Here is a 72,089-nt window from a genome sequence, read left to right as displayed (position 1 = left end):
ATAACAGTTAAAATTCATGTAAAAATAAAATACACCATTACATATTTAGTATATTACATAATTATATAATGCAAATAGTAAGAATTATTAAATAACATAATAAACTTTCAATATTCCATATGATTAGTTTTGATACTTGTAATATTTTGGTTTATGCACTTTCGTAGATTGGTTGAAGTTAGGCAATAACACCGTAGGATGCCGGCTCAGTGGTCTAATGGTTAAGCGCTCACGAGCGAGAGTGATAGGTCCTGGGTTCGAATCTCGCAGAGGACGAACGGGATCGTGGATACGCACTACTGAGGAGTCCTACAATAGGACTAGACAGCCTTCTAGTGCTTCCAGGTTTTCCATGTTGGTCTAGCTTCAATTTACTCATGATTTCAACTATTGAAATTATAAGATAAACGCCCTTGATTGAATGTTATGTCATATTCTAAAAATAACAGTTAAAATTCATGTAAAAAATAAAATACACCATTACATATTTAGTATATTACATAATTATATAATGCAAATAGTAAGAATTATTAAATAACATAATAAACTTTCAATATTACATTTTTGCTTAGTTTTGTTACTTATAATATTTTGGTTTAAGCTTATTATTTAACTGATAAGTATAAGTTATAGGATAAATAACATGTAAAGTAAGCCATATAATCAATTCCTAATAATGATATTATGAATAATAAATAAGAACTTTCGTCTAAATTTGAACGAATAGTTTCACAATATTTGGGCGCTGAGTTAATGTGAGACATTAAAGAGATTTTATAAATACATTCTTCCTCTTTAATGATATTATGAATATGTTAGTATTTTGTAAAATAAATTATACATTGAGCTTAGTTTAGAATCGACAGAACTATTAGTAACTTATCAGATATGTACCTCAGTGTACAAGTGATCATGTATAATCAGGTTATTTTGTTTAGTTAGTCAGGTAATTTTATTATATGATTCAATGTTAACTAACAAAATATAACTTAATTTCATATTTTCATTACTTCTACAATACAGCATTCTGAAGGTTTAATGTTATCTTGGATGATTAGACCTTTACAAAGCGGTCATATTTGACTAAAAGCTGCAAAGTACTTGTCTTTAACTTTTATGTTGTTCTTTCCAACCCATACTAACAGGTGTCCTCTCAAGCATCAAAAAATGTTCTTCCTTGAACGATACATGTACCTAACTTTGCACTAACAGATGAATAAATTAATTTTTATTGAATCTGTCAAAAGAGTTATTTCATCCCTTATGCAGGTGAGTACCAACGAACGACTAGTGCATGATACTCTTAGTAAAGCTGCATAAATATTTTTCCCAAAGGTTTTCTCTACAATATTTTTTTAAACCAAGATCAATGTATATACTCTACTTCTATCCATTTATGGCTTATTAATTACGCCCGGTATGTTTAATATTTATTTCAATAAACTTTGATGGGTAATCACTACTAACAATCTAGTTCTAAGAAACTAAACCTCTTCTATGGTGTCTTCTATGTATAATTTCATATTCTGTACGCTTTCACAATGGATCAAATCCCTTTTCATTAAAACATAAAGAATTGAATGTTCATAGCAGTGTTTTATGCACTGATAAATGTTAAAAAGGCTTCCACGCTACGAGAGTGAATACTTTCAATATGAAGATACATATGATACTTTATAATAAACCCCTAGACATGTATTATATTTTGACCTTAAATGACAAAAAAATTTTAAATAAACTATATGAATATTTTTCTTTCATTGGAGTTCTTAATAAGGTTAGAACGTCACGACGAAAGTTAAAGCATAACTTTTTTTCAAATACTTTAACACTAATATACAGAGATTTTGATGAAAGTTAGTGTTAAATTACTTTCTAAGATCAGGTTTAAGACTTATCTAATAATTTGTTAGTTCATACTTGATGCTTTCTGATTGGCTAAGACTGGTCAAGCTATTAAGCTCGTCTAGAAGTATACTTTATGTATATTATAATTAATTAAAAACGTTTTTAAATAATATAACAAAAGTCTGAGTTTTGTTACAAGTGAATTACTATATTTAATGAAATGTTAACCCTCGCAACAAATTAAAAGACCTAGTAGGTTTCGGGACTAACCTATGCTTGATAATTTCAAACAAACTGAGCATTGGGTAGCTTGTTATGAATAAAATTAGTAATATATTTATGGTATCTTGATGAGCATTAAAAATTCCATCTCTGTTATTTTGCAGTCTAATATAAACTACTACTTTACAGTAAACAAAAAGCAAACAAACTGCATTCATAGAAGTCTAAATACCACAAAGTAACAATGCAAAAATACTCAATACAATCAAGATATATCTAATCAAATCAATGTCATGTCACTTTGGTCAAAGTGATTTTTATGAGACCACCTTATGTGTTTGTAGGTATGTAAATAGGTGTGAAAAATGTAACATTTGTAATGACGAAAAAAAGTTCAGTTCATATCTGTGTAAATGTTATGCAATATTGAAGAGAATTAATTATGATAGATTGAATAAATGATTTAATTCATATAGATGGTTAGGTAGACTTTCAGTAGTAACTATCATATGACTTATGTTCTTAGTCCATCTTATGTAACTCACAATCTCTCCCAATTATTTACCTATAAGCAATCAAATCTATTTTTTCTATTCTATCAAACCAGGGTAAACACTGATTTTTTAATGGATGGAAAACTAACATAGATTTACTACATATCATTCAAATGACAAATTGAATATTGAATATTACCGAAAGCCGAAGTCATAGGAATTTATTATTATTATTGCATAACAAATGACTTGACAACTATTAAAATAAACTTTATCATAATGTAAATAATCTTAGAGAAATACTAAGACAAAAAAGGAAGCAAATTGACATTTCACACTATACATTTAAAAATAAATAAATATGAACTACAAAAAATAGACATTACAATAGACAATGCATATTTTGACTATCTTTACAGTAGAAAAATAGTCGAACAAACAAATAATGTCCACTAGTCAACGATTGAAATCATTGAAATTGACAGAATTGATTTGCATTAAATTTAATATGTATGTCTGTAGCAGGTCGGATATCAAAATGAAAGGCTTATTTTAGTCTTATTGAATAACATAAATTATGAATGAATACATAAGTTAAAGCGTAAGAAGATTATATCATGAATAGGATCCAAATTATTAGATTAGCGTTTAAATAAATAAAGCATTTATTCTTTGTTGAAATTATTTAACAAATCAAACAAAAGAAAATCTAATATATTAAGCAAATAACTTTGAAAGATTCAAGACATTGACAAGAAAATAAACATCTGATGACAAATTAACGTTGACCATTTACACTTTTTTATGTATTTTTGAAATTACAGGTTTCTAGATACTGAAAACTTCAAAACCCGACAAGTAATATTTTGTAGAAAACATAAGAAATAAATACGTTGCGCCACCGTACACCATTGTCTTCAGTGAGTTGACACCTCACAACAGACCCGGTTGAACTGGTTGAACCTACCATTAGAGTTCAACCAGGTCTGTTGTGAGGTATCAACTCACTGAAGACAATGGTGTACGGTGGCGCAACTTCGTGGATTGGTTGGAGTTAGACATTAACACCATTGGATGCCAGCTCAGTGGTCTAGTTGTTTAAGCGCCTGACGCGAGACTGATAGGTCCTGGGCTCGAATCTCGCGGGGTGCGGGATCGTGGATGCGCACTGCTGAAGAGTCCCATACTAGGACGAAACGGCCGTTCAGTACTTCCAGGTTTTCCATGGTGGTCTAGCTTCAATTGACTCATGATTTCAACCAGTGAAATTTCTAAAATCTCCACAAAAACCCTTCTGAAAATAAATGTGTTCACTTATGTATTTAAAATCAACTATCGAATAGAAATTTTAGTCGTTAAACCAAGATTTTAAACATATTTAAAAGCTTGAACAATTAACTCAAACACTTAGTTCACAATACTACAACAGAGATTTCAGTGGAATAGCACCAATTTATTTTATTTCATTAAGTCCTCAAATGTCTTATATCACAGCTGAAGTGAATCAAAAAGATACATTTATCTATCTCAGCTTTTAAGATTATGATGTCACAAACCCAATCACTAGAAAACTTAACAATCCACTCACTAATGCCTACACTACAATCAAACTAATAATTCTGAAGAAAAACAAGTTCGCTAACTCAATCAATAGTAGACATGTACTGCTTTTATGTAAGTGCTAGTTGGTTCTTTACACATACCTATAAAAACAGTCAAACTAATCGACAGAAAATATTCTAACTTTACACATGTCACAAAACGTCTTCTGATAGAAATACGAATTTTGAGGTCTTGATGGGGTTGAGCTGAGTGGCTTATTCGTGGGGCTTCCATTTTTCTTCTCAATGGTAATATCAGCACAAACTTCATATAGAAGTGAGCATTTTGAATTTCTCTACATATGACAGACAGCTTGTCCTATCAACCTCTACCTTGCCTAGCAACTGTCGGGCATTAACCTATCGTTGTCTCTACATTTATTTTAATTGTCTACCAGGATTTTCCTGACTAATTTATAAATTGCGTCGACTTTGATGTGTTTATTGACTGCTGATTGACCTAAGTACCAAGCTTCTTAAAATTCACTGGTCTTTGTATTACATCTATCTAAAATCTTAGCAGTTTCCCAGCTGAACGTGTTCCCATAATTGTCCACATGCACTGACATAAGTGAAGATGTATCATTGCATTTGACAGCTAGTTGATGTTTATATAAACTAAGATGAAGACAGGACAATTTCTAAACAACTTGAGAACAAAAGACATTGGATAAATATCATGATATCTTTCAAGAAATATGACAAATAGCCAAGCTGTAGTCATCTGAAGTTTATTGTAATTACTCTAATAAAGAGTCAAAAATCCGATTGATGTGTTCAGAAGGAAGCAGTTATCGTTCTTTCACTGCCTTGGTAACATGGATTATATTTCGTAACATCATATTTTTCGAACTTTTCCACTCATCTGGTTATTTCATCCTGTTCTTTATTCGAATTACTTTTAGTTCAACAATTCCTAGTTATTTATTATAAGTGAGCTTGACTCATTTTATTTCATTTTCCGTGACAACGTTTATTTCATTTCGTGACTGAATACTTTCACCCGTTCGGTGCTTGCCACTTTCAATATCGCCAATATTCTTCTGCATATTTTTATTCGATCTCTTGACTTTATTTTGATCATTGGTATACGCTGCTGATATAAGATTCTTTTGATTAAATCTATTTCTGTTAGTATTTTTGAGTTATTTTATAGTTTTAATTTAGAAACATTATTAGTTTTAAACTGTTGATCAGAGCCTATCAAAGTAAAATAAATTCATTCTATTCTGCTTAAATAATATTTGTTACCCTAGAAACTTACTCTTTTCCATTGGTCAGGAATGAGTTACAGCTTAAAAGAAAAAACATCTTTAAAAATAATCAAATAAAAGGGGCATAGATGATTTACATAAGATAGGGTTTTGTTCTCTGAGCTGAATGTTTTGGTCGTGGAGCTTTCTTTATTCTTCCGAACATCATAATCAGCACGAACTTCAGGTAGAAGTGAAATGTTCGAATTTCTCTATATATGACTTATAGCTTGTCCTGTTGACCTCGATCTTGATTGATTATCGATGACCTTTAACTTGTCATTTTCTACTTATTTATCTTGATTGTATCTCCCAATGATTTGTTTCATGGTCCTATATTTATCAATGATTTTTTCGATTGGTCGATGGAATGAATCAATTTCAACGTGTTTGTTGATTGCTGACAAACCTGAGTGCCATACAGTTTTTATGTAGTAAAGATACTGATGTAGGTGAATTGATATGCAAATATGTAATGAAATAGGAAAAAAAGTTACATGGTTGAGATATCCGACAGATCATCTGAATTAGTATGAACAGTTGTCTAATGATGTTTAGTGACAAAAAAACCCAATACCTTTCAATGAATGAATGTTACAGATCAGAACAATTGATCAGTAAAGCGAATTATTTCTTTTTAGTCAAATAATATACTTCTATAAGAAAGCTTTAAAAGTAATTAAAAATCATTCAGTAAGTAAATAAATAGAACCGGGTTTTTTCAGATTATTTATCAGATAATAGAATTAAGAATTAATTAACAAATTTATGTCTTGTCAACTAAAGTTGAGTGACTTTTTTAGTTTATTTTTAAATGTTTAATAACCTTCCCCTTGTGAGAAAATGGTTTATCTGTTTGTTTGTTTTTTCTACCGTTAGATCTCTTAGTTTGTATGATATAGAACGAAATGATTACGTAAGTTAGTAAGTAATAATGATTTCAAGTCATACTGTTGATTTTCAAAATAATGTTCTAATATGTGACTTTGTAGAGGCTGATACTATGTCAAACTTATGTAGGTTATTCTAACCTTTGAACAGATCAATCCATTCATTCTTATCAAGCCACATTTTTACCCTGTTACTTAATCGCTTATCAATCCGGACTGCTTTTTATGTGATCGTATGTGTGCTAATTACTTACCTTACACATTATGTGTCTGTAACCTATTTTTGATCTGACTATAAATATTGATTCATGAGTTAGCTCACTCGCCTTCTCGATTACGTGTCACTTTGTTTTGCTTTCTTATCAATGATTGCACGAGATACGCGCATTCAAATATCCATTCTCTTATTTGACTTATTTAATTCCGTTATTCACCAACAGGATCTAAGTCTATGATAAACATATTCAAGGATTGGGGACATGTTTATTTCAATAACGGTTATTCGTACCATCCAAATGGAGTCAGATCACCGGGCCACAAAAACGTATTCTAATTTCATAGGATAATCTTTCAGTGATGATTTAAACTAATCAAGATTATTTCATTATTTTTAAAATCAGTTATAAGGATACAATGTTTTCTTTGTGATAACAGATGAACCAAGGGAAAACAACAACATTCATTCTGTTGAAAAGAATCTCATTAAGAATAAGTAATTTTTTCCAATGATTTCCCAGAACGTCTTCATCATCTTTGTTCGTAGATATAAGTCCATCGACACATTATTTTAACAAAACTCTTGGGTAGAATGTTCACCCTAAAGTAATGGTTAGGGTAGCAACAACTTTTTCACTGACGTAATATTACAGATCACAACGGAATTCTGCGATAATTAAACATCATTTAATCTTGTAATACATTTAATTAAATGAAGGCTTTAAGTAAAAAATTTTAACGTTATTACCTTTGAAGTAAAACTACTAGTCTTAATAATATAACTATAAACAATCTGACTGTCTTCTTTATTTCTTGATAGTTAATCACTCTATTTTAATTATCAATCGCAGAAATCTCAGATTTTAAAGAAGACTGAGGTGTGATTTTCATGAAAGATTTCAACTTGAAATTCAATTAAAATGTTCACAGTCATTGAAGTAAAGGAATAAGTGTATAATAAGTTATACTCTTTTTCTGATATTTCTTGAAATAGTATGCCCTCATCCATTTTATTTATATTAGTGTAAATTATAATTTATCATATGAATCTCTCTCTCTCTACCAAGCAACAAACAGTTTTTTGGTTACTTCAAAGTTTGATTTATATTAACTAGAACTTAAGGAAAAATAATCGTTAAAAAATCTTCGGCGCAATCGTTTGATTAAATAAATGATTATTCGAACTTAAGGATTATTTAAAGATGGTTCATTTTCTAAAGTAAACATTTTCTAACCTTATAAATATTCTGAAAAACATTTAATCGTTTTTAAACTAACCAGTTTTGTATATCAGCAGTCTAATTCACTCAAGTACTTGTAGAAAAGGATATAAAATCACAGTAGATAAAATGTTTTCCATCTTTTATATCTTTTGGTATAGCGATTAACAACTGAGTTAAGATTTACAATTCATAATGTCTTTAGAATAAAATGTTACGGTCTATTAGAGATTTATTATATCTTGATCTATCAGGATGCAAAATATATTTGGGGATTATTCACACCAATTAGAGATTGGTAAACACATTGGCACAAATTTAATATATCATTCGATGAAAATATAGGTTAGTAATCCCATTGTCGAAGTAAATATCAAGAAGAATGTATTAAATGCCTTCATGTTTTAGCTGCTCATTGAGATTGTCACCTGAAAGTGCTTAGAATTCTGTTCACAATTCTTGTGACATTAAGCTGGTAAAATGTTGAATAAAACCCAGTGAATCATAGTTTCTTTATATATCTCATAAATTTGCTACCTAACATTGTTGTTTAATTTGTTTGGGAAATTACATACTTCAAAAGATTTAAAAGATAGTTTGATTTGTCTGTTAATAAATAGTTTCCTTTTTCTTAACGAAGATTCTTTATTAGGAACCTTGAAATATACGTCATCATGACTGTTAACCAGAAACTGAAACTTGTAAAATTCAAGGCGTTCCCTATCAACCTGCATTTTATGCATATAACTTACAACATAAAACTTTCTCTAGATGTAATCGTTCAATTTAAGCTCTTTTTTGTTGTTGTTGAACAAATACCTTTATAGGAAATTAACTGAAACGCCAGGTCTAATAATCTATTGCTGTTCAAAATATTCCGAATAATAAATGTCATTCTATGATATTCACTAAGATACACACGTGTCTACATTTCTATTTTTGTAAAGTATTCTAATGGATACTCTGTCAAAATGTCATTCTGTTTGACATAAATTTTACAGAAACAAAAAAATATTTTTTTAATATTTGACCATCTTAATGTAAAATGTTTAAACTCCACTCTGGTAAAGTTAATGTTAAAATTTCCTAATCAAGATTATATAATTTAGGGATAACAAGATATTGTTCTTCATACTTGTCATTCTATTCAGTTGCATATTTTCTTACAAAGATTGTACCGCCAAGTTATAAATTGATTAGGGATAATGTCATAGTGGAAATGAAATCCTGAAAACATTTTATTAGGATACTAGTGTACGATTATTAATTTTGTATACTTATAGAATGTTTGATGCTTAAATTGTAAAATAGTACATCCAAACTTATCTTAATTTGTTCCCTTTTGTAGATGAAACAATTGTTTTCTTCAACTAGAGAGTTTTGTGGATATTATAGTAATTTAATAGTTCAATTTATGAGTCAATTGAAACCAGACCACCACGGAAAATCTAAAATCACTGAACGGCCGTTTTGTCTTAGTATGGAACTACTTGGGAATGTGCATCCACGATCCCGCCTTGCTAGATTCGAACCCAGGACCCATCAGTTTCGAGTGCGAACGCTTAACCTCTAGACCACTGAGCCAGCATGCAACGGTGTTAAAGTCTAATTTATGTCTGTCAACATAAGTAGCACCACAGTATGTTTAAACTAAAAAGTGGAATAAATGTTTTAATGAAAGAAATTTTATTATTAATTGCTTTATTTTTATAAGTTTAATAATCCATAAAAATAGATGATCGTTACACAAGGTCGTCAAGAATAAAATATCTAATAAATTAATTTTCAACAGTAAATGAAATTTTCAATAGATTCAGTTTAGTTGGTGTTATAACTTGTTGGCCTTGTGCCCTATAACGTAATGATACAGCCGATTGGAGAACAGTGATTTATCGACCGGACTAACGACGAATAAAACCCGTACGAGCAGTCTAAAGTCTTTATTGGCCCTGCTTCCCGCCTAGCTCTGCTTGTAAGGTCTAGAACACAAATCTCAGCATCCGCGATATGAATCATGTATTTCAAATATGTGTTTATATGCAAACTAAACAAACTACATTGCATTACAAAACAGAAAACAATATTTGTAGAAGTTCTAACTAAAAGTGGCTATGAATGTGGGAGACTGTAATTAGTAGACTGAGTATAACTCAAGATTGGTAAATTGCATAATAATAGTCTATGGATCAAAATAAAGCTGATAATAAGAGGAACATGAATATGTATAGTTTAGCTACTTTGTAATCATATAATAAAAACGTATGTTTATCAGTAGCCCATAAATAATCCCAACAGTTGACATTCATTATTGTCGTCGGGATATATCAGTTGGTTGAAATACTAAAAAATTAAGAATTTGTATTATTGTATAAGCTTGGTTATTAAATGCATGAATTAAAAAATCACTCGTTCATATTGAGTTATTAATGATCTTATTAAGTTACAGTAGTTTGAATAGAAATAAGATTAACTAAAGTCTGTAGTCAAATCATTCATTATTGACACCGACTAGTGATCTGAGATGTGTGAAAAATTTGAATGTTTGCCATAAACAATTCGAGGATTTATAATCCTAGTCATTCAGTGTGGCATGAATATATCCTATGTCTTTCTCATTCTTAAACTATAATTTAACATAATTTTATACCTTTTTTTCTTGTTCAAGCGTATTAGCTTTACACATTAGATCTTTAGTTCCTCCTGATACTAATCTACTCGTAATAACCAATCCAAAGGTTCAATAAGGTTTGAAGTCGTTTCCTTTCTTTTAGGTTACTAGAAAACTAAATTGATTATAAAAACTAGTTGCTGAATAGCAGCTGAGTTAATACTGACAAGTAAATAATTTTTTTGCTTTAGCAAAATAGTCTCAAAAGATTTTCTAGTAACATAACTTACCTTTTTAACTCAGATTAGTAACGTGAAATTGTTCTGACTAGTAAACAATAATGAAGTTTCACTTGTAATACACCAGAATATAAATGTAACGTTAACCAAATGTACAAAAATGATACAATTGTACTGTGATTTCACTGAAAAGTCTACTTTACTAAATATACGTCAAGATTATGATCATTCTGTAATGTCACGAATATGAAATGTAAAAAAGTTAATGAACAAACAAAATTATTATCTTAAAAAACCGTAAATGAGAGCAAGTGTATGACGCCTCATTTTTATTAAAATCAAGTTATATGATTTACAATAAATGTTATATATATATATGCATACATCCCTTCAATGTTACAAGCTGAATACACTTTTGGTAAACATATTGAATCAAAATAAGAGGTAGAAAGAAAATGTCTTGAAAAAGTAAAACCAAACACTAATTAATTGTTGTTATTGTAAACAAACCAAGTTCTATAATTATTCTGATTAGATGACAGTTAATTAAAACAGTCTTTAGACAAGTAGACATAGTAAGTAACTAAAAAGAAAAACAAGAAATGATGTTTTTTTTCGACTAAGCGAAAGATAATGAAAAAAGCTTCTATTATAAACTATAATTAATTAGTTTTATCTTATTAATTGCTTCGATTTGTAGAAATTAACAAAAAGACTGTGTCAAAATATTGTTTCAAGATTTTAATTGTCAATTTTTTCCTCTACTTTTATGAATATTCATGATAAGTTGATTAGAAGCAACTTCTTCATAAATTAACTCTTAAGGAATCAATACACAGCCTTTACGTCTGCTTAGATGTAAAGTCATTACTTTGAATAATTGTTATGGTTAATTGTAGATGGAAGCAAATTTTCAGTAGTTAAATTCGTGGCTCGATGTTGGCTAGACCACTATTAAAAACCTGGAAGCACTAGATGGCCCTTTCGTCCTGGTATGGAACTCCTCAGCAGCACAAATCCACGATCTTGCTTAAGTATTCATCCGTTGTCTGAGGTAGATACCTGTTTCTACCCGACACGGATAGAACTCCACTAATCACGGCTTCTCATTATAACTCTGAGAAATCCATCTTGAAACCAGTCACCAGTGAGCACATCATGATTGTGGTCAGAATGAAGTTTAGTGGGTGTGCACTTCTGAGGAGTTCCATACTAGGATGAAACGGTTGTCTACTGCTTCCAAGTTTTTAATGGTTGTCTAGTTTACATCAACCAATATATTCAACCACTAAAATTTGTTACAATCCTTACAACCCTCCATTCGGAAACAAGTTTCACCCAATTTTTAAGCTTTTGATCTATTCAGTATTCAATTTATTTAAATAATCTAATTTCTTAACACAACTACAACATCTACTCAAACTATGCAAAACAAGATGACATGTGCTTGTGATTTTAGATATTTCAATCATCACATCACCAATCAGGTAAATTTCTGGTCAACCTCGTGAAAACGAATACTATATTTTTAAACCTAAACTTTTAGCTACTTATTTCAAACAATATTGTAGTTATCAAAAGGGGTTTTGTGGAGATTATAGAAATTTCACTGGTTGAAATCATGAGTTCCATGAGTCCCATACTAGGACGAAATAGCCGTCCAGTGCTTCCAGGTTTTCTATGGTGATCTAGCTTCAATTGACTCATGATTTCAACCAGTGAATATTCTAGTTGCTTATTAAATTCCATTTAAAATTTATTTTAAAAAATAATACATCCATGTTATTTCTATATTTGATAATAATTTAAATTATTTAAACTTTTAACAAAATGTCAGATTTCAAATATTATCAATGGAAATTTCTATCAAACATTTCTTTAAGTGATTTGTTTAAATAAACTCAAAATGTAGTTGATAAGAATAAAGAATAAACAAATATGTTGTTCTTCTTCTCATCAAGTTATCTTTCAAAAAAAACAAAACCCTATTTCGCTTATATTTTTGAGGTCATCTATACTATAAAATCTTGATTGTATTCACAAAATTGATTGAAGATTGTAAATTTATGTAAACGACTTGAAATATCACTAAAAATTTGTCTTTGATAAGAAATAATCTTTTCTTATAGATGCTTGTAACTAAAAAGTAAAATATAAAAAAACAAAATTTGTTATAGTTTAGTATCAGTGAAAATAAATTAGACTCTTTCAAATGAATGGAGTAAGAATGAATTAAAACAGGGAAACGAAAAATAATCTATGAGATAAATGATATATTGATGAAAAAGATTAGTAGTACGAATTTCCTTTAGATGATACGGAAAACGATTAAAAGGCTTTCAGATAATAAATTCAGATATTAAATATCAGCTTGTTAGATACAGTCTGTTTAACTGATTATGTACATCTAGCCTTCAATAGTATACATTTTAAACTTCAGTGAAAATATGATGATTCTCATCAAACTTTACTATTGAATTATAATCTCACTGTTATCCTCTGAAGCTTTAGATAATTCATCATACACATAGTTACCACTTAATTAGATGTTTTTAAGAAGATTTGAACAGTTTGGTTCCAGTTTCGTAATATGGAACCATTATTAAGTAGTCTTTAACATAGAACAGCTGTTTGGAGCTACTTAATCCTTAGTAATTTCTCAGCTACTGTAATTTCGTAAGGAAAAAAATCATATATTTTATCCTTATATCTAGACATTCTATTATTAATATGAGACATTTCAACTACATTATACACTAATTAGTGACCTATACTAAACTAATACCCAACATTTAAATTCTACTGAGCAAACTGGTAATTTTTCTCTTGCTATATTCCAATTACTACTATAGTAAAAATATACAATAACAGATATTTTCTTCGATTGCAGAATAATAAATAAGAACTTTCGTCTAAATTTGGACGAACAGTTTCACAATATTTGGGCGCCGAGTTAATGTGAGTCATTAAAGAAGAATAATATATATTTGTAAAATCTCAGCGAAAGAATTTGAAGTAATTCCAACGTTTCGCCTGGCAATCTGGTCCAAGCTTTTTCAAGAAAAATAAGCCTGAACCAGATTGCCAGGCGAAACGTTGTAATTACTTCAAATTCTTTCGCTGAGATTTTACAAATATATATGATTCCTCTTTAATAAATATTTTCTTCTCCAAACATGAGTTCTCATTAACAGAGATACAAGACTACAGAATTTACTTCCAAATGAACTGAATGACTTCATATGTTTAATAAATTCATTTTATTGTAATTCTGTTTGAATGGTGTGTGTTTTTGCAATAAAATAAGGTTTGTCACTTCTCATTATTATGAGTAGGTCTTCATGAGCACACAACCTCATTTATTATATATATATATATATATATATATATAACTTACCATCAGTTAATTACCAAACTATCATCCTCTCGGTTTGTATTTCATTATCAGCTTACTAATTGATCCATTATATCAATATCCTGTTAAATAACTAAACTTAAAATTTTCACAAATGTTTTTTGTTTAAAATTCTTTTCGAAAAAAAAAATATTTTTGGGAAATTAATCAACTAGAAATGAAAATCATATTTCTAATCAATTTCAATAATGATAATAATAATAATAAGAGTCTATAAATGTTTAAAACAATAATTATTTTAAAGAATATAGTCACAGAAGGTTTACAAACTATGAAAAAACAAACAAAAATAAAATAGAAAAAAGGAAAATTCTAAATTTAATTTATAAAGTATAAAACTAAATAAATCAAGTTGATTCATTCAGTTTTCTATAAATATAGATATCTATATTACATGAAATATTACAGGAAGAAAGAAAAAGGGTAACATAAATATTCACATTTAAATTGTACTTCAGATAAGATAGTTTCACTTTATTACTTCTAAGATACATGAAAATTTATGAAAGAGGGAGAGAGGGAGAAAGAGAGAAAAAATTACACAATATCAAGTAGTAATTATTTATTAAAAACATTTTTCTTTTTGTATTTTATTTTTATGCTCTAATAATTTTTACACACATTCATATATATATATATATATATGTGTGTGTTTGTGTTACTATGCACTAAATATATTTTTTTACTCAATTCATTTCATTTATACATTTTTTTTTAAAAACTTATTCTTTCAAATACAAATTTAAAATGTATTCAGAATTGATTTAATTATCAATTAGTTTATTTTCTAAAATTATGTATCTAGGTGTTTTGTTTAAACGTTTTTTTTTCAAATTTAATATTCTAATCAAAATGATAAATGGATCATTTAAAATTTACTGAAATATAATTTAATAATTTTAATATATAATCAATAAAATAGAACAATGATAATAATAATAACATTGGGTTCAATCTTTTGTAATCTAATCATCAGATATTCAACAAGAAAAACACCAATGATAATAATGATAAAAACAACAACAACAAAAAACAGCTGTAATAACAAAAGTTCTTAATAAAAATAAATCTACTATAAAGATCATCAATTTGTTTGTGATTTTATCAATAAAAATAGTGGTAAATAAAACTTAACATTAAACATGTTTATTAGCTTCATGTTAATACAACACAGTAGAAACATATTTAAATGTCAAACACGTAGAGGAAGAAGAAGAAGAGTAAGAGGAAGAAAGATGCATATTTTATAAACAGAACTACAGCCTATACAATTAAATATTTATTTGAGATTAATAACTAAATAATTATGGAAATATATATATATCCATTCATCCAACAATAAATCAAAGACGTTGAAAAACATCAAGAACATTCTATTCATTAAACTCTTATATCCATGCACATAATAGTAGTCATGAATATCCATCTTTTATTTTTCATTTATTTATGGTGACAAGTATACCATCATTAAATAAAGGATAAGTGAACATGTTTCTGAAGTTTTAAATGGAATTAATTATTTGTTTGTTTATATGTATACAATTGAGATTAGCGTCTTATTTAATGGCAGTCATACAAAACGATGAATATCAACGTAATATTCAAGAGGAAACATTAAAGTCCTTTATTACTTGCTCCTATATTTTTCTCTTTGAGTTTCACTTCGTCTTCTATACATAACATAATCTTTAAAAAAAAAGCAAGTAGTCAACATCCCATCTTTTTTGTCTGAATGATGTATGTATTACATTTATTCATCCAATAGTCACAGAAGACTTGGTAGACAATTTATGCTACATACATTTCATGATTCAACTATTAATCAGTTCTTTATTTCACCCTAATCAATTTGTGTTTTGCTCAAGTTTTATAAAAATCTGACATGTCCAATTAATTTCACTTTATCACATTAGACTTATAATTATATCAAATTAAACTATATAAGATTAGCATTCAACTGAATAGTAATATCATTTGATATAACCATACTCTTTTGAAAGTACTTATTATTATTATTGGTTGATAAATTCATGAATTATAGTTTGTCTGCTTTTCGAATTACATATTACTTGTTCTCTTCACAATTACTTTGATTGCATAATAATGGTATCTAACTTGTTTAAAGAATATTTTGTACCTGGAGTCAACTACAATTTATATCAATATAATTAAATATTATTAAGATGTAAACATTAAGATTACAGTCATTTTCAACAAATTACTATGTATATCAGAAGGGGTTTTGTGGAGATTGTAGTAATTTCAACACTTCAGATCATGAGTCAGTTGAAGCTAGACCACCATGGAAAACCTGAAAGCACTGGACGGCTGTTTCATTCCAGTATGGGACTCCTCGGCAGTGCACATCCACGACCCCGCCTTGCGGGATTCGAGCCCAGGACCTATCATTCTCGCGCCAGGCGCTTAAACAACTAGACCACTGAGCTGGCATCCAATGGTGTTAATATCTAACTTCAATTAATCCACGAAATTACTATTTTGTAAAGCATTTTTTTTAAAAACAATTTTACTTAAACACTTTTAATTAGTTTGGTAACTAACGAAAGATTCAAACTGGATATAAAAAAAAGTACTATTTATCGATTAATCAATAAATAGATAAATAATGTGACGAACTTAAAACAATTGCAAAGTTAAAATTTACTAAAAAGCTTAACTATAAAGTTCAGGCCTTTTACTTAACATTCACTTTATATAACGTATGTCAGCTTTAGCCCTGTATTACTATAGTCATGAGAACTGTATTAATTCTTATACAATCACAAATTCCATAACAGTTCAAAACTGACAATAACACAAATATACGTATAGCCATAATCATATATGGATTTGTATTAAATATCTTTGAAGGGTTTATATACAACCATTTCTAAATGAGATTGAATGGACAACTTATAGATATATATGTTGACTACAGACTTAATATCTTTTTCTTAAACTCATGAATTATGGTATTACTGAGTGATAATTCATCACGCAACGCCCCTATATCCAACCGTCTTACTATTAAACCAACCGTACATAATAAAGATAATAATAAAGCAATTCGTGTTGTTTTCCTTCTTACATGATTATTAGAAAACTTGTTTACGTTACAAACTATTGACGTTTTTTGTTTACTAGCCTAAGGGATTATCATATGATAAGAAATCGTTTATTATTTTCGTTTAGTAAGGACTGTCTTGTGCAATAGATCTACTTTAGTGACATACCGGTACAATTTTCCACTTAGACTATATTTCACTTATGTTGCTATTTGAGATCCCTCTTAAGCAGTTGCATTTAACAATCTTACGAATTTTTAATACCCGATCTGAAAGAACAAAAACCACTAATTCATATTATCATTATTTAAACTCCACGGTGTAAATCTATTTCAGGTATTTTTATCTCATTAAATGAAGTTTTTACGTCCGATTCTGAATTAAAAAGAGATGAAACAAACTTATGTCTATATGAAGTAATTCCAACGTTTCGCCTGGCAATCTGGTCCAAGCTTTTTCAAGAACATAACTTATGTCTATAGTTAACAAACTAAATGATTTCATTAGAGTACATAATCTGTTAGGTTAAAAAATATCATAAATTTAAGATCAAACGATCAAACTTTTGTAGTGATTTTTAGCTTTTGTGAACAAAAATATTACTGAAGTAAATATGAGTAATGTTTGAAAAGTTTATGAGTTAAAGTAGTCAACTACAGAAACCAAAACCGAATCTTCCTAGGCCCAAATGATATGACATTACAATGGCAAGATTTGTTTATAATTACATTGTATATATGTGATCTGATTTATTTCTGATTCTACTGAAACATAAGCTTATTTTAAAGTTATTCTCTAAAGAAGCAAATTGCATTAAGTTAGTGTTATAACGTGTGAACATGTGTGCCCTGTTTATTGTATAACGCAACGATACCGCCAATCAGAGAGCAGCGAATTATCGAACCAATGACGCATAAAACACGTGCGAGCAGCCTAGAGTCCCGATTGATCTCGCTTCCTGTCTAGCCCATCCAGTTAAGTCCAGAACACCATCCTCTGCAATATGAATCATTTGTTTCAAACATACTCGGTCTATATATCAACCAGACAGACCACAACGTACTATAAAATAAAAAATAACATTTGTGCAATATTTGGCTAAAAGTGGCTGTGAATGAGGGAGGTAGTGATTAACAGACAAGGAATAATTCAAGAATGGTAAATCTTATAATAATAGTTCATAGGTCAAAATAAAACTCATAATAACAGGGACATGAATATGAACAGTTTAGTTACATAGCAATTACACGATAAAAATATACTCATAGTATTGGTCCATAAATCGATCCCAAAAATTACCATTCATTATTCTTATCGAGATATAACAGTTAGATAAGTCAGTAATTTGATTCCCTACTTATTAGGACATTAAAAATGTTTTATTATTATTCTTATGATTACAAAATTCATGTTGTTTGAATATATCCATCGACAGTTCTTAACCGTTCTTTATGTCAGTGGTTTTTTCAATTCCACTATGTGATTATCACTGAATATGGTTCATATTTAATAAAAATTCTTTTCGCTTTGTAAGAGAATTTTCTAAAGTAATACATTAGAAGAAACAGATAACCTCTGTATGAAGATGATCCTATGCTGAATTGTATACTCATTATGATGATTAATACACCAAAACAAGACATTATTAACAAATAATAATAATTTTATTTAAATTATTCTAAAGTTCTACTTAAAGATTAAGATCGTTTTACTCAATAAAATTAATAAGTAATTATGTAAAATAAACAAAACTTCAAATGAATCCATAGAAATGAAATGCAACACTTACAAATGTTTATGCATAGACTTATATCATGCTTAGTTACTATGCTAATTTTTAGAATAAAGAATTTGCTCAGATTACCACTCGATCAAATAATTAGGTGATCTACTTTATTTTAACTAAGCAATTATGAATATTAATTGAATAGACTTATAGTCTTTCACAGAAAACTATAACCTATCATGATTCCGTATACTAGTATACTCAAACATAATTGTCACAGTTCTTAGTATATTTTCTTCTTTCTCTAACCTTAAAGGAATGGAAATGTGAATTCATCCATCCAGTCTTTGATCAATGAAAGTACTAGATGCTCCACATGATCTGACAAAAATCATTTACAACTGAAAGTGAGTGTCAGATATAGAAAAACAACTTAAAAATGTCTTTTCAAATAGATGCTATTTGAGTACATCAGTAAGCGAGTTATGGAAACTGTCAAGTTTTTTGGAGAACACTAGCCGATGGTGGAGTTGTACATGTGCACTTCTGAGAACATTCGTACTAGAAACAAAAAGGATATCCAAAGCTTTCAGGTTTTTGGTTGTTTAACTTAAATTGATCCGTTATCTCACTAAAATCTGGATATATATCAAAGAGAAATTCGCCGTAATATTACATAGCTGTTGCTTATGATTCCCTACTGTAACATGGAGAATTTTAATTGTAGTAATTCTTTTTAATAATCGCTATCATTCCAGAGCGAAGCTAAAAGGCTTAAACTATCTATCAAACTCAGTATTTCATCAAACAAACACTTTTAAATGACATGATTATATGAACCACGTGGTATTTATAGTAAAATATTAAATTAAACAGGCAAATAGGTTCTGTTCGACTAATACTTGTCAAAAGAACAACGATTCACGAATATTATCCAATCTTCAGTACTTTCCGATCCATCGATTACTAGTCATAATTAACTACATTCCCAATTTCATAAAATAATGACATGAAACAGTTGGGTCGATTTCTCAATGAACAGTTAATGATTAAGATTAGACGTAAAACTCAACTGACTGTTAAGATTTAAACCAGTAAGTCTTAGTTAAACAGTTAAGCGCTTAGTGAAATATATAAAAAAATCCTACTAATAACCATTTTACGATTTTATTTTAATTAACAAAGGTCATACACAACACTCACTTTATAGAGGTTAGAAATAAATAAACATTATTTGAGAAGTTAACTTCTAATAATATCATTACCAGTTTTAATGATTGGATCCATGAGTTTATTTAAATCATACCACCGGTGAAAACCTGGAATCACTGGACGGCCGTTTCGTCTTAGTATAGAACCCCTCGAAAATGCGCATCTACGATTACGAACGCGGGTCTCGAACCCAAGACCACCGGTGTCACGTGCGAACGCCTAACCTCTAGACCACTGAGCCGACATTCAACGGTGTTAATGTCTAACTTAAACCAACCTACGATATTGTACGACCGTTCACCATTGACTTCAGTGAATAAGTGCTCTACAACAGACACGGTTGCACTTCATTGGCCACGGCTTCTCACTAGAACTTCAAGAAATCCATCTTGAAGCCAGTCACTAGTGAGCACATGATGGTTATTTTCAGAATAAGAGTTTGTGGAGATTTTAGTAGTAATAGTAGACCAACATGGTGTTCTAGCTTAAATTTAGCTTAAACGCCTATTCTGAAATTATTACTAAGTTAATGTTCAGTTTAATTAATTTTCATCGTAATTTCCACTTACATTTTTATTTATAATATGGATAAAATCTTTTGATGAATATTTATGCTTCTGTAAGTAAAAAACAATCTCTGAAACATAAGAGCACATAGTCTTTAAATAAATCAACGCAAGTGCTATCAAGTTTTTTTTTCACAAATACTCAACGACGTATTCTCTCTAACAATTTGTTACATAATTGTAAATTACTTGAATAGAAGATTATTTGTTTTAGTTAAGAAACTTTGTAATTGACTTACTTCTAAAGATGAATTTTGAATGTAAGATCTATTACTATTTAAAGCTTTACTAAATAAAATCACATCAATGTCTTTTGTATTATCGATATCATTAAAACAGTTATAAATACATTTTGTAAATTATGAATACTAAATTATGTATATTTTAGGAAAATGATAACAAACAATAAAGAAAGTGGTAAGGAAGAAATAAGATACAACAAACAGAAATATAGTTTTAACTAAACGTCTACATAACTAAATTAAATGAACAGTAATCTATAACCATTAAAAATCAAAGATATTGTGAGCTAAGCGTTGTTTAACATTATTAGTCCTAGTAACTGAAAGCTCGACGAACGTATCTAGGGTTGATTCTTCTTTTTGTTGTACCACATCTGATGATAGTATGTGAAGGGTACCTGAAAAACTTTCTTGCACGTGTAATCAATATCTTAGTAATTTATTCTGATTGTGACGTTCAGTCGTATCAACATACATGGTTGATAGGTTCGTAGACTAACTTTTGAATATCAGAATAGGGTTATAGAGATTGATGAGTTTTAATTGAAATCATGAAATTATCTTTGTTGCACCGCCAGTGAAGACCTGGAAGCACTGAACCACTGTTTCGTTCCAGCATGGAGGTCCTCGACAAAGGTTTGGAGATTAAGCGTTCACGCGAGACCGGATGTCCTAGGTTCGAGTCACACAGTGGAATCATGGATAGGCACTGCTGAGAAGTCCCACATTAGAACGAAACGGCTATCCAGTGCTTCCAGATTCTTAGGGCTGGTCTAACATTGATCGGCTCATGATCTCAATTATAACTTTTGAATAACTTCAACTCACTCTCTGCACATATGTGTATGTGGTTTTAAATTTTAAATATTGAGATAATATGAGCTGTAAATATCTGACCACAGTAAATAACTTAAAAAGAACCCATGTTATTCTTGCCTCAACAAAAGATCTAATGACAAATATATTTACTTAGATGTCACTCAGTTTACTGACTGCATTTTATATTTTTTTCTTCCCTTTGCTACTTACCTAACACCTAAGTTTCACGTAAACTGTCACATGCTAGTATATTTCTGCTCGACAGATAAAAAGAAACACCCTAACATTCAACAAACAAAACATATACCAACCTCTGTTTTAATCAAAAAAGGTAAATATTTCATCTTCGAATACACTGGCAAATATAAGATATTTTATTCACTTGGTATTGTTTATTTAAATCTTCCCATTGATGATTAGGACTGCAATTGGTCAATTTCTTATTGGCATATGTGCATAGTGTGCGTATTGCCTCAATATTGCCTTAATTCACAATCTTTTTGCAAGCAATGATGGACAATGGCTAACAGTGAAATCCAGAACGCGCGTTTCGTCCTATTTGTTCAATAAAAGATTGATCAATTGCAATCCTAATCATCAATGGGAAGATTCATGTAAACAATACCAAGTGAATTTAAACTTCACTCCATTTCACAAGCAAGTAGCTATCAAAACTTAGTAGGTAAGTGGATAACGCGATGGAGTTTGAAACGAATGTTACTGGGTTCGAGTCCCAGAGTGAACATTAACTCTGAGATGCAGATATATCCAGCTGATGAATCACAAATAGGATAAAACACGCATTCTGTATACCACTGCTAGTCACTATCCATCTTTGCTTATTTTATGTTTATGATAAAATGTAGTTTTATTTACATGATAATACATTTTAAATAGATATTTCAAATTAACAGCTTTTTACTATAAAGTAATTCAACACATTACAAATGAAATTAGTCTATATCATTATGAAATGTTTCATATTTCACCACTTAAAAAAGAAATAACTTTAGTTCTTAAACATAATGTTATGAATGTTTGTTATCTTTTAATTTAATCAGTAATATTTTTATACACCTAGTAATATGTACAGTTATATTTCATATTATACAAATTTATAATAAATAATGGTAATTGTTTTGGTTTGTTTGTTTGTTTTAATTTCAATTCTGTTCCAATATTTGTTTATATTATTTAGGATAAAATATACTGAAATGAATTAGTCTATAATTTGTTTTTATTGCATAATTTTTACTCTTGATGAATAATGTAATGCTTTTTTTATAATGTAAACATTGAAAGAAAGAAAAAAGAGAGACATTTTAATAGGATGAAATAAATTCAAAAAGATAAAAGAAATTAGTCAATTGTTTGAACAAATCAATGATCATCAATTTAGGGGTTGTGAAGATCATTAAATTTTTTGATTGAGATCATGTATCAATTGTTGTTAGATTACCGTTGGAAACTTGTAATCACTAGACGACCATTTATCAATTATATTTGTATATTGATGACCAGGAAATCATTGCTTACCATAGGAAATAGTCAAAAGATTTTGTTTAAAGTGAAATTAAATCTATATTGTTGTGTATTTTGTATTTGAAATTGTAAATTTTCTTTTCTATAATGTGTATTTTGTTGAAAAGATTTAAAGTAGATTTTAATCTTTTTTCAATATAACAACTAACTAATTCACAGTATTACAGAAATAATCAGTTACTTACATGGAGTTTTATTCATTAGTTCATTGACTGACATGTTTAAATAGGAATGTTTGCATAACACCATACATTTCATATAAGTTAACAAAATACAGTGCAGTTGTGGATGCGCACTGCTGAGGAGTCCCATACTAGGACGAAACGGCCGTCCAGTGCTTCCAGGTTTTCCATGGTGGTCTAGCTTCAATTGACTCATGATCTCAACTGTTGAAATTACTACAATCTCCACAAAACCTCTTCTGATACTAATCAACATATGCTCACTAGTGACTGACTTCAAGAGATGTATCCTGAAGTTCTAGTGAGAATCAGTGACCAGTGGAGTTCAACTGGGTCAGTTGTGAGGTAGTAACTCACTGATGACAATGGTGGATGTGTCGCTCAAATTCGTGGATCAGTTGAAGTTAGATATTAACACCGTTGGATGCCGGTTCAGTGGCCTAGTTGGTTAAGCGCGTGGCGCGAGACTGATAAGTCCTGGGTTCGAATCCCGCAATGCGGGGTCGTGGATGCGCACTACTGAGGAGTCCCACAATACGACGAAGCGGCCGTCCAGTGCTTCCATGTTTTCCGTGCTGGTCTAGCTTCAATTGACTCATGATCTCAACTGTTGAAAGAAAATTATCACTGAGTTGTTGAATGTCGTACTAAACAGCACTGAAGCAAAAGCTTATTGATTAATTTTAAATATTTCAATTGGTTACCTTGTCATACATTGATCTACTGTAAGTAAGAAGAAACTGTAAAGCCTAAAATTATTTATCATTAACACATAGACATGAAGAAAATCAATTTATTCAAGTATTACACTTTCTAAGATTTAGTTTACTAGTGTTTTTAATTCAGTTATATTGACATAGTCTTTTCATAATAATCTTGTGTAAACTTACTAAAATGTAATTGTCACTTAAAAATAAGATACTAACAATAAAACTATATAGTTAAGAGACCTACTGATTCAGCCAAGGTGTTTTTATTGATCTCTTCTAAATTCCTTAAAACCTAATCCTAGTTATAATGTATTTTTCAGTATAAACAAGTAGTATGATATAAAGCGTGCATTCCACTTACTTATGACACCATCTACTTACAATAACACTTAATATTGCCCCTCCTTTATAGAATCAAATGAAACATTTCTATCTTCGAGTAGTATTTGGTACAATTAACAATTATAAAACCTAACATGAACTGATTTAGACAAACAACTAACCGACTAAAAATTGATAAACATTCATGCAAATTAATTCTATGATGAAAAACGATGACAAAATAATCGATATTCTAAACATTCCGTTTTAATTATTTGCTACGGTTTTACTATGCTGTTCTAACCCACTTTAAATTTCTTTACTTTAACTGATACATATATAATTAATTATTTTGAACACATATATATCTCACATGATTAATTGTTAAATAATAGACGTTTGTCTTAACAGTTAATTAACTGAATGACTAGGTCACCAAATTGAAACAAAAATATCAACAAATCACTTTGAATTCAGTACACATGGAATCGACAACATCGACAATCCTATGTGCCGATAGAAAATTTCAAAAACAGATCTATTTAAATTGAAACACTTACTAGTTAGTATTAGTTTAGTGTATCAAAAGATTGAACAGATGAGAATATGATAAATAAATAATTAGGCATTCTAATATTATGTTTTGTACTCTAAGCACTACAGTAAATCAGATTTTCATGGTTAGTTGTTTACTTTTAAGTGCTTATTTAGTGCATTTCTATATACCACTACCCTTTTAAGATAATTTTTTACTAGTAATCGTCCCGTGTTTCAATGGTTTTTATTGGAAGTTAAAGGGTAACCGTTCCATTTTACTGTGACCAAGTCTTCTTACTATGAGTTCCACAAGTTAACAGGGTGTAATAAATACTTTTTAATTCAATTTGAAACCCCAGTATATTATTTTTGTTCCATGAAATAGCTATTCTTATTACATATCATGTAAGGAATTCAGCTAGAAATCCCTTGAAAACCCATATTTAACATCTGGTGACGCCTTGGTTACCTTCTGCTGTACAGGTCCATACTAAGATGTCTAGTTTTCATTATTGACATAAATAAAAACAAAAACGTAATGTAAGCTACGAACTGAAAGACATCGATAAGATTTCCTAAAATAAAAACATTTATTGTCGTATGTCGTAAGACAAATGAACCATGAAAAGCAAAATAATAAATGAATTCAAAACAAAAGCTAAAATGAACGTTTTGGTTTTAGGAAAATAACAGTTGCTAAAGTGATCGTATATATATATTCCACTATTTTGTATTAATATCAGGAGGGGTTTTGTGGATATTATAGTAATGTCAATGGTTGAGATCTTAGAGTCAGTTGAAGCTAGATCACCATGGAAAACCTGGAAGCACTGGACGGCCGTTTCGTCCTATTGTTGGGCTCCACATCAGTGCGCATCCACGATACCGTCCTTCCCAGCGATATTCGAGTCCATGTCCTATCAGTCTAGCGCGAGCGCTTAACCATTAAACCACTGAGCTGGCATCCAGCGGTTTTAATCTCTGACTTCAACCAATTTAATTTGTTTATTTCCAGTGCTTCCAGGTTTTCCATAGTGATCTAGCTTCAACTGACTCATGATCTCAACCATTAAAATTATTTTATATTAAACAACAGATATAAGTGTGTATGTACATAATTCTAATTCGGAAATAGTTAGTTGACATTCATGTTGTTCATTTTTAAATTAAGTTAACCATGCAGTGATATAGTTCATGAGTATTCAACGTTTAAGTCTTATTTTTTCTTTACGAAATCCAAAACTCAAAAATCCAACCAAAATGGAAGAAAATTCCACTAGGAAATTTGATTATTATTATTACTATTAAATCATAATATCATGCAAGGCATTTTACAGCATGATTAAGTACACTAAATCTTAATTTAAATTCATAATTATTTCTTTTGATATCATAATTATCACATCTATCAAGTAACAGTCCATTGCTGAATTTACAGAAATGCTTCGTATATAAAAAAAGAATCAAAAGATTAGAACATGTACTGATAAACAATTCAATGATATTACGTAATCACATGTTAGGGGGTTTACAGAAATGATGTGGATTTAGTTGCGAACAAGATTTCTGATATTTTTGATAGGAGAATTAAAATATGAGTCTACAAAGGTGTTTATTGTTTCATCTATGTTTTAGCTTATTTAACTTGCATCATATTAGGTTTTAATAAGATCTGTCGTTCCATTTGATAATTTCAATAAAATGTCAATGCACTTTTAAATTTAGCAATTCTTCGCCATGCATAAAAGCTATGTACTAGCGATAATTCCAAAGTCACTGAAAAATACCCGTGCTAAATCATTATTTAACTGAAATTTAAGTATTCTATCACTTAAATCAAACAAAATATGTTAAATCATAAGCCAGTAGTAAACGAATATCAAATTATAATCCATTGATTATTCAATACTTACTGAGAGTGAACGTGAATTAGTTTAAGATAAACAACGGAAAAAAGCCAAGATTCGCAACTAAAAATATTCTGAGTATATAAATACAACATAATGTATTCAACTAACAAATAAAAACTACCTACTGAATAGAACAAAAAAAACAAATTAAAGGGATAGGATTTATTTCACTTGAATGGAGGTAATGTATTCACTTATTCAGTAGTATTTCCACAAGTTGATTCCGTAAATCATATATGATTTTCAGTTTGATTATTTTACTTTAGAGTATTACTTACGGTTCAGAATCTGTTCTTTTATATGTTTACGTAATGTTCTGGTTTTAGAACTCTTAACAAAGCAAAAAAAGATAAACACATAACGTATTGGTAATGATGAATGAATATCGGAAGTAGAATTATAAATTTCATACAGATTACACCACTGAATAACATTTTTCTCTCAGACATAAAAAATCACACTAAACTTATTTCATGCAACAACAACAAAAAACTGTTATGTATTTGCGTAATACATTTCGAAATTGTGTTCATATTATCTACTTCTTAAGGTATTTATGTATAAAAACTAATGAATGTCAATTCAATAAAAGATGATCTATGAAAGTATGATAACTTTTGATGATCTCTATATTTTATTCATATATCTCTCCTTTTTATATTCCCAATCATCATTTTGAATTTGTTGAATCTTTTATTGAATTCTCTCAATAAATCACGAGGCAAATATTTTGTATGAATAGATCATTCTAGATGTATTGAGGTAATATATCATATTTGTTTTTTTTTTGTTGTTGATCGGATCTATCTCTTCACGGTACTGTTTGATATACATATTCTTAATAATTATAAAGGGCCAGATACAAACAATACACAGTTCTATCATGTCATATCTTATTGACAGCGGTCATACTGTAGATAAATCGGAATTATTTCTAGTGATCGATCATATACCTTCATAATTTTCGAATTTCCGAAAAAATATAGTAATTATTATTTGGGCTTTTAGTAAGTTCATCATTAGAGTATACAGTAATAACTCCATAACTATTGTGTTATAATGGTCAATATATAGGCCAAACATACATGAATCACAATTAAATTAGTCCATATATTATTATTTCAATAAGAATATGAATTGCTGTCTAAATATTCATACTATCATAAGAGAGGTGAGGAAAACCACTGTAAAGTTGTTATTTACAATTAATGTTATGTTATCATGTAAATATAACACAAAACAAAAAAAATGTTACGTAATAACGATGATTAAAAATCGTTTAGATCAAAAAAGATGAATGTACAATTAAAAATCTCCCATAGAAACAAGTATGACAGAGACAGACACAGAACTGAATAAAGCGCAAGGACTTATAATATGATGTATGACCCAATTGTTACTTCATTTTAGATTCTACTTAATTTATATAGCAACCAAAGCCATAAAAACTGAAAAGGTAATAGATAGAAAAAACAGCAAATTTAGTCATCTGTTGTATATCATAGGTCATTTCATTCAATGTAGTTTTCGGTATCGAAATTATACTTTTTCAGCCTAAAAAGTAATATGATAAATATATTCGAATATATCTGTTACCTAAATTGTTTCAAATGTTTCTGTCAGATATTATATATTAAGCAAAGAATTGTTTTATGAAGTATGGAGGAACATTTGGAGATCACAAGGTAGCTGATGATATTTTTATATATGATTGTAGTTTGCATACACATTTAATATAGTTATATGTTTTGTACATTTCCATGAATATACTTCTGTAAGAAGATAAATAATATAGTGTACATGAAGTTCACTGAAGTGATTTTCATTTAAACCACAATTTCTATATCACTGTAACTTCATTTCAGTTAACCTATAAATGTTCAAGTACTTATTTTCAACTTTAGATTTTTTACAAACTACTATGTGAATAAATTTTTAATCGACTACTCTATGTAAAATTATCCATAAGCATGATTGCACAGCATAATTAAATGATATCGTCAAAAAGAAAATCTTCTTCGTTGAACAATCTTCATTTTGTTTAGGTTCATATAATTAAAAAATAATCCATCCATTAAAGTATCAACCATCTTCAACATAAACCATATACAACACATAGTTTATTATAAATTAAATAGTTTCTTTTTTTTCTCTCAGAATATTATTATTTCATTAAATTATTAGTTCGGCATTATTATGTTTCGTCTGTCTTGTTCCCTTGATAATTTTAAGCAAAATGTAAGATAACAAGATTTGCATATTCAAAAATACATTTAAAGAGAAAACCAAATCACAATGTTTACTGAATATCAAATGAATTTATTATATCGAATTACTTACTGTTTAACTGCATATAAGCAATTAAAAGATGATATAATCATTGTCAGCAATAACAAAAGAAGAACAGCATAAAAATGAATAAATTTTAGCATTTAAGATAAATAAGAATGCCGATTAGTTAGCAGGTGAACAAATAATAATGGTAATGGGTATATTAAAAGTGGTTATTAGGCGTAATAGCAATACAATATAAATAAGATTATAAGCAATGATGTTTATTAAAGGAATATTAACGAAAAGATGATCCTTAATAATTAGTAAAATAAGATGATATTGAATAATTTTCATCATCCCTACAAATGTACTAAATCGTATAAACTTGTTTTGTATTTTGGTTAACATTAACAAAGGAAAAAACAATTGTGACTGACTTATTTATTAAATACATAAAAATCTTCAAAAATGTCCACTAATAATTGAAAGACGTATTAGGCTTTTAACTTATTCAAATGCTTTCAGATATCAACCTATCTACCATACATATGAAGGAGGATCTGTTCAACACTTTATAACGTATGTTTATATTATATCAATATATTTTTCAGCAATCGATCTCGCTCGAATTATTAGAAACTAACACAAACAGATCATTATTTAACACTGATATGAAGATGAAATATCCGTGAGTTATTTATTCAACCCAGAATGTTCACTGACTCATGAAAATTTCAGATTTACTAATAACAAAATCTTGATATTGAACAACACTAATTAGATTTCAGTTGGAAATCAAGTAACATAAACCAAATTTTTATATAGAAAATGAAGAGTTCCAAGATGTTTGCGTAAGTGTAACTTATTGTGTAATTAATGTTGAAATGAGTAGATTTGTTTCGTCATAGTGGATAAGATTATTAACATCAGTGGATGAACTGATTGTGAGTGAAATTCATTATAGTGGTATAGTTAACGCCTGAATCTCCGAGTTCTGTCTATACAGAAATGACTAAGACTGTATTTCGATTACATTTTATTCTTGTGGATATTTAATATATTAGGGTAAACATAGTTTCAAGTTCACAGTCTACAACTGTCACCGTTCGAAATCAAGAAAACACGATTCAAGTATACATTTGTGATATTGGAATAGATCAATTGTAGATTGAGCAAACATGATAACACTAATATTAGCGATAACTTGAAATTATTGCCTAATGTCACTTTGGGTATTGTAGGTGTGGACAACATGTTACCTAAATGGTTTATTTATATGAGGTTGTGCGTTTACTAATGGACAATCAGATATGATATTCTCCGTAATATTTCATTTGTAAAACTAAGTACAATAATTCAACTCTCATAATATGAGAAACGTTAATTAAATCAATGCTAGTTTGTCCCAGATTCTATCCTATTTATGACTGATTTCAATCAAATTATTTCGTCAATGAAGTAAAGATCTGTAACACAAATTAATTTCATCAACGACACATACATATATTGGTATCAACTGACACATCAATCGTTTAAACAAACATCACTATAACATATCTTTAGATCGAATTATCTAAACAATAAAGAAAATTATATGCAGCCTACTTTTAAATGTAACTGACTGTTATTCTCTTAAATGAAGATCGTTATCATCTGTGCAGAAATATATGGATTTTATGTCTTACGAATCCACAATTAATGATGTTGTGTACATTAAAAATAAAATATCGATTGCATTTTGTGTTTGTCTAAGGAAATTTGATCAATCACGCTTATCATAATTGTTTACCAATTGACATATTTCGGTATATTTCAATATAACCTAATTTTATTCTTCACTAAATTGTGTACATATCAATTTGTCTATTCTTTACATTATTTACTGATACATTTGACATTGTTCTCAAACATTTTACACCTAACATTGTTAACAATACAAATACAATCAATTTTTATATGAGAAATAAATTGCATCTTCATTAAAGAGAATTAACTTAGTAATATGAGATTATCTTTTTTTTGGTTTGTGTATCTTTGTTCGATATTTAAATATACTATAATTGTGGCTAGGTGAATAAGATTAATGCTTGTATGTTAAATAATCAAGTATAAAAAGTCCCTACATTAATATGTACAAAAGTATAAATAAGTTTCTTTTTGAAACCAATTCGAATTTGTATACAGTTTATGATTGATTCGACTAGCAATTGTACACACTTCAGTTTATTCTCTGTAGCATGTTATATGAACTTGATTATCACGGATTTATGAGAACTTGGTGTTATTTTTATTTCTTTGCCACAGATCTTACTCTTTACGTACCTAGATGTCTAAATGAACGAAAATTGAGCGGTTAATCAATAAATATATCACACACTGGTTGAAGAATATTAAGTATATTCAGAAATTTCACTTACTTTTATGCTAACAATAATAATATATACATAGTTGGTTGACATCAATGTTCAATAAGCCACTGTTTTAAACATTTTGGGGAGATACTGAAATACCATTCAGAACAATGATTCATGATTAATGGATTCCCACTAGTTTACCTCTATCTACAAACTCAGTAAGTACCGTAATCTATCTTCATACTAAATACAATTCACTAATCACCTAGGTAGAGTTTTGCTGTCCATTGAATTATCACAAATGAAAAATCATCGGTTATGAATAAAACGCAAACAACCAGATAGTCTGTATGAGTGTGTAATCTGGAAATAGCAATGACACGAATGCTATTTATGAGTAATTTTCCAAAGTTTTCCAAATGAAATTCATGAATATTAGAGAGAATATATAGTTTACTCTGTATTTTGTGATTAATTAAGTCGATCATAAAGAAACAGGCTGAACTATATTAATAATCAATAGCCAGTTTCTATCATCTACCTGGTTGTAAGCGAAGTCAGTTTCAGCATGTTTAGCCCGGTCGTCTTTTCTGAGTTAGTTAAAATACTAATATAAACATAGAAAATATTAACAACTTAAACGGCTAAAATACACAACCACTTCTTTAGGTAACATGTTCTACCTGTGTCTCTCAGTAAACAAGTCCATCTGTACTTAAATAAACATAGTGAATTTTACGATTCTTTAGGATTTAGTGGTCAGAGATCTAAGTCCAGGTAAATCGTTTGCTGCTTATTATCGAAAAATACATGTCGCCAATCTTCGTATATAATCATCGACTAAAATCGCATTGGTGAATAACAATTAAATAAGTCAAATACGAGAATAGATTTCGAATCTGTATATTTCAATAGCAATCATTTATATGATCCAAATGGAGTCAAATAAAAGAGGGCCACTAAAAGAATTATATATCATTATTTAAAGAAAGGTAATGTATAATGTTTTCGATTAAATTTGTCCTAATTAAAGAGAATATTAGTTACATTGATGATAACAGAGTATTGTATCTTATTTTTATTACAACTGTTAGACATTCAACATTTTACATTGAATCTTCTTTATATCATTATGTATTTTCAGTCACATGACTATTGTATTGAAATTTTAAGAATATAATGTCTAGCTACAAAAATAGTTGTTTCGTCTTTGTTATTCTCTTACTTTTGGAATTCACGAACTGTCTTTGTGTATCAATTAATTCAAACGTGATTCTTTTTACCCTTTAAATATGCACTCTTATATTGTGTTTCTGAAATGTGTATTTTCAGCGGACGACGGTTGGTTGAAAAGGTTTTAGAAGAACCTGATTTTTAGTTTATTTTGGCAACGGTAATGAGTTCCCTTTCAAGTTGAATTTTGACATCTCATGATGGTTATGTTTCCTTTAGATATAAATTACATTTTAAGGGAAAGATCTTGATATCAATAACATGGTAACTTATAAGTGATTACAGTGAATGTCGAGGTATTTGGTTAGTATCTCACTAACAATTCACCCTTATTCGTTTTGATAAATTTACTTTGACTTCGGATTTGCTTATGGATTTCAGTTTGGTGTAAGTGAGTAGCATTTTACATTTAAAAATTTCAAGTAAATATTCTTCCAGGTACCTTAAGTGTGAATAGATCAGAATCTAGTTACTTTTTAATTCGTTTACGATTATAAAGAAAGTAGATGCATCTTAAAGGAGTGGATCAACATCCGTTATAATGAAACCATCTTCTTGTTTGTCAGAAGTAGCTAGATTGTTCAAATGTTATGATTTACAAATTTTAAGCGAAGACAGTTCGCTGAAAATAAAAAAGGATCTTCATAACTGGATTATTTCACAATACAACTAAACGAATAAAACACGAGATCTTCATTCGAAATTTACCGTTGTTCAGTTATCCTGAAACTAGGATAATTTAAATAATTAATCAGTAGTAAATAAACTTTATGTTACATTAAGCAATAGAGTAAATTGAGGAAGAAACATTATTTATTCACATTTAAGCTCTATTATTTAATATACGAAAAGCTATTTTATCAGTATGCCCTCTAATATAAAAGTTATGTTTGTAACGAAGTGCACATTTTTTAAGTTTACTAGAAACACTCTAAGTTTACTAAAAGGATTTTTGTCACATACAGTACAATCTGAAGATGATCTTAGCACAAACCGGTATCAGATGAGTAACCAGAGAAGGTAAAGGAGATACTAGGCGAATTATTTGTTTCAGTTTTGGGTAATTTTAAGTAGTATATAATCGTGCTTACCCCAAGGATCAAATCTAGGTCTCTTAGATCTGGGGATGGGCAAAGTGTCTGGAAACATTTTAATTAGAATCTAATGATCAATATATTTCACATCATTTCGCGTTATAGAGTTATGCACACTCATTTTATTCAATTTTGCTGATTAGACGTTCAAAATATGGGCGAAAATCTTGTATTTTATTCCTTGCACTCAGTTGTTCGCCATCTATCTAAAATTGGAATTTTTATGCATTACATCGACTCATCTCATTAGACATCGTCATCTGATAAATGGAATAATATGTTTAGACATTTTTTACTATCTGAACAATCTAGAATATTTTTATAACGTTTTTTAGTAGGCTATGACACCAGATGAGAAGTCACTGAAATTTAGGCAGTAACTGTAAGGTTCTCTTTCCTTCTGATCCAAAACTTCATATTAACACATAATCTCTAGCCTAGATAATATTCAATATATTAATACCCTGTAGAGAATATTGTTGTCATTAAGTCTTGATCCAATGACTTACATTTTCGACTGTCATTTTACAATCGAAAAGATATTCATCCTCATTAATTATATCTTCCTACTAAAAATTCGGTAAATCATATTAATCTAAGTTTCTGACGAATACGTTTGTTAATATATCAGTTTTTCTGTAGGGAGTTTATTCAAATGAAGAGGACTTTTACAATGGACTGTGTATCACGAAGAAAAAACACTAAAATAAGTAGTAGTTAAAAACTAGAGTGCAAACCTGGTTTAACTTTAAAAATGACTGATAAAAATGATTAGTTCAACTGTCTATAAAAATTCGTAAATATATAAACCACATTTCGTCAAAAAAAATTGAAATTTATGCCAGATATAATGTTAGATCAGGAAATCCTTGGAAATTGTTCACTTTATAGTTTACATAACGAGCTAACTTTACCCAGACAACCACTGAGAATCGAAAATCACTAGACAGTTTTTCCATCAACAGTGCTCACCTACCATCGCTCAGGCTATCAAATATATGACCTCAAAGTCCCACAGTAGACAAAAATCTTGCATCCTTACCATCAGATCTGAAGTTTTTAGGTTCAAACCTGGGATCTCACTACTGACTAATCAAAAAGACCTCCCCGGTTATCAATGCTTGTCCAACTAAAGACTTGTTTATATAGACAAATCGTTGGTGGAATTTGGAAATAATTATCCTTCCACATTTGAAATCGCCAATACTCATTTGTATGTGAAAACTGTTTATAAAATGCTAGATGTAAGACATGAGCCACCCATAATCTGTATTCATTTGTCCCGACGAATGGTCATCTATATTTTCTATGAAGATAAATTTTGGTTTACGAAATGACAGGAAATCTCACGGAATTAGTTAAAGAGAGATTCATACTGCGCAGAACTCACTTCAAAGAATGTCCTACTTTAATTGATCTATATACATATATTGGTTTTAAAAATTCATATTCGAAACTCCTGGTTGATAGCATAATGCTTTCAATATCAAAAAGGCAAGATCTATGAATAAACTACTTATGGTTGTTAGTGAAAAAAAACATCTATTCATTTATAAAACGTAAAGATCTCCGTCAGAGATATCGGATAAATTTAGTTAACACTTAATAAGTTAGTTATAATAAGTTTATTAATATGTTTTCATTTTTATACATGACAAAAGTATGTTCATAATTTAGAACGAACAACAAATTCTGTTTACCTCTATAGAAGAAATGATAATTTTTTGCGGTTAAGTTAAATCTTACTTTTTCCTTAAACATGCCTGAGAATGAGTTTTTGACATTTTACTCTGTCTTGAATACTCTGTTGATCTGTGTTTTTTGGCTAGGTTAACATATGATTTATGTGAATGTTTATTTGAATCCTTACTATCTGCAAACAGATTACAGATTCAAATAATATGAGAATAATGTTATTAAAACAAAGGGTTGATATACTTTAGTTTATGAAGTTGTAATGGATGTTCTAAATTGGACAGAAGGTCCTAAGAAGTGAAGAGTTTCTAACGGCTATACTGAACGTAGTAACTGAGATTGACAAGCACATAAATACCGAATATTGAGTCATATAAAGAGGGATTGAGGTCATAATTACTGTTACTTATAATCAAGTGCCATTATCAGAAATTAACGAACAAGCGACTGCGTCATCAAGCGTCATCACTGTGACCTTATCTTTACCATGACAACGAAGATGTTTACTATGCCTTCGTTCTGTATAAACAGATCAGGTAGTAAACGTTTGATAACATCGACCTCTACAAAGAGAAACGAAAGCAAATTATTGTTTATCATATATTTTGAACGCTTTATGAATATCCTTTATCTATCATGTCTCCAGTTCTCGTGCTTGTGACAACATTATTTCCGTTTTCGTAAAGGTTACGAGCACGTAAATACATTGAGTGGAAAGTGACCTCGAAGGGTACTGATTCTACTCTGGATTCCGTTAAATAGCATTTACTGAAGACAATATAAGCCGTTCCAATCAAATAATTTTAGCGTTTCTACCCACCAATCTAAGTAGACTTATTTTCAGAAGAATAGTTTAACCATGAACGACTAACTATTTACAATATTTTGCAAATGGCTGTCCAACAATCTCGACTAGGTACTCTTAGGTTAGTTAATAACGATAATGTACATAATCGTCTACCGGAAAGATAGTAATAGTCATAATCAACTGTTTTTAAGATAAATACCAACTATCTAGCGAAAGAATTTATTTAAATATAAAGTAGTTTTGCGGAACCGTTACACAATATAAAAGCGATTTGTTTCACGAAATATATATCAAAAATTGTATAATGCGTAATAATTGGCTTGCTTTAGTTTAGAGCTACACATCATTAATGAATTCATTTCCAAGTATGATCATTAATGGACATTCATGATTATTCTAAACGAAGATATAAACAGACATTTAATATTTTCATGCATTTGTCAATTAATGATCACATATAGTTACTTTTAACAACCTCTATCAAGTTAAACTATTTTCTGAAATAATTGATATTGTTAACTAATAACATCACTGAGAAAGAAATCGGTCGTGTGAAAAATAGACAGTAGTGACAAACGAAAAGAAACAGAAGGAAATCAAGGCTAAAATATATGATTCATTAATACAGTACATGTTTTTAAACAATAATCAGATCATAGTTTAGTCTGGAATACGAATAAAATATCAATGAAAGTAGATCAATCAATGTGACAAAAAGTATATAACTAAAAAAGAAAACAGCAGTAATAAAACAAAAGAAAATAACAAGCGAATAATGTAGTTTCTTACATAATTTATTTCTGGAACATTAAATTTTATGATCGATAATGCGGTAGAGAATTTGGGCTAATCAAACAATAGGTATATACTTAGTTGATATTCGACTTCATTTTGTTTAACTAACAATAATGGCTGTTACAAAATATTGTTAAGGTTTATGTATATATTACACAGATAACTTATTTTTCATAGTTCACTAAGTATACTTACCGTATACGAATATTACATAACAAGTTTCGAAAAAGATTGTTGTCTGAAAGGAAGTAGCCAAAATTTCTTCGTCAGAAGTACACCATTTCTTATTATCGATACTCAAATCGTACTAAAACAGAAACGTAACTAATAATTTCTCAGAAACTGATATTTTAACCAGAAATCCTGATACCTACTTATAATGCACAAACCGTATAATTTTTTTAGATGAAAATATCAAGAAAAGACTCCTAGATGATATGACTAGAAACTAATATAAGTAGACTAACGAAACTTAGCCAACTAAAGGAAAGATTTTTCAAGAGCAATGTTCAAGTGTTAGAAACGTTCGTATAATGAGCAATGAATTATTATGGATTACTCCACGACTTTAATATATAGAATTTAAAGATGTATAACACTAGAAAACTTTGAATACATGACTTGATGGATTCTAGGAGAATTACCTGTTATTATTACAAAGACTATGTGATTTAAACTCGAATTAAGAGTAGCTTTCATAGTATGAAAGATGAATTACCTAATATCTGAACCGTTGTTTTGTGACTATGAAGCAAATAGTTAGGTCTTGAAAACGTTATTAGAGTAACGACACTTGATATGTTTCTGAATGAATTCTCGCTTATGACTGGACATCGGAAAAATGATACTGAAGAAGAGTAAATTAGACAATGAAGGTATTAGATCTACATAAACTGAAGTAAATTGGTGATACATTGAACTCAACAAGTTGCAGACTATCCTGACGTGGTTGGCTAGCTGGAATGGAATCAGGATAGAAAACATCTAATGGTGAGACGAGGCATCATTTGACAAAGTTGCTAACTGTTTATTTGACTGGTAAGGAGATATATATTTAATTGGTAGGTTCATTGGGATGATAGAAATCAAAGGCTTAACACCAAGTGTGATAGGAGTTTAAACCTATCCCAGTGAACTAAATGCACACCCTATTTATATTCTTATTTTTCTAAACTACTTCGCGATTCATTTAGTTTCTATCCAAATATGTTCCCTTTTATGTGCTATTCCTATGACTTAAATACAAAATACACTATGCAGATTCACTTTCCATTTTCGTCAAACTATGCGCACATAATTGTAGTAAAGAATTTGTGCGTGGTGCATATCTTATTTTATAATACATGTTACGACTTAACTGTTATGTCCCGACAAGAACAACGGATGGTAACTTTTTGGATCCATTTATGGACCAATACTAAACGTATATTTCTATTGTATAATTATTAAGTAACTAAACTGTGCATATTCATCTTATTACGAGCTTTATTTTGACCCATGAACTATTATTATACGTTTTACCATTCTTGAGTTATACTCAGTATATTAATTACTACCTCCCCCATTCACAGCCACATCTGACTAATTCTTGTACAAATGTTGTTTCATATTTTATTGGTACTTTGTGGTCTGTTTGATTGGTATATAAACTCAGTATGTTTGAAATATAGTGATTCATTTCGCAGAGGCTCGGATTGGTGTTCTGGACTTAACTGGTTGAGCTAGGCGGAAAACAGGACCAATCAGAACTCTAGGCTGCTCATATGGGTTTATGCGTCATTGATCCGATCGATAAGTCACTGCCCACTAATCGGCGGTCACAAGTTATAACATTAACTCTGCTACGTGAATCTGCACTCATTGATTTGAACAGGCAATCAGGAAGACGAAACAAAGAAGGAACAGCGAAGCAGATTGGAGAAGTCAAGTGAGCCAACTCGATTTAACCAAGAGTGGATCGATATTTATAGTCAGATAAAAACAAGCTACAGACATGTGATGAGTAAGATAGGCAATGCACAGTCAAGGTCGACAAGAGAATAAATAACGAGGTCAAAATGTAGCTTGGGGAGAATGGATAAGTTGGTCTGTCCAGAAGCTAGAATAAATTATGTGGACCCGACACAGGACCAGCCACTACAGATCGAACAACACGAGGCCCACAAAATAAGTACATGCTGTGTCCCAATGACTTTCTAAACTAGCCTCCAGCAATTCCGAATGTAAGGACAATTTGAAAATCTTTCTCTAGTCTAAGTAACGGTAATACCATGTGAATTCTAAAGGTTCTATGATGAATTCTGAACTACCCTTGATAATTAGCTATTAAGATAGGATTCATATTCGCGAGTTTTAAATTTTAGAATACCAATTTCGGAGTGTACATTCAGTGTACTTATCCACCACCGTTTTTCAGACTTCTTTTTATATGGCTGTCTACATTCACACAACTGAGAGCTAAATTTGTTCAACACTAAATATTAATTAGAATCACCTTTTGCAGTACATTTGAAAGATCACTATTGACAAACAGCTAACTGCAACAATGAACGTTCATATCCCTTTTTTTACCAACATTTTAAACTAAAAGCATATAATTATTAATTGTTACATTAGTTGATGATAAAACCTTAAAACCAGAATCTAGTAAGTAAAATACCATCAAGACAAATGTATGTGATAAGAAATATATCACAGTTATGCATCTTCAGAGTCATCAGTTCAGTTTTGGACAATATGTAATCTCGGACCATGTAAACCACAGGTATTATCGTTGATTTTACTTGTATAATATGATTTGATAGATTTGTACATTTTTGTTACTAGAAATATGAAAAATTAGATAGATCTGACAGCAAGTCAGAGGACATTAAATCTTCAAGCCCCTGATCCAGTTTCGTAGTTGTTATCCGACAAAATACAAGTTGTAAAAACCTATACGTATATTTTACACAAAAAGTAACTGTTATATTGGAGTGGATTTCGGAATTAGACTTTCAGAACAATCTTAATGGAGATTATTATTTACATTTTAATCGTATAAATAATAATAATGTAGATTATATTTGCTATATTGTCAGCTCTCAATCGATTCATAAACTGTCATCAAATGTTCTAAACTCGATAATTTACTGTTAATTAACCACGGACCTATTGCTAAGTTTTCCTTCACTTATAGCGTACTCATGTACATAATGTAATTCCCTATTTATATTCCTACATTAACAGCTATTTACTATATATTATCACAAGATTTTTGAATTACAGTTGTACGGTATTTGCTATGTTCGCGTTCCATCTGCCTATTGAGCTGAAGGCGAAGCTTAAGATATTTGCGGTTATTGAGCTAGTCGTCAATAGATTGTTGTGGCGTTGGCCAAATTTATTGATAAATCTAATAAAACTAAAGACAACAAGGCGGATGTGACTACAGTTAATAAACAACCAATATTTATAAATCTCAGCTTCAAAGTTCATTATGTCGCAAGCACAATTAAAAGGAGGCCTAACACTGTATCATCCAGGACTTATTCCGAAGCCAAACTACTAATTCTACATAAAACATGTTTAATAACACAGACAAAGGCCGATAAGCACCCATTTAGTGCTACTGTCAACTGCGTCTATAAATTTACGTGTACTTGTCAAATCAGCCACATTGGTCGGACAGAAAGACCATATCTTGGATTTATTAAACATGTTCTAAAGAGCCTTCGGGTAAGAGAAAGAACTACTTTAAATAATGCAACCACTAAACATATCTTAGACGAAGGACACCAGATCGATACACTGCAATCTTTTAAGGTGATTAATAAACACCCGAGCTCCAAGTCATCTAAAGTTTGCTGAGGCCATTACTATCAGGCGTCAAAAACCTAATTTATGTGTTCTAAACGAGATGGTTATTGATCTTTATTTGCTTTGATGACAAATATTACTTCATTAAATCATAAAATTTTGCTCATTCTTTCAATTAATTATATCATTACACCTTTTTACTTCGAGTGTCTTTTAGATTAAGTAATCTTATTTTACCTAACTGGGTTTTACTCATCTTATTCTTACCAATTATCAGCGTTTATTCATTACGTAAACACAAGTTCTTTTGACTCTTTGTTACTGACAGTATTTTGGAATGTTCTTTTACATAAAGTATATCTTTACAATATTTTATTTAGTCGATTAAATCTATTTGCACCTTTGCTATATTATACTGATGTGTGATCAAAGAAAATTCCAACTATTCTTTCATGTAAGTAATTTGAACCCATTTTGTAATTATCACTTTTAAATAATACAGATTGTAAGCAACTGACGAGAATCAAACGAAATAAAATGAATTAATGCTATTCTACTCAGATCTTTCTTTTTGCTCTCATCCCAAGATGATAAAGTAAGCTATGTTTGTAGTATTTTATTTCAGTCAGTTTACTGGCAAGAAATGACAATGTATCTCCTTTGTATTTTTATGAAATGATGAAGTCTTCATAATAATTGTATTCAAAGCAATCATTACAATTTGTAGCCAGTTTAATGGTACACATACATAATGTAATGTTAATCCTGTGTATATATACATAACCAATTAACTAATATTCTGCTGATAGCCATATACTTATGCATATAGGGACAATTCAAATAATTGAAACTAAAGAAATCATTCACACGAAGTAGTATCATACATAAAAATAAAAATATATACATATTATTAAAAATGGAGCCCATTGTAGATTACTAATCGAAATAATCCGATAAATCAATGTCTGGATCAAGAAGACGATCTTCTAAATTAGTCAAATCAATTTGATTTAAAATTAAATTTTCTAAAGTTTCTTCTAAATCAGTTTCTCCAATTAATATTGCGCCTTGCATGCGACCCGACTGCATGATACATTTGATGAATTCTCTTCCACGTGTAACACGCATTAAAAGATAAGTATCCGATGCAGACAGATTCATACCCTGACCATTGAAACGACCCAACAGAACAATCTGAAAGGAAAAGGATGAGCGGGAACTTCCAAATGAAGGAAAGCATGGTAATAAATATTAATAATTCATGAAGACATATATATATAAACACATACATATTAACATAAACCTACGAAATTCTCGACGGCAATTTAAATTTGATTATTAACAACGAATACTGAAACAAGCCAACCTATTAAAAAGAGATCATATTTTTGTAGCATTTAAATTCGTATGTTTCTATATCAGAGCTCGAAGAACCTAAAAACACTAAAAGCTTTATTCTTCTTTACTACATACAGGTCTATGTACTCAACTTGGAAGTAGTTGTATAGAGGCCAGTGATATTTTGGTGGCCCATTTAACTGACTTCGATTTGATCGTTTGATGTTGTCAATGACATATAAACGCCGTCTACCCTCGTACGTAATTATCGACTTAATTTGAGTTAGAGAATAACAAAATAAAATAAGTCAAATATGAGGACGAATTTCGGATACGTATCTTTCATATACTCATTACCCCAAACATACAATAAGAGAAATGAAACAGAGAAGACCGGAGGAGGTAAACATGCCAATTCAATTTGATAAAGCGTGACCCAATATTTATAGCCAGACCGAAATAAACAAAAGATATGTGATGAGTAGGATAAGCGATATACACATACATTCATATAGAAACAACTCAGGTTAATAAGCGCAAACTAACAACGTCAAAAGGTGACTCAAGAAGAATAAATTTGTTTATCAGGAACCTAGAATAGACCATGTGGACTTGGCATAGTGCTAGATGCCATAAAAACAACAGGCTCCCCAAACTATAACTGGTAAGGCAAGGTTCGAATAATCAACTTACTAATAAAAACCATTGTGCTACTGCTTCACTTATCTATCTATGTAGGTAACTGAGATGACAGTGAACAAAATATTCAAAAATGGAACTGATATAACGACAGGACAATAATATTTTCACTTACCACGATGTGATGCCATAATACGATTATATGACCTAAACCCGAGACTACAATACCAATAAACTAGACACTCTATCTATGAGCAAAACACAAATTAGAATCATGTTAAACTATATTTACGAATCGCCACCAAATACAGACAGAATCAGAGTGTAGGCCAGAAAACAGATCTATGTGACACAAGCACTAACAGTTCACACACATACCGTGAGTTCCGAGTAAAATTCAATAAAAGAAACGAATTCAAAATATTTATTGGTTAGTAAGTCGAACGTTTACTCGTATTCGCTCAGTGACCACACTTCTGAAACATATGGCTTAAGTCAACGATCTGTCGACTAGAATTGTTATACTTCGTGGAAAGCAAACAAAAGGGCGATCGGAAAAAAAAGACGCAAATAATATAAATAAGAATAAACATTATACTAACAATAGTAATAAAACTTGAAGATACAAGGAAGAACCAATCTTTTTACAAAGAGTAAATCCAGTGAAATCATGAGGAATTTGTTCAGTACACAACCAGACATAGTATGTAGATGAGTTTGTAATTGTTATGACCTACTTTGAACTTCTGATATGACGAGACAAGAAAATGACATCATTCAGGTCAATACTTTTCGTATCAATTCGCTGTGAGTTTCGGTCAGGGTGAAAGGTGTGAACTTCGTCCAGTGTGACATTTTGAGGTCACTATATTCTTGTTTGAATTTGGTATAAAATGTTTCATATAACATGTGTGAATTCTTGTTCACTATGACAATATCATATTCTGTGTTAATTCTGATGAACTATACTTAGTGTATGTTTTAACGGTAATTGAATATATATTTCCCCCCCATATGATACTATTAAATGGGTGTGAAATTTAATACATGAATGATTGTAACGTGGCCTAAAGATAATGTGATTTCGAGACTTGTTTGGGGAAGTGTTTTTAGGCGCTCAACAAATCTTCATTGAACCAGACTTTCATTTTCTCACTTTGCGTCGTGGGAATTGTAGTGGCTTTCATTTTCCAGCAAAAGCTCCGTGAATTGCAACGGTGCTCTGATTGCCAAGTAAAACCAGTAAGACTAAGGACTCAACAGAGTCGATACGCATATAACAGCGATGACTCCCCAGATGTAACAGTTGGCTACACAGTTGAAACAGTGCTGACGGACCCAATTTCCCAGCTATAAAAGTGGTAATTGGGAAATAACAGATTTAAACACCGATTTCAGTACAATCTAATCCAGTAAAGTCACGTACAATCAAATTCAAGAGCAGTAAGACGAATTATCGTGATTATATAATCATTCAAAGTAAAACAAGCTAAAATTCGATTACTGATAATGCTGATTCAGATATAAACAAGTGGTTCAAAACGAAACAAGTCACCTAAAAAAACATGCGACACTTTAATTTTCATTATTTGTTAACTAACATTTTCTGTCCATCTTGCATGCGAAATGAATAAGAGTATTTTATTGCATCCATCAGTTGTTCATGACACACAAACACGAACAGAAAAAAGAAACTGCATAGTGAAAAATAGTCACTGTAAATGTTTATACTACAATATACATTGCCTAGTATCAAAAATAACTCACCTTAAATCCAAAAAAGTAAGTCACATGAGTGAAAAGTTCGAAAGAAAAATCCAGCGGGATATTGTGGTCTCCTCGACTATGGCAAAACATAGACTTAGCAGCCTAAAGGTACAAAATACCAAAAGTAGCGCGAAAATATGAGAACCAAATAGTGAAATTTACGGGATTGTAGGAGCGCACTCCTTCTAAGTAGGTGGGAAATACTTCCAAACAAAAAACTAATGAAGATCACCTACTTCTGTTCTGTTATTCAATTTTGTATTCTACCCAATGAAGTAGTACATTTAACTAACGTAGATCCCAAAAATCAGTTATAGTGTACTTAGAAAAAAGTGTAATACCACTTTTACTCGTGAGTTGATAAACGTCTAGCAACGTTCGACGTTTACTTTTTACACTACTTTTGAGCAGCTAAGTAGTATAAGATACGGCGAAAATGGTCGTCTTCAAAGATCGAAAAGATCATATTGATAAATGACTCATTTTAAAAACATGCAAGTTCTCTAAAGAAACAACTTAAAAAAGTACAACTCATCAAGTTGAACAGAAATTTACAAAGAATCTTCAGAAAGGGTAATCGATTATCAGTAATAGATGGATGAATGTAATCAAACATTTTAAGCAAATTATCCTTTTCATGCTCAAGAATAGCAATAACACAACATTTCTAAATGCCCTACTAACAAGAAGAGTAGATACGACATTAAAAAGAGTGATATAAACAAAGCCTACAGTTGGACAATATACTCATTTCTATATTGCTGTACCGATTAGATACAAAAGCAATTTAGTAAAGATTCTGACTCATCGTGCTAGGATGATTTGCTCTGATGACACGATCGCAGATTAATTGAATAATATTTTTAACCTGCTTAGAAGGAATGGATATGCAATGAAATTCATCAACAAACACGTGAATATCATGAACTTATTTATTTATTTATTTGAACATATAAATATTGGTACAAGAGGACACCAAATATATATGCGCCACACAAAACAATGCGAATCCGAAGAGAGAGAAAAGGTAAGGAGCGTAAAAAAAGAACAATGACGAACAGATTAATGTAAAGTAGTGTAATAGTAATAAAAAAATAATAATAATAGTAATAATGGGGGAGACGGAAAGTTACAATCAGAAGAAATCTTTCAGTTAAGGAAGAAACAACCATTTTTTATGAAAAAAAAAGTAAAAGAAGGCTACAGCGGGGTCGCCACTGGCTTTTATTCTGAGCCATATCTGATAACGTCTCTAGCCACTGTGTTGCACCATCTCTAGGACCCCAACCAGGGAGTCGTGAAGGACCAACAGAAGCCAGCCATCTGCAGCCTTCTTTCATACCACGACACTATGTCATACACAGACCACCTCTCCGCTTTTTCCAACCAGTTCCAGCGTCGAAAAATGATGCACGACGTGGAATTCCCTGGGACGACATTCGTAGAACATGTCCAAGCCACCGAAGTCGATGTTTCAAGATAATGACACCAACTGGATTATCGTATGTGTGCCCGAACACACAATGCCGAACCTCTGCATTACTGACATGGTGTTGCCACTGGATGTCAGCCAAAGCTAGGTTCCGCTGAGTAGGAGGATAAACTTAACACGTTTCCTATTTTCGAAAGCTAGAAGAGTTTGCACCAAAGATACGATCGATGAAGAATCGATTAAATCTAACAAATGCTTATAGAAAATGAATTTTCTCTCATATTGATTGACAGCAACGTGAAACTGAAAGAACCGTTACTGTACCGAAGATTTTATTTGGGATCTAAAGTTTCAAATCCACTAGTAACAATATTTATTTACAAAAATGACAATGTCTTTTGGAAAGTTAGAATAACAGTAGTTTAAAACTGCACAAGAAGTAAACCAATAGCAACTTGTTGCTAACAATAAAAGACAATCATAAAACTTTATTTCTAAAAGCCAAACTTTCTATTTTATGGGTTAATCTCAACTGACCACATATTCACCATTCGTCAGGTTCTAGAACATAGGCATACTTATCGGCATCCGACAATGGTGGTCTTTCTTGACTTAAAAGCAGCATTTGACTCGGTAGACCGCGAGATACTGTGGCAGTGTCTGTCATTGAAAGGTGTACCTCAGAAGTACATAAACCTTGTGAAGGCTCTCTACTCGAACACTACCAGTCGAGTCAGAGCTTATGGCGAACTGTCATCTACTTTTGCAACCTCAAGTGGTGTCCGTCAAGGTTGTCCACTTTCTCCATTTTTTGTTTAACTTCATCATAGACCTATTGATGGAAATAAAATTCTCCTCTACTGAATTCTCGGGTATTGATCTCCTGCCAGGAGGTCCACTTATCGACTTAGAATACGCAGATGATATAGTCCTGTTTGGTGAAGACGCTGATAAAATACAGAGTCTTTTGGTAGCACTAAGCAACAATGCCAGAATGTTTGGAATGCGCTTCTCTCCCTCTAAATGCAAGTTGTTGCTTCAGGACTGGTCTGCGTCAACACCTGAACTAAGGATAGGGAGTGAAGTAGTCGAACTCGTTGACAACTTCACTTATCTTGGAAGTCTGATCAGCCCTAATGGGTTGGTGTTTGACGAAATCTCAGCACGGATTCGAAAAGCTCGCTTGGCTTTTGCCAACTTACGTCACCTATGGCGAAGGCGAGATATCCGTCTATCAATAAAAGGACGAGTATACTGCGCAGCAGTCCGTTCTGTGTTAATTTACGGCAGCGAAACATGCCCATTAAGAGTAGAAGACACTCGTAAGCTATTAGTATTTGACCACAGATGCCTTAGAAATATTGCTGGAGTCTGCTGGGATCACCGGGTAAGTAATAGTGAGGTTAGACTCAGGGTATTAGGGAATGATGGTAAATCAGTTGATGAGGTTGTGAATCTTCATCGACTGAGATGGTTGGGCCACGTGTTACGTATGCCCGAACACTGATTACCACGACGTGCAATGCTGACCGGTGTTCGGTATGGTTGGAAGAAAGTTAGGGGCGGCCAAACCAAAACGTGGCATCAGTGCTTGAAGTCACTAACTTCTAGTCTGTGACATGTTGGTAGATGCAGACTACTTGGTTGGCGTCCACGTGACTATCGTAACCAATGGTTGGAGACTCTTGGTGACATGGCTCAGAATCGATCACAATGGTGTCGGTGTATACACTCTCTGTCTTCCCTTAAACTAAGAGATTAAAATCGCTTCATATCTTTCTTTCTACGAACTAATTCTTTCTTCCTGTACTATATCCTTATTGCAATCTTTCTTTTATATATTACCACCTCTGAATTAACTACTTTTATGAATCCGGTGTCCATCTCGTTGTGTTAATGAGGTATGACGACTTGGACCAATGAATACATGTGCCTGGTCCTACGTTGTAGCTGACTGACTGACTGAATCTCATCTGACTGCAAATAATTCATATTACAACATAAGGTATAAAATAAAATTCTACATTTATTATGACATGAAATAAATTGTACAACATGTGAACAATAATTATATAATTTCATCTGTGAACTAGAATTTCGTTTGGAAAAAAATCACACAATTAAATTCACATAAAATTAAAGCAATATAAAATAGTTGAACCCTAACGTTTTTTGAAATTATGAACCGATCAATGCAAAGCTGCCATTGAAAACCTGAGAGCATTGGACGGCCGTTTTGTCCTAGCGTGGGACTCCTCAACAGTGCGCATCCATGACCCCGCAACCGGGACTCGAACCCAGGACCTTCGGTTTCACACGAACGCTTAACTTCTAGACCACTGAGCCGGCATCAAACGGTGTTCCTGTCTAACTTCAACCAATCCACGACATTTCATCCAATTAAGATTATAACAAATATCAAGGTCAGCAGTTCATGTAAGACACAAACAAAAAATGCAACCACGAAAAAATCCAGCAAAATTCAGTTAATACTATGAATTCATTCCTGTAGAGCTTATTTTCAAAAAGTACAATTTGTTATAATTTTCAATCCAGTTGGTGATTAATGGACTCCTTAGTAAAATTGCATTACAATTAGTCAAAACTATTAACATCATACATTAAAAGATTTACAAAATTGCACATACAGTTTTATGTATACAAAAATATCGTAAATAAACGAACATCATAGCATATATTCGTATACAGGTAACAATGAGAAAAGTTTGCAAAACTCACTTGAAATCCCATTTGTCTAGCTTGACTCCATAATTTCATTTGAAACCAATGTGGAGACCATGTCCAATTGGCATATGCACAGTCTCCTGCTGCATACACATCTTTCCAATTTGTTTCCATTTGTTCATTTACTAACAGACCACCACCATGTTCCATAGAGGCGCAATGAAATAAAGCATCTAAGTTAGATGATTCTGTGATTTCAGTTCCTTTATTATTAATGTTATAAGTATTACCAGTATTATGAGTAGTATTATCCACGTTGCTAGGACTTCTGTTTAGTGGATTTAAATTTGCTTCAACGCCAACTGCACTTACAACTAAATCGCATCCATAAATTTCACCATTTGTTAACTCGACATAAACTGGCCAATCATTAACGGATAACACATTATCATTGAGCTTGTTTGTAAAAGGCAGGGTTTCTAATCTATTTAAGTCATGAAACTCTTCTGGAGATAAAAACTGTTTGATTTTGGTTTGATAAACTACCTGTAAGAAGTAATTAAATGAAGTAGATATACATGATAAATCTTATTGGTAAAAAAGTTTCCAAATTATAAGTAATATTTTTAACCTATTTATATATCAGATGTAAAAGCAGTTAAATAAAATGGATTCTTAATCTTCAAACATTGCTCTAATTGTGTCATTCATTATGCATCACTATAATATAGTAAAACATGGTAACATAGAAATTCAGTTGAGTAATTTATAGCTAGTAAAATGGACACACATTAAGTATATAATACCGACGAATGCATACTTTAAGTAGTCTACCATCGACTGTATTGACAAGTCGTCCATGTAATTTGCGTCCATATGCCCAATCTGGACCTGGAGCAGCACCAGCAACTGATGATTTACCGATATCCAATTCGTACGGATGCTGTTGATCAGGAACAAGCATGAGATGATCTTCTGAAGCTTTTGTGATATCTTCTGATTGGCGTTCCTCAGCCACAATATAACGCATGCGTCTGATTTGTGTATCCTCTGAGATTTTATCTCCAGATGGTCTGGAACTAACTTCAGCTTTCTTCTCAACAGAATCATTTTGCTTTGAAATTTCTCTTGCTTCTAATAAAAATGTGGCAGCCACTGAGTCAAGAAATGGTGTGCTAATGCTGTTGTCTTTAATAACCCAAATAATTTGACAACCAGAGACTTCATGTGCGATCTCTGTTGCTATACCTCCATTCCCAACTAACACCATACGACGAGTGCCTAAGCAGAAAAGATAGAATGAAGAACAGATGTACTATAATTTTTGTGATGATTCATAATGGATTTCTAGCCACTAAACATTGAGTTTGGGACTCTCACAAACCGGACTGTTAAGGAAACAAGCGAAGATGAAAATGAAGTATGGGAAACAATACCTAGTCGATGTGTGTCATTTCTCGAGATACCTAGAACACTAAATGGATAGTTAAGAATCTAAAACCACTAATTGATCAAATAAATCAAGCTTTTAACATCTGACGACATGAAAAAAAGATCAGGTTCATGATCTAATATTCCTATAAAATTCCGAAATTCGAAGTCTTTTACGATTATTAGAGATATACATGTACCTGAAGCAATTGACACAATAACTTAAGATTAAAATGCTCTATCGTGGCTGTACAGGACTGACTTGTTTTGGTCCTCCAAGACTCCTTGGTTGGGGTCCTAGAGATGGTGCAATACATTGACTAGAGACGTTATCAAATATGGCTCGGAATGGAAGCCAGTGGTGATCCTATGGTAACTTTTTTTTTACTTTCTTCACAAAAGTAAACTTTTTTAGCCGAAAGAATTCCTTCTGGTTGTATTTCTCCTAAATGAACTATTTTTCCAATTATTATTATTATTATTATTATTATTATTATTATTATTTCACTCTCATACACTAACTTCTGTTCGTTGTTGTTCCCTTTTTTATTATACTCACTTTGCATTCTGTGTCTCTTCACGACATCACTGTTATTGTGTGGCACGTATGTATTTGGTGTACCAATGTTTATCCGTTCAAATAAATGAATCTTGTTGTCAGTGGTTTGTGTGAGTTGGAAGATCCTCCGGCAGTTTCAAGACGCAGATGCTGCTTCCAACTTGTTAGCGTGCACCAACCATAAAGCTTCTCGGTCCTTAGGCAAACTATGAACAATTTTCTGATGTAAGAATATACGTTTTGATATGGCGAGTAATAACTTAATCAATCGGAATGCGAATGATATACGAAACCGACCTTTTTTCCAACCGCGTGTGACGTTTATTCACTGCTTAGGAAGGATTATAAATGCTTGATCACACCATATTGCAAATGTGTTCACACAGTAAGTTAGTGAATTATTGTTGTTAAATACAAGTCAGTTCAATTTCTACAAATCTGACTGTTAATCTGATTGTAAATAAATCATAAAAAGTGGTGCATTTCCAAATCATTCTGGTTTATTTCGGGAGTTAAATAAACCCTTATAACCAGTTCCCGTGCCTTTTCTCTTGTGCTCAAGTTGCTGTGTGGATTTAGTCTGGTATCACTGAAAGCAGCTAGGAAATTGAATTAAGCATTCAATTAGCAAAAACATCATGTTTATCGTTAGCCGAAGTAGACCGACATGCCTCAACGATTTGAAAGTAGAATGTAGAAACCAAGTCCTTATAAGTGGGACCTTTCGAGAAGCCGCAAGTGACTTTATTCGCCATTTTGATAGCCACATGTAACTACAGCCAGTCCTCATCTATACATTTCGGTTTGTTGATAGATAGCCTTGAAATTTTCTCGACTAGATTACCACTTGCAACAAAAAGTGTAACCGATTTCCTTGCACAGATCTGTTTAGGACGATGAATTTGTTGGCCACTGAAACGTAAGATAAGATTTGTGCAAAGGAGGTTATGATCAGGGCCGAAGGAGCGAAGGTTTTGTTCACAACCACGCCAGCGGTGACTGCCTACGATTTGAGTCTAGGCCTGAGCTGCAGAAAAAGGACACCAGGTAGCACATCGGCGATGATTGTGCTGATAGTTAGTGCTCGTCATGAACAGGTTGTAGTCTACGCAAAGTTGCAATAGACGGCCACTGTTATCTGACCTGTGACCAACAAATTCACACTAGCTACTTAAATGATTCTTCTGTGCCTGAACGTCCAGACTGTACATCTAAATCTCCAAATAGTGCTACGATATCTGACGAACGCGGTTTCTGCAGACCACTTAATTGGTGGCAGAACTCACTCTTGATTACGTCCGGGCTGCAATATTTCTGGGTGTAGGCGGAGATAACGGAGACATCGTCTCTCACACCGATTACTTCTCAATTTGATGGAGCTTTCTAAACTAACAGCACACAATCGACTATTAATGAGGGTCTAATCAACTAATGCAACCTCTACTCTAGCGCTCAGTGAGACACTTACACCAACCAAACCAGACGAAAATGCCGCAAAGTCCCCGGATAAACGCAAATAAAACAAGCTTTTCGAAGCGACAGATAGTGAATTTGTAGTACATTACTATTCTTGAATAAAGGCCTCGAACAGACAACAGACATCAATGTTAAGACTTTCTAAAGACATTGTCAATCCTATGTGTTGTCATATCTGCATTAGTAAGCGAACGTTGAAGGAGGACAGTTTGAATGTCAGACATAGTTTCAGCATTCGTATTCAATGAAAGTATTCAATTTTCGACTGGTCAAATACTTCAGATCGTTTAAATAGGAATGGATTCCTACCATAGGCGAGCTGTTGTATGAGTTAAAAATAAAGGAATACACAAAACGAGAACAGACAACCTATTCATTGTAAAGTATAAACGAATATTACCAAATAATTGTAAATACGATTTGTGAGAGTGCGAATTGAAGCGAGAGTTAATTTTTTAGTTCTGACCATCATCTGATTTGTGTGTGAGCTAGGGTACAGCCTAGGCGCCCAAACAAAACAGGTGATTTTCTTAGGGAGCCACTCCCCAATCCTTCGACCCAGATGTCTAATCCACAGAGCAATGAAGCGATGTTAAGAGATGCGGTTTAATGGTAACCGGTGACCAAGAATAGGTTCATAGGCTATTTGTGCCCCCAAGATTCTGGGGCTCATGTCCGCCATTGGTTTGGGACCAGGGTTCTCCAACACCCCTAGAAGAATTCTCTGTACCCGCTAACTAGGTTTAAGCCCCGTACATTCGTTTTTCATCCTCTCAATTTCGTAAACAAAAGCCCCGCTAAGAGAAGGCAGTGAGTAGGAGTCCCTTGACAGTGGCTACACATTCAAGGCTGTATGAAACTGATTTGAGAGAGAGAGAGAGAGAAAATTCCTCATCCTCGAACGTACCAAGGTTTCTAGGAATGGTTTCATACAGGAGATTGATTGCGGCCAGCAATGGAGTTCAGAATGAACTTTTTGTCCACTTTGGAACTCGTCGATTTCAATCAGTCAGCGACAACAACGAACGTCGTATGTACGTACATCAGTTCAAGTCGCCAAACCATATTACCATAGATGTACAATTGTCGATTCAAATCCCATAGTAGTAGAGGTAGTAAAAGTATAAGCAGTGATTAGAAAGATTAGGGTTTGAAAATGTTATTCAAAAAGTATAATCCAGTGAAATAAATTTGGAAAGAGAAAAAAAGGGAAAGGAGAATTCAGGAGATTAGAATTTGGGAGGACACAAAGAGTGTATGCACCTGTGTCATTGCAAACGATTTTGAGCCATGTCATTCAAGGTCTACAACCATCGGTTGCCATCGTCTCGCGGATTCCAACCAAGTAGTCCATGCCTTCATGGACTTGTTCCATATTTTGGTCTGGCCATCCCTAGCTTTCTTCCAACCTACTCCTATACCACTGAAAATCGCAAGTCGAGGCAGTCGGTGGTTTGGCATACGTAACACATGTCCCAGCCATCTCAACTGATGAAGTTTCACCACTTCATCAATTAATTTGCCATCCTTAACTAGTACCCGTTTCCTAACAACTGTATTACTTACTCGATGGTCCCACGATATACGAGCGATGTTTCGAAGACACCTGTGATCAAATACTAGTAACCTACGAATATTCTATACTCTTACCAACCATGTTTCACTGCCATAAAGTAGGAGGGAACAAACTGCTGCACAGTAAACCCGTCCTTTGGTTGATAGACGGATATCTCGCCTACGCCATAAATGACGCAAGTTGGCAAAAGCTAATCGAGCCTTCTGTATCCGTGCTGAGATTTCGTCACACACCAGACCACAAGGGCTGATGAGACTTCCAAGATAAGTGGAGCGATCGACACGCTCAATTACTTCACTCCCTATCATCAGTTCGGGTGTCAATGCAACCTAATCCTGAAGCAACATTTTGCATTTCGAGGGGGAGAATCGCATCCCGAACATGCTTGCATTGTTGCTTAGAGTGGTCAGAAGACTCTGCATTTTGTCAGCGTCTTCACCAAATAAAACTATGTCATCAGCATATTCTAAGTCAACAAGTGAACCTCCCGGTAGAAGTTCAACCCCTGGAAATTTAGACGAGGAAAGTGTTATCTCTAAAAGTACGTCGACGACAAAGTTGAACAAGAATGGAGAGAGTGGACAACCCTGACGAACACCACTTGAGGTAATCAATTCTGATGACAGTTCGCCATAAGCTCTCACTCGACCAGTTGTGTTCGAGTAGACAGCCTTTATAAGGTTAATGTACTTCTTTGGTACTCCTTTCAGTGACAAACATTGCCACAGAACCTCACGATCAACAGAGTGGAATGCCGCCTTAAGGTCGAGAAATACTGCCATTGTGGGGTGTCTGAATGTGTGTCTATGTTCTAGAACCTGACGTAGTGTGAATATGTGGTCTATACAACCACGTCCAGGTCGAAAACCAGCCTGATTTTCTCTAGTCTATTCTTCACGAGTTTTGGTTAGGCGTCAAAGTATTATTATTATTATTATTATTATTATTATTATTATTATTATTATTATTATTATTATTATTGATTCCTCTGTGATTATCACAAGAGGAATTATGTCCTTTCTTATAGACTGACACAATCAGTGATTGAGTCCAGTCAGATGGGATTACATCCCGTTTCCAGACTCCAACTAAGACCTCAGTCAATCTCACTGCTAATATGGATCGCCATCCTTAAAAATCTCAGGGGTAAATCTGTTAGGGCCTGCTGTTCTCTCACGCTTCAGATTTCCTATAGCTTTTCCAACTTCGTAAAGAGACGGAGGACCTACATTAACTTGCCATTCAGGTTGACTGGAGACCGTGGGAAACCGAAGTGTGGCTGAAGTCCAGTTGAACTGATCCCTAAAGTGTTCTGCCCATCGATCCAATCTCCTGGATTGAAAGTGAATAATATGTCCATCTTTTTCCGAGATAACAGTTGGATTTCTAATACCGGTTTCCTTGACAAGTCTGAACAATTGTTTTCTGTTGTCTATTGCTGCTGCCTTTTCCATCTTTCTTGCTTTTGCTACCCTCCACTGTTTGCGATCATTGCGTAGACTTCTTATCAGCCTGCGCTTAAGCTGACTCCGCTCTTCGTCATGTTCAGAGCCAGATGGGATAAGTTTTTGAGCACCTATCAGCGGGGTAGATGCTGCTGAGATCCAATATTTCTCCCTAACCTTATGGTTAACCTTATTAGCAGATATCAGTGCTGTTTCCAGTTCTTCGGATATCATTCCAAGCGGCCTCGCGGTGGGCATCACTTACACGGCTGCCTGACTGTTTTCCTAGTTGTTTCTGAAATATATTCTTAGCTTAGCTATCATTAAGCAGAATCCTAAGGGGTTTCCTTCCAGCGTCTTTCCTACGTCCAATAAAATGCAGACAAATACGCGCTCGCATTAGAGCACGATCTGAATCTAAGCATGTGCTCCGGAACGAGCGACGGTCTTCTACCGAGCCCCTCCATTGGTGGCTGATAGCGACGTGAGGGGCTCGATAGAAGTTTGGTGTACCTCTGTTATGGTTTCTCTTGTTATGACCCAGTTACTCTTATTGCTTAGTATTCTTGGAAACTACTTCACATAACAAGTCTCTAAATAAGAACACGGTTGAACAGAAACGTACTTATGTTCCCCAACACAATCTCTAACGGAACATGCTTTAATCTAATCTATATACCATTGTAGTGAACAAGAATAACAGTGGGGACAACAGAATGTGTTTGAACACAAAATTACAGAATCTCAGTAAAATCTGAGAAGCATGCAGTAAATACTTCATCTGAAAAATGTCAATCAATTGTCTCAGACTTGATTGTTACTATTATTATTATTATTATTATTATTATTATTATTATTATTATTATTATTATTATTATTAATGGCTTTATTCCTTCATTTCCACACCAACCACTCTGTTTTTGTTCCCTTTTCCTTAATCTTCTTAACCTTCCGCCGCCAGGCATTTCACCTTACATTGATGATACATGCTACTTATATCTGTCGACATCAGTAGCATACACTACACCACTAAAAAATCCTCTCTTAGCAAATAGGTATGATCCGGTGTTAGAGTCCACCTATGACCGTGCGACTTTTTCGTGCTTCCGATTTATCCACCGTCTAAGCAATAAAGAAATAGTATCACTCTTTGCTTGTGCATAGACTGGCATTGCTGTTTCAGAGGCTTCGATTTCAAAGGTGTCCAGTAGAACATTAAGAGGTATTCTATTTCAGGTCTGGTTTATGTCAATCGAAGTTGTTTTCGGTTGGGTAGCATGACACACAAACGTTTGAGCCAACTGACACCTCGTAAACCACACTTCCTTTCTTTTGCACGATTCGACCAGCTTTCTATGTACGATGTTTATCACGACAGTCCATAGTAGGTACTTTTTGACCCACAGTGAACAATCGTCTTTGCGCCCAATATCCGTTGAATCACTACTCTATCAATGTCTCGTTGAGGATCAAGAGCTGGCGTCGGATGAATGACATTTAGATGTGTTCGTATTTTTCAGTCAAGTAAAGCTACTGTTAGAGGGACCCCGTTAATTGTCTGAGGGTTTGGTGTAGGTCAGGAACCTCTCTAAAGTCTCTTCAGTGGTCCCCTCTCCTTTTGATCTTTTACATAACATTTCTAAATGTACCAACGTTGCGTTCTACTTGGCCATTAGATTAAGGATGGAATGAAGGCTGTTCGGACATGACTGATTCCGTTCTGACGACGAAAATTCTGAGGAGATAACAGATGCAAACTGTGCTCTATTGTCGCTAACTATTAGTTCTGGAACCCTGAAACGACTAATAAATGGCATAGTTCTCCGACTATGCCGCTTGCAATTGGCTGTTCCGTCAGGAAAATTTCTGGCCACTTGATAATATGCATCATTTAACAAAAGGTAAGTTTGTCGATGAAGTGAACCAGCAAAATCCAAGTGTATATGCTGCCACGGTGACTGTGGTATTGGCCATGATTGCAACTCTGCTTTCTACAGTACCTTTGTTACTAATGCACATTTGGTACACAACCGAGATATCTGCTCCAGTTGGGTATCTAAATGCGGCCAGTATACATAACTTCGTGCTAGCGTTTTAATACGATTTATTCCGGGATGTCCTGCGTGCAACTGTTCAAACACTGCTGGTTGCAGCTACGTTGGGATTATGACACGTTCAGCAGATAGAACGCAGTCATCGATGATTGAGATAGTCTGCGCTGATAAAACTGCTGAAGCTCTGCGGAGCTGGTGAGTGATCTAGTAGCATGAGTAATTGCCTTTTCTGATTTGTCCGGAAACACGTGTGATATCACTGATCCAGCTCCACAATAATGTGAAATACAATCTGAAGCACACCACATTATTTTCCTCATGATCTTTGTTCCCTCTTACCTTCCATTGGTTTAGTTGACTTTTCATTTTTCATATATAAGTGTTCTTAACAAATAAATGCGTGATCAGATTTTTTTAAATGCATTGAGTTAACATATCACATAGTTCTGATAGGCTTCATCTTATCGCACTAAATAAATTTACTAAAGGAATGAATTGATTTGAGTCAGTGAGATAAACGATTTGTTAGAAGGCGTAGAACATCCTAATAAACTATGGCGATCAAGTCCCACAGCTTAATTGGACAAAAAAATAGAAACTGGGAGAAATTTATTACCCCATCATTTATCAACTTTCAGGGTTCAGATAAACATACCAAAGGCATTTAAATTAGAGTAAAATGTTAACACAGATACATAGATCTTAAAGAATCAGCAGCACGACTAGTACGCTTAATTACACAATAAAAACTATGGTAATGCTCAAACACTGCTTATTATAATCAAACTTCACGTATATGCACATTATTTAAGAATGATTAATTAGTTCCATGAAGGTCTAGAATGTGGATCAAATAAGTTGCCGTTCTAGTCAAATGTTATAAAGTACCTTCTTTATGTCAGTCTTTTCACACAATAAGATTAAATCGTCTTAATGATACGAACTGATGACAAAATTAATGCACATGAAGTATTTCAGTATAATCCATAAATAACCATGTACTTACCCAGTAGACGGTGTTGAAAATTTTTGATGCTCTCTGTATCCCTTAGACCAATAACATATGGGTGCTTCGGATCAATAAGCCGCGGAACACCGCCAGTTGTTAGACATAATTTGTTATAAAAAATTGGATTCTCATAACCACGTTGTTGTAAATAAACAGTATGACTAGAAGGACTGAATCCAAAAATGTAATGAGAAAATCAAATTATGTATATGTATATATATGAAGAAAATGACTGAACAGATCAGTTAGAACATATTGATAACGAAGTGACATTTTACAAACTTCATCGATAAAGGCCTCCCTACCTTGTTGTGCTAATACATTGTTTGATTCTGAAATCCTTAACATTGATTTGCTAGCTTTCAAAAGATTCTCAGGCGTAAATTCATGTAATGATTGGTAACAACGAAAAATTAACGAGAACTCGATCGTTAAGCCAAGACGGAAATGATACCTCTAATTAAAGCAAATAATGAGTTTTGTCAATATCAGACACACAGGACATAAGTATGGTTACTGTTATATCCTAGCAAAGATTAAATTACGAATAACTTCTGAAACCCATTAATGGACTAATATTATAAATATATATTCCTATTATATAACTGTTCAGTAACTAGATTGTGTATATTTATATTCCTCTTATTATAAGCCTCATTTTGACCTATAATTTATTATTATACGATTTACTATTCTTAAAGCATACTCAGTTTATTAATTACTGTCTCCCACGTTTACAGCCACTTTCTGGCTTTATTGTGTATAGATGTTATTTCCTATTTTATAGTGCGATGCGGTCTGTTTGGTTGGTATATAAACCAAGTATGTCTGAAATAAATGATTCGCATAGTGGAAGCTGTTATTGGTGTTCTGGACTCAACTGGACGGGCTAGGCGAGCAAAGGACCAATAAGGACGCTAGGCTGATCAGACCGGGGAAACGTCATTGGCGTAGTACAGTACAAGAGTGAATAAGTCGTATTTCGATTGGCGAATAAATTACATGATAACTAGCCGAACTGAAAGTCACAACAGTTACCCACTTAGTCACAAATGATGGATTTATGAACTGCCGTAATCCATCTGTGGAAGTCTGAGTATTCACCCATCAGCCCTGCACGGTGTGCAGATGTAAACGAAACACTAAGTCTATGGGAAAAAAGGAAATTTTTGAACGGTTTACAATGGATAGTCACCTCGAAATACTAGTATGATATGGATTTAGAAATATCCCTTGAACAAAGCGCCCATTTTTACCATAGCTTACGAGCCCACTAACTAGAACTCACATGAGATCAAAAACAAATCTTACTGAAAAATGTCAAGTTAACTGCATAATGCAAGGTAATCATATTAGCAGGGGACTATAATGAATACTATGAGAATCGTAAGGATTTCATAAACCAAGGATATCTATTTTTCTCTGACAAGCACTTGTTCTTAGCTAACACAAGGAACAATATTGTCTGACTAAATAGTCAGCAACATTAACTCAACAATGAACATATATAGATTAATCACTGTAAGCCATTGTTATCCGACGCAAAGCAAGTGGTTTTCTTACGTAACTACACTTCGGGACATCGACCCGTAAGTATACTGAAAAACGTGTTAACGCGACATTAAGAGAATCCCTATGTTAAACGGACATCTACACTTTCCATAAATCTATCATACGTATAAAGCACATAGCGCAAACACATACGCTATACTATTTGTGCTGTAACGAACATAAATAAACAATGAAAGTGTTTAGAACTAACCTAGGACACAAGTGCTTAAGCTATGTCTCAGTGTTCTTCATATTCCTCTCTGACCGATCAACCTATAAGATCTAAACCCAATATCCCTGAATCGGCTAATTAGTCAGTCATAAATAAGCGTAGTTCCACGTAGCCACTCCTCGTTGTAGTCAACAGCAAGTTTTTTTTAAATCCCTTCTCAATTAGCCTCCTTGATATGGTAGGATTTTAAGGAACAAGTGTTTCAATCAATAAATACCGATTGGGTAATCACAACATGTAATTAAAGAAGCGTCTACAGTCAAGAATTCGATTTGATCAGTGAGGTAATAATGTTATTCATCAAAAATAGGTATTGTCATAATATGACAATCAAAATGATGTACAATAACTATCAAGTTTGTGTTTGGTCACCAACGTCCGTAGTGTTATTTAGCTTGATGATAGCATCAACGGGATAAGATTGAGGTTGGATGAAAATTTTTTACTAACGGTGGTACTATTATTATTATTATTATTTTAACACATAAATACTGGTACAAGAGGGCACCAAATACATATGCGCCACACCATATTTGTGTGTGGGGGGGGCTGTGATACTGCCCGAGTGCCCAGATCGAAGCAGGTGGTTATCTTAGGGGGCCACTCATCGAGCCTTCGACCTAAAAGTCTGATCCACAAGGCAGTGGAGCATCGTGATGAGATGCAGCCCTATGGTAGCCGATGACCAACGGTTGGTTCATACGCCATTTGTTCCTTCAGGATACTGGAGCCCATGTGCACCATTGGTTTGGAATCCGGTTAAAGCGCCGGACATTCGCATTTTGTCCTCTCATTTTCGTAAACAACATCCCCGCCACGAGAAGGCAGTGAGTAGGACTTCCCTGGCAGAGGCTATATACGCGTGGCCGTGTGAGAGCATTTCGAGAGGGAGGGCGGGCCCACCCCACTCTCGGCCATACCAGGGCATTTGGGGGCAATGGTGGTACATTATTTGATATTTCTGTAATCTTATGTCACAACAGTGTGTGATGCACACCCTTAACAAATACTAGTCATGGCTATGGTGAGTGCAAAATAGAGGACGATACATATTCCAAACAACTTATAATGCTAATCAATTAAGTTAAGAAATATTGGATTAAGTTGCATAAGACATTCGGATTTATTCCGTCCATGACACTGCAGCAAGTGCACATCGTCCTGGTTTTATGATAACTCTTTGTTTATTTACATACTCTATTCTAGCACTGCTTGCTATTCACTTGATCAGTAGGTACACTATTCTACAAAAATGCAGAGAAATATAGTCATTTAATCACTCAAAAATAACAAAATATTTTAATTAACAGATAAAAGGTATATCAAAACCACGGTCCAGCATCAAACTTACATTTGGACACTTTTCCTTAAGAAAATGGTTTAACGACTGACATAACTAATACCAGCGACTAGTATAAAGTATCAAGTAAATAGAACTCACTCTAGTTTTATCACTGTATCACAGATTACGGTTAACGTGTCGGGCCATGTTTCGGACCATGAACTACCAGATTTCTCCTCAATATCAAAAGTTTCGATCATATTGCTTATTCGACGTAGATTGACTGTAGTTTTCACAGTTTGAGAAGCAGATATCAATGCTACACGTTTAGATGCATAGTTTAGATGACCCGACGATGACTGGAGAGCCCCAGAAAACCTGCTTGGATTTAAGAGTTCGCATAATGTTTCAGCACACACAACACCAGCAATCCCACCTCCAATAATAACATAATCAAAATGATTCAAATCCTTTGCAGTAAAGGCAGAGGACATTGTTACTAAAAAAAGATTAAGTGCCCTAGAAACAAATGAAGGGGAAAATGATGATCAATGAAACTTTACTAGTCCATTCAAGTTTAATTATTGACTACACATTAAACTATTCATAATCAAAAATATAAATCTGATTTACAAAGAAACAACATTTACTCTGTGTGAAATTTTCTAGTAACAATAAGAAACTGATTAGTTGAGAAAGTGAATAAAATATAATCACAATGGTGGTAATAAGCTACAGCTGTCAAACAAAAACTAGTGGTTTTAACGAACTTTCAAAGCACATTGCAATGAGCCTTCCCATTTATGTGTTCATTTAAATGAACAATTGTGAAAGAAGCCAAAATACAAATGATCATCTGACATGGGGACCATTGAAACTAACTAGACGGATGCAAGTAGATCATATTATCGTCATTTATTGCTTAAGATTTAGTGGAAGGCTGGTGCTCGTTCTGCAGTACATTTCTGTTATACATGATAAAGCTGTATCGTGAAAACGCGTTCTCATGTAATACTGGATGACAAAACTTCAAGAAATACTCTTAAAGCTCAACTTAGAAGTCAAAAGTATATTTAAGGCTCCGAACGCGATAACGAGTGAAGACAACTTACACGCAAACTGATATAAAACCTACGCGTGAATTGTGGGCGATGAATGGAGAAGAGATGAGAAAGGGAATGAAACATAACACCAGATGTGTCTTCAGATTTATCAAAAAAGACAGGCATCAAAAGCCCAAATGTTAGAGGTCGAGTTACAATATTTCCAAACAACCGAAATGGGAAATCGACACAAGTCACCAACTTGAGATAGTGGAAAAGACTAGTAGCTCAGATGGAGTTTAGTTTTCTGAGCTGGATGGTTTGGTCGCGAAGCTTTCATTGTTCCTCTAAACAACATAATCAGTACAAACTCTAAGTAGGAGTGAAGTGTTCGAATTTTTCGACATGACTCACAGCTTGTCCTGTCGACCTCGACCATACAGCTCAAAGAACAAAACTCCACCCAGGTCCCCAACTCTTAGTAAGATTAAGGAAGCTATAACTAACTTGAATCAAAGGAAAGCAGCATAACCTAACAGGCTGACTCCATAAATTTTTAGGGATGACAATGATCGAGATTCTGTCGCTTTCTTATACCTTTTCAACGATTGATTTACCAATACCCATCAACTTAAAGTAGACAGACGATATAGTCCTATTCGGTGAAGACGGTGACATAATCCAGTATTTCGATCAGCTTGAGAAAAGATGTGAACATGTTCGGTGTGTGCTTCTCGCCCTCCAAATGCAAAATGTCATCAGGATGAATTTGGATCGTCGCCTGCTTTGATCATAGGAAGTGAAGTAGTTGAGTATGTTGACCACTCCACTTATATCATAAGTCTCGTCAACCCTGGTAGTTTGGCGTCCAAAACAGTCTTACCACGCATTCACAAAGTCCTGTTGGCTTCCTCTGATTTGCGTTGTGCTGTAAACGAGAGGTCCATCTGCTCGCCAAATGACAAGTATAGTACGAAGCGATTCGCTTTGTACTATTCCATGGACATGAAACATGGTCTATGAAAGTAGAAGACGCGCTCAGGGCGCAGGTTGTGTAACATGCCTTCGAAGTATTCCTCGTCTATCATGGACCGACAGAGTGAGTGATACTGAAGTTAGGGATACGGCACCAAACAAAGGTGGCAAGTTAGTTGATCAATATGTAGATCTTCATAGACTGAGGTGGTTGAGATATATATTGCATGTCTGCAACCACTACCTGTTTCGACACCCGATCTTTGTCATCGTTTCTAATTAATTTATTAAACACGTTTTCGGTATGAGCCACACTAAGTGTAAGAGCTAATGATATTACCCAGTTGCCCAAACAGAAGTAGAAGGGGCGGGGTTCAAATCTAGGATTTAGTAGCCGAAAACCGAGGGTCTTAAAACCACCAAGCCACCACTCGTAGTAGGTTGAATTCAAACCAGGAGGAACTAAACCGAGACGTATCGTGAGTCCGCGAAGTCACTTACCACTAATCTGAACCATGTTAGGTGCAAACTATGATCAGTAGCTGGAGACGTTGAGTGACTCGGTCCATAGGGAAATTGTAGTGTTGTAGGTGCAGACACTACTTTTTCCTGGATCTCGAGTTTTAAAAAAGCCTGGGAATTTTTTGTCCTGAAAATTCCCTATTTCTTTCCGAATAAAACTGTTGATAACGTTTTTTACTGCCATTTATATGACTACTTTGATATTCATCTTCATAACCTTATCCTAGTAAGGCGTGGTAACCTAGGCCAATGCACATGTCAGGTAGTATATTGCTTATGACTAACCGATCAGTAGAATTAGTGCACATTTCGAGACTGCTTACTTGTCCATCAATTTCAGTCCAAGTTTTGTGAATGATCATAAATAACTGCTTTCAAAAAGGAAACATACAGACGTAATTGTATCAGGTTGTAAATATTCACACCGAACTGAGAAAACTATCCTTCAAAGTACTCTAAAATCTCATTCGAACGAACTAACAAGTGTTTACTAATCACATCTCAGTTGTACCAATCACTAATCTGTTTGGCTTAATCCAAGGAAAGCGACCATAATAACCGATACCAACCTTATGATGAACGAGGTAAACTCATGCGTACATACTTCGTAAATCGAGATTCAATTATTAGGGAACTGTTCTCGTATCATCAATGAAAGTGTGCTCATTTAAATGTGTATGAGGACTTTCCCCTCTCCAGTTTTATATTGATTTGTTAGTGTATTTATGGAGAAACCAATTCTTTAGTTGTCGGAACATGATCTAAACACCCGGACCCAATCATTGAAATACTTTGAAGAAAAGTATCTAAAAGAATAGGGACTTATGGTATCAAAATTAAAATAACATCGACCGAATAAGAGTTACAATCTAATTGGGCTGTATGAGCCTTTATACATAATTCCCAAGATGCAAGGAGATAGTCGTTGAAGACTGATTAGTATGATTATCAACATCCTTTGTAATATTTATTTATTTATCTGAGAACTTATATAATTCCCCAACCCACATATCGATAACTCCGCCTGTAGCTCTTATAGGGTTGCTGCCGGTCCCAAGCCCGGGTAAAGGAGGAGGGTTGGGCATGGGGTTAGCGTCCCCATCCCGTAGAAAACTAACTCGCTAAAAAAACGCTTACCAGAAAAAACAATCCAAACCATTTTAACTCTGCCCTGGGAGTTAGAAGGTCTTCATTTAGAAGAATTATGACGCTTTATGGTGAAAGCCGAGTTCCTTCGGAAGCCACGAGGCCGATGCCCCTTCTAACAACCAGAGCAAAAATTTTTATAGGTACATGGAACGTTCGAACAATGTGGGAAACCGGGAAGACCAGTCAAATAGCAATGGAAATGAGGAGATACAACTTAGCAGTACTGGGAATCAGCGAAACCCACTGGACAGAAAAGGCTAGCTACGGGAGAGATGCTGCTATCCTCCGGTCACGAAGAGGACAATGCTCCACACACTCAGGGAGTCGCTCTTATGCTGTCCAAAGTAGCACGAAATGCACTTGTAGGATGGGAATCTCACGGATCCAGAATCATCAAAGCATCATTCAAAACAAAGAAGGAGGGGATCTTAATGAATATTATCCAATGTTATGCACCCACCAATGATAGCAACGACGACATTAAAGATCAATTCTACGAGCGGCTGCAGTCAGTGATAGAGAAATGCCAAAGAAAGGACCTCACCATTCTAATGGGAGATCTAAATGCCAAAGTCGGAATAGACAACACTGGATATGAAGATATTATGGGACGACATGGACTGGGAGAAAGAAACGAAAATGGAGAAAGATTTGCAAATCTATGTGCATTCAACAAATTGGTCATAGGAGGCACAATATTTCCACACAAGCGTATACACAAGGCTACATGGATCTCACCGGACCACACTACAGAGAACCAAATAGATCATATTTGCATCAACAAAAAATTCCGAAGGACAATGGAAGATGTGAGAACCAGGAGAGGTGCTGACGTAGCTTCAGATCACCACCTAGTTGTAGCCAATTTAAAACTGAAGCTAAAAAAGAACTGGACAAGTGGACAAACAGCAATACAAAGGTTCAATACAGCCTTCCTTCGAGATACTGACAAACTCAATGAATTCAAGATAGCTCTCAACAACAGGTTCCAAGCCTTACAAGATCTACTGAAAGAAGAAACTACTATGGAGGACAACTGGAAAGGCATCAAGGAAGCATTAACTTCAACGTGTCAAGAGGTTCTCGGTCTAAAGAAATACCATCATAAGGAATGGATCTCTACAGAAACACTGGACAAGATCAAAGAAAGGAAGAACAAGAAGGCAGCAATAAACAACAGCCGAACACGAGCAGAGAAAGTCCAAGCACAAGCTGAATACATAGAAGCAAACAAACAAGTGAAGAGGAGCATTAGAGCCGACAAGAAGAAATACGTGGAAGAACTAGCAACGACGGCAGAAAAAGCTGCTAGAGAAGAAAATATGAAACAGCTTCACAATACAACGAAGAAACTAGCAGGGAAATACAGTAAACCAGAGAGGCCGGTCAAAGACAAAGAAGGCAAGCCAATCACCGAAATTCAACAACAGCGTAACAGATGGGTTGAATACTTCGAGGAACTGAATAGGCCGGCTCCAATGAATACACCGGACATCGAAGCAGCACACATAGATCTTCCTATAGATGTCAATCCACCAACTACGGAAGAAATTAGAATGGCCGTCAGACAAATCAAGAACGGGAAAGCAGCAGGACCCGACAACATACCAGCTGAAGCACTGAAATCAGACATCGAAGCAACCACAAGCATGCTTTATCTTCTATTCAAAAAGATTTGGGAGGAGGAACAAGTGCCGATGGACTGGAAAGAAGGACACCTCGTCAAGATTCCAAAGAAAGGAGATCTGAGCAAATGTGAGAACTACAGAGGCATAACACTACTGTCAATACCAGGGAAAGTCTTCAACAGATTGTTGCTGAACCGGATGAAGGATGCAGTAGACGCCCAACTTCGAGATCAACAAGCTGGATTCCGTAAGGATCGGTCGTGCACAGACCAAATTGCAACACTACGGATCATCGTCGAACAATCAGTTGAGTGGAACTCATCATTATACGTCAACTTCATTGATTATGAAAAGGTATTCGACAATGTAGATAGGAGGACATTAAGGAAACTTCTTCGACACTACGGAGTTCCTGAGAAGATTGTCAATATTATCCGGAACTCATACGACGGACTACGGTGCAAAGTAGTGCATGGAGGACAGCTGACAGATGCATTCCAAGTAAGGACCGGAGTCAGACAAGGCTGTTTACTCTCTCCCTTCTTCTTTCTTCTGGTGGTCGACTGGATTATGAAGACCTCAACATCTGAAGGAAAACACGGAATACAATGGACAGCTCAAAATCAATTAGACGATTTGGACTTCGCAGATGACCTAGCCCTCCTATCACGTACACACGAACAGATGCAGATGAAGACAGCCAGTGTAGCGGCAGTCTCTGCATCAGTAGGCCTCAGCATACACAAAGGGAAAACTAAGGTCCTCAAATTCAAAGCGGAGAACAGCAATCCAATCACACTTGATGGCGAAACTCTGGAAGATGTAGAGTCCTTCACATACCTGGGAAGCACCATCGATGAACAAGGAGGATCCGATGCAGACGTAAAGGCGAGGATCGGCAAAGCAAGGGTCGCATTCCTACAATTGAAGAACATATGAAACTCAAAACAACTTTCAACCAATATCAAAGTGAGAATCTTCAATACGAACGTCAAGGCAGTTCTACTGTATGGAGCTGAAACTTGGAGAACTACAACATCCACCATCAAGAAAGTACAAGTATTTATAAATAACTGTCTACGCAAGATAGTCAACATCCATTGGCCGGATACCATCAGCAATAACCTTCTGTGGGAGAGAACAAACCAACTTCCAGCTGAAGAAGAAATTAGGAAAAGACGATGGAAATGGATAGGACATACATTACGCAAATCGTCAAACTGCATCACGAGGCAAGCCCTAACTTGGAATCCTGAAGGGAAGCGAAAAAGAGGAAGGCCAAAGAACACATTACGTCGGATAATAGAAGCAGATATGAAAAGGATGAATTACAAGTGGAAGGAGCTGGAAAGGATTGCTCAGGACAGGGTTGGATGGAGAATGCTGGTGAGCGGCCTATGCTCCTTCGTGAGGAGTAACAGGCGTAAGTAAGTAAGTAAGTACATATCGATGCTGTATCGCATGCTTTATTCATAAGATCATAGTACAGAAATCAAGTAATGAGATCCAAACATGATATCTGCCGTTAAATAAATAACAGAAAAAATGTAGGAGACTCCTACATAACCATTTGCATACTGGAAAGGTAAATAAACCCGTTATGTTAAATATTGAGAACAATTTAAGTAAAAATAAATAATCTGACAAACAAAAGCCAGTAAGACACTCAATTTATATTATTCAATTCATATTCAATTAGGAACACAAGAGGGCACTGTATGTAAGAATAGATAAGAAAAGGTACAAAAAGTATTCAACATCAAACATGTTGTTTCCTGTTATCTTCGTCATATATCTTCTGAACTCCACTTCTAAGAAAGGACATGCGCATATCAATATTACGTATCATTTCCGTAGCTCGTTCCACTTTGTAGGTAGTGAGCGCACGATAAAATAATATAGCGAAAATGACGAAAATGAGCATGGCTGGCATCAAAACAATTGTTGCGGCTATGGCAGACAGGCTACTCACAGACCAAAATTTAACCCAAAATGCTAAAGTTACCACAGCTAAAAATAAAATGATGCCAACCACAGTACTGCAAATCCATGCAACTTCAACAAATCTATAAGGAAAAAATTGATAACTGTAAAAACAGATATCTTACGTTCTTAATCTGTTGTGTGGTGCTTCCTCAATCAAATAACAGTCTTGAGGGACCATGTATGAGTCAATATGTGGCAAAATACAAGTACTTATCATTACAGCCATTATATGCACGACAACCAGAAGACATGAAAGAATCGTGAAAGCAAACAATAATCCTTCAGGTGGTTTACTTTCGCCAACAGCAACCTAAACCACTTATTTACAGTCACTGTTAAAGTAACCTGCAATTCAATGATTGCAACCATAGCGAAACCTGCCAGCAACGCAGACACTCGACTAGTGGCTTTGAGCTTTGCTCGACTCAACTGTAAGTGTCTTCGAGCTAGTGAATATGAATCTGGGAGTACTGAAGTAACAACGTTGTCTGAACTCATTGGAAGTCCTAACAGTAAAAACAAAACAAGTTGAGATTCATAATAAGAATGATTGAACAGAAAACGAGGTGTAACGTTAAGTAATTTATAGAGGATATGAAAATGCCTTTCCTTAATTGGTTGGAAAATTCAAGCTCTATCGGTCGCAACATCGTGACTGTCACTTGTCATTCTAATACACTGAGCAAGATTCCAAGAAAAGATTTTTGACATGAAATATAGTCTGTCAGCTAGGTCAGGATGATTCAGTGGACATAGCAGGGGGATTTAAATGAGAAGAGACAACAGCATCCCTGGGGCAAAATAAGTTTCTCCGTCAAGTAATCAACTTTTAGGATCTACTGCTGAGAGAGTTGGTATCTAAATCTTTAAATGGCTTAAGTTATTGAACAATTGTTTAAGAGATTAGACTGAAGTTTGCTGGTACAGAACAATCACAGGCCTCTGGCACTCCACCCTCAAATCATACATCTTATTATACAAAAGAACAGTAGGACCAGTTTCGTAAAACCCTGTGCAAGTTTCGTCACATAAAAATTACATGAATAATGCTATTTCATAATAAAGTAAATCTCTCAAATAACCGCTACTTTACTGTCTATATGCGTGTAGGGTTTCATTAGCATTCTACTCTTTATATCTGAGATGTACATCGTAAATATTTACAGATGTTCTCAGATTAAGAATTCTTTGCCCGAAATAACTACTATTTGCGTAACCATATTAACAGATGTATATAATCAGACCAAAAGATACATTGGAAGTAAACCAATTCATGAAGTCACTAGCACTTCGGGAGAGTTGTTTAGGATGGAAACTTTTGCATTCAGTATGCGATACCGCAGATGAAAAAATATGAACCAGTTCTATTTCCAGTCGTGAGCAAACATACTTAATACTTGTCATTAGATCTTCAAGACGCGTCTTTGAGATTTAATGTGATACGCATATCACATATGCGTATCCATATATAATATATATGGACTTGACAGGTCATTTAGTTTTCTATGTAGTGAAAATGAAGAACAGCTTCCATAGCTGTCTGGCATTAAGAAATTGTTGAGTGTTTTTGCTGACTTCGACTTTGAGTACTAATTGGATTAGCATAACATCATGATACTTAACTGTGTCAGATTTAAATGTCTCAACGGTTCAATAAACTTACAACGTGATACACCCATATTTAATAATGAAAATAAACGACAGCAGTTAATAATGAGCAAATGACGATTTACAACATGTCATCATGAACATGTAGTAGTTGAAATCTGTACTAAAGTGTCTTTAATTTGCTCATCATTTAAACATGTTCAAAATTTATCATACTTTGAGGCGCGAGTTTTGAAACACCAGTAATACGTTATGGATTCGTGAAGCATATTACGTGGCCAAAGGCATAATCACAATGGGTTAACTTGATTTATTTTCATCAACGAACGATTTTTAACTCATTCGTGTTCTAACTATGTCATTTTGTTGTTTCTGACACTGCATAAACTTTGGGTAAACTTTTGCTTGTATTCCTGTGTAGCGGTAAATAAATCCCTAAAATAAATAGCTCTGTAAGTTTTCGACATTGGATGCTGACCATATGTTTTAGTGGACTCATCTAGCTGAAGGCGCTCGGTCAGGCATCCGCACCAGATCACGTGTGGTAACACCGTGCTCAACATCAACCGCAATCGCTAGCCAGATTAGATCAGAGAATTCCGATATATTGGTCATCGCCAAATATACTCTTCCGATCTCCTCGACTCTGTCTTTTGATTTCTCTTGGTGGGAACGAAATATATTAGGTGTTACTGGTAGAAGCGTTGTCAAACACTGAATACCTGTGACATCATCATTGGTGAACCCGACGTGATCTGGTACACCTAATTGCAACTGTGAGTCTGTCCCTTTTTGGGATTTTTATATATCATTGCCTTATTTTTTATTTTTTTTTAAACATTGTGATTTTTTTCGTGTTTTTTCTTGGATATATATATTTTTTCCCCTCGTTCATTATCGTACTTCATACTTCATCATGACTGAACAGACACCTAAAGTACTCAAGCTTAAGACTTTGTCCCCACCTTCGTTTCAACTGATGCCTTTCTGGCCCGACAACATCGAAGCCTGGTTTTGCTACGCAGAAGCCGACTTCTCCGAGCACGGCGTGATCGACACACGTGCACAGTTCCTCGCAGTAGTCAAGGCACTACCGCGCGAATTCAACAGGTACGTAACACCTAGTATGTTTAGTAGTGATGTTTCCGATCCTTACGAAATCTTAAAACGCTCGATTCTTAAACGAGGAGATCTAACCGATCGACAAAGGTTAGATCAACTCTTCAATAACATCGACCTGCAACACGGTTCTGCGACAGACATGTTGCAACGGATGAGAGAGGTAATAGGCCCAAGAACTTTCGACGAAGGTCTATTCAAACAACTCTTCTTGTCAAAACTTCCCCAACAGGTGCAAGCAGTTCTGGTCTCGTTCCAGAACAACGCCTTAGACGAGCTAGCTGCATATGCCGACCGCATTCTAGAAATTACGAGACCTTCTACTACCGAGGTATTTTCAGTCAAAGAAAAGCCTCACACGACTCAGAATGATATGACCGAGTTATGTCACACACTCACGCGTTATCTTAGTCTTCGTACCGACCGTAAGAGATCGCGCACACTACGTAGAAGCATTTCTCGTAAGCGATCTGTCTCTAGACCACAAGAGACAGATAACCCCGACTGGTGTTGGTGTCATAACCAGTATGGAAAGTTTTCCAGAAATTGCAGAAAACCCTGCAATTTTCCCAACACGAAACCGACTGATTCGAAAAACAATTCGGGAAACTTCCAAGCCGGCACGCGTTAACGGCAACCGTAGCCGGCGAACATAGCCGTCTGTTATACGTCACAGATGTGACAACGAGAGTTC

At 33.4% G+C, this 72,089-nt stretch overlaps 1 protein-coding gene across 3 annotated transcripts; it reads right to left on the bottom strand.

The window, feature by feature from the left end:
- Positions 1–41,161: 41,161 nt before the first annotated feature.
- ORAI2_1 (Protein orai-2) lies at positions 41,162–70,668 on the bottom strand (the record flags this gene model as incomplete). 3 transcript variants are annotated; one of them, XM_051213462.1, is made up of 9 exons in its annotated part: positions 41,162–42,083; positions 44,634–44,735; positions 48,805–49,296; positions 49,571–50,031; positions 58,298–58,470; positions 61,525–61,884; positions 68,791–68,978; positions 69,014–69,174; positions 70,332–70,668. In XM_051213462.1, the coding sequence occupies 8 exons, from the start codon at positions 69,164–69,166 to the stop codon at positions 41,826–41,828; spliced, it is 2,187 nt and encodes a 728-aa protein (XP_051069447.1). In that variant the 3' UTR covers positions 41,162–41,825. The 3 variants fall into 3 exon arrangements, with proteins under 3 accessions (XP_051069447.1, XP_051069448.1, XP_012800688.1); XM_051213463.1 differs by lacking the exons at positions 41,162–42,083; positions 44,634–44,735; positions 48,805–49,296; ... (1 more) ...; positions 58,298–58,470; positions 61,525–61,884 and adding an exon at positions 67,708–68,748 and having other exon boundaries at positions 68,791–69,174; positions 70,332–70,468; XM_012945234.3 differs by lacking the exons at positions 41,162–42,083; positions 44,634–44,735; positions 48,805–49,296; ... (2 more) ...; positions 61,525–61,884; positions 70,332–70,668 and adding an exon at positions 67,708–68,748 and having other exon boundaries at positions 69,014–69,166.
- Positions 70,669–72,089: the final 1,421 nt, after the last annotated feature.

This window comes from Schistosoma haematobium, chromosome 3 (genome assembly GCF_000699445.3).
Source record: "Schistosoma haematobium chromosome 3, whole genome shotgun sequence".
In the NCBI taxonomy this organism is placed as follows: Eukaryota; Metazoa; Platyhelminthes; class Trematoda; order Strigeidida; family Schistosomatidae; genus Schistosoma; species Schistosoma haematobium.
The sequence above is the reverse complement of the archived record's forward strand: the minus strand, read 5'-3'. Positions and strand labels throughout refer to the sequence as shown.